The 72,089-nt window shown below is 37.2% G+C and overlaps 1 protein-coding gene across 4 annotated transcripts; it reads left to right on the plus strand.

Annotated features, from left to right (window-relative positions):
• Positions 1 to 12,019: 12,019 nt before the first annotated feature.
• Positions 12,020 to 57,040, plus strand: LOC113119145 (phosphatase and actin regulator 4A-like). 4 transcript variants are annotated; one of them, XM_026288382.1, is made up of 15 exons: positions 12,020 to 12,398; positions 30,296 to 30,343; positions 42,524 to 42,688; positions 42,936 to 43,016; positions 43,317 to 44,192; positions 45,128 to 45,616; positions 48,289 to 48,420; positions 49,641 to 50,124; positions 50,762 to 51,006; positions 51,420 to 51,588; positions 51,820 to 51,875; positions 52,007 to 52,068; positions 52,928 to 53,065; positions 53,334 to 53,410; positions 55,464 to 57,040. In XM_026288382.1, exons 2-15 carry the CDS (start codon positions 30,331 to 30,333, stop codon positions 55,477 to 55,479), a joined length of 3,003 nt encoding a protein of 1,000 aa, XP_026144167.1. In that variant the 5' UTR covers positions 12,020 to 12,398; positions 30,296 to 30,330; the 3' UTR covers positions 55,480 to 57,040. The 4 variants fall into 4 exon arrangements, with proteins under 4 accessions (XP_026144167.1, XP_026144168.1, XP_026144165.1 ...); XM_026288383.1 differs by lacking the exon at positions 12,020 to 12,398 and adding an exon at positions 17,156 to 17,235; XM_026288380.1 differs by lacking the exons at positions 12,020 to 12,398; positions 30,296 to 30,343 and adding an exon at positions 36,094 to 36,759.
• Positions 57,041 to 72,089: the final 15,049 nt, after the last annotated feature.

Consider the following 72,089-nt stretch of genomic DNA (forward strand, 5'->3'; position numbering starts at 1 on the left):
ACCATAGATCATGACATACTCATAGATCGATTACAAAACTATACAGGTATTCAAGGGCAGGCTCTAAGATGGTTTAGATCCTACCTGTCCGATCACTACCATTTTGTTTACTTAAATGGGGAGTCATCTCATTTATCATCAGTAAAATATGGAGTGCCACAAGGATCCGTCCTAGGTCCCCTTCTATTTTCAATATACATGTTGCCCCTTGGTAATATTATTAGAAAATACGGAATTAGCTTCCACTGTTATGCTGATGATACTCAGCTATATATCTCAACGAGACCAGATGAAACTTCCCAATTATCTAAGCTAACAGAGTGTGTTAAAAATGTAAAAGATTGGATGACAAATAATTTTCTCCAATTAAATTCGGATAAGACAGAGATATTAATTATTGGACCAAAAAACACTACACAGAATCTTGTAGATTACAATCTGCAACTAGACGGATGTACTGTTACTTCCTCTACAGTCAGAAATCTGGGTGTTATATTAGACAGCAATTTGTCTTTTGAAAATCATATTTCCAATGTTACAAAAACTGCATTCTTCCATCTTAGAAACATTGCCAAGCTACGAAACATTTTATCTGTTTCTGATGCAGAAAAGCTAGTTCATGCATTCATGACCTCTAGACTGGACTATTGTAATGCACTTCTAGGTGGTTGTCCTGCTTCTTCAATAAACAAGCTACAGGTAGTGCAAAATGCAGCATCTAGAGTCCTTACGAGGTCAAGAAAATATGATCATATTACCCCAATTTTACAGTCTCTGCACTGGCTACCTATTAAGTTCCGTATCAGTTACAAATTATCATTACTTACATATAAGGCCCTAAATGGTTTAGCTCCTGCGTACCTAACTAGCCTTCTACCACGATACAACCCATCATGCTCCCTTAGGTCACAAAACGCTGGACTTTTGGTAGTTCCTAGGATAGCAAAGTCCACTAAAGGAGGTAGAGCTTTCTCACATTTGGCTCCCAAACTCTGGAATAGCCTTACTGATAATGTCCGGGGTTCAGACACACTCTCTCTCTGTTTAAATCTAGATTAAAAACACATCTCTTTCGCCAAGCATTCGAATAATGTATCTTTTAAATTGTGAGTGTAGTTGCATCTGATCAAAGGTGCATGTTTATTCATTAGCTTGGGTTAAACTAATTTTACTTTGTTGGATCAGCAGCTATGCTAATGATGTCTCTATTTTGTTTCTATGTTTCGCCACAGGATTTACAACTAGGTAACTAGGATTTACACAAGCTCCAGTCTGGATACAGAACACCTGAGAAGAGATGATGCTGACCCTCAGAGGACCTCAGATGATGCTAACCCTGAATCAACAAACAGAACTAACAATTATTGCTAAATGTGTGACTGCATCATATAATAACTTAATTAATAATATTGATAGTTCATCGTCTAGCTGACTACGTCTTATTATTATTATTTTTGTTTTTTTCTAAAATCCTGTCAAATGTGCACAAACTACTAGCTACTACTAAATATTGTAGAAACATAATTTTCTGTAAAGTTGATTTGTAACGATTTGTATTGTAAAAAACACTATACAAATTAACTTAAATTGAATTGACTTGACTATGAAAACGAATGAAAACTAGACACAGAGACAAGACTATGAAAACCAGGAACTTAAACAAGACTATGAAAACAAACATGGAATTAGCTTTGAATCACAGCTATCGCTAGGAGAGGGATATGTGCAGAACAATACTCGGCCTTGTGTGAGGGGAAGTCCAATGCTTATAAAGCGTGTCTGATGATTGTGCTGTGTGTGGCTGTGATTGATCTCAGGTGCATGGTGTGACTAGGTGAATGTGATTGGTTCAATGCATCATGGGAAATGTAGTCCAGGGTCATAAAAGTGTGCAAATGAGCAGTAGAACCAGGTGAACTACAGAGCAAGTTTACTACTTCTGAAAAGCCATATGGAGCCGATTATGTGCAGTCAGTTCTTGTGTGCTATAGACTTACTTTAACTACAAGACCAATACATCCGTTCTCCAAAAAGCTGGTCCTCTTTAGGGTCATGGGGGGCTGGAGTCTGCGTCAGCGTTTTGGGTCACAGGGAGGGGGCACACAGGACAGATGGCCGGTTCATCACACGGCTTAAAAACATGATGTCCCTGTGAAATGGTCAAATAACTGCTTAGCTCATTATCACAAATGTCCATGACTGGCCTGAAAAAGGAACACTCTAGAGAAGAACTTAAACCTGAATTTGGCAACCCTTAAATTTAAGGTCCAATTCTATGACTACTATGACTTTACCCACAATAATCTCCTAATTTGCTCCTTATTAATAGTTAGTCGTGTAGTTGTTAAGTTTAGGTATGGGGTAGAATTAGGGATGAAAGAATATGGTCACGCCGAATGTGTCCTTTATAAATACTAATAAACAGCCAATATAATTAGCCAATAATTATAGTCAATAATTATAGTCATGCCAATAATTATAGTCATGCTTTATAAGCAACTGGGTAATAAAGAGAGTTGGTCCCTAAACTACTAAAATGATACTTTGAATTCTGTTACAGTATGCACCAGACGTTATGCCAATAGTCAAATCTGTTAATGCTGAAGCTACATAATAATATATGGGCTTCAGTAGAAACATTCAGGTTTAATCTCCAGAAAAAAGCCTTAGTGCCGCACAATCACTGGCATCAACAAAACCAGAGCAAATATCCTCCACTATACTTTTTAACCACTGCAACAAAGGTTAATGATTACTAGATACATACTGTATTAAATTATTCTCATGACCTGAATTTATACACACTCAATCATCTGTTCGTGACTGATAACCTGAGAAGAGCTAATTGAGCCGGCACACACATACCGTTGACCTACCTATTTATCATCTCATTAGGAGCTGAGCAATGCAGATCAGTCTGAATGTGTGCATTTGTCAGGCTTAAGCGTCTGGACCATGCTGTTCTTTTGCCCAAAAGATCTTGTGAGTTTGTTTAGTGTTTCTTAACACTAGTGTCGGCTTATCTGATCACTACAGTGCGTCATTTGAAACAACACCACACTATCTGTCTCGGTCCTGAATCTTGATGATATTATGCAATCCACCTTATTTGTAAGTGTTTTTCAATTGAACGTGCAAGGCTTTCACTTACAGCTACTTTACCTATACAAAAACAGTCGGTTGTGCTGCTTTGTATCGCAAACTGGTATTTGGTATTTTTTATAATCATAAACGCATTGGTATGTAGTGTAAAATAATTGTACTCTTTCCTTCACCTTTTTTCCCCTGTAGTTATTAACCTACAGTATATACTTCCACTATGCAAAATAATTTGGATAGTGGCATCTGTTCTGCAGATGAAAGGGAACAGAAGCAACAAGGCCTGAGCTCATGGTCACTGTAAGTGACAACATATTAAATTTTTCTCTAGTACTGCAGTGACACTTGAATCAACTTGATAATAATCAGGAATGCAAAATCTTCTGTTGCTAAAAATATGTTGACAGGAAGGCAAACCTCAGTTTCTGAAGTTCTCCAGTGCTAAACTTGTACTTTATGCATAAGGCTATTCTCCATTTAATTTGTCATAGAATAAAAAATATTCTTAGAAACATAGCCTACTAAATATGGAAGGCAGTTTCTGCCATTGAATGAAAAAATAATGTAGGCTCTATTTTTTCCGTACAATTCTGACTTTTTTTTTTCTTCACAAAATTGTGAGTTTAAATCTGCCAGTTCTGTCGTCTTTTCTCATAATTGTGAGACTTAAACTCACATTTGCAGGAGGAGGAATATGCTAGACACAAGCATACATACAGTAGGCCACATGCTTAATCATTGAATGATTTGCCTTATTTCATTATCTGTTGCCTAAAAAAATATTTTAGCAAAATACACTGGTTCTTCTATTTTTTTATTGAACATTTTTTGGAGTAAATGGCGCTTAAGGCACCTTCAGTCAACCCGAACGTGGTGATGTTTTAGGATGTTTTGCAGCCATTAATGTAAAGCGTTAATGTTGTAGCATTTAAAAATAACATTTTAGAAATAAAAAGTCTCGTAAGGAGGTGTTTGATAACAACGTAAAATATTGAGTTTTTATTTGTTTGTGTGATGGATTATACGTTACAATAAAATAACTAAATCAACCGTTTAAAAGGGGCTTTGTTCCTTTTCTCAAAACATGTTTTGTCCATAAGGGGAAAATATTGTTGCCATTCCCATAGTACAGCCCATATGTGCTCGTATTATACACATTTCAGATATCATACAAAACAAAGTGATCGTGATAACACGAACTACGTGCCCTTCTCAAGTATTGCTACATGCCAACTTGCATCTCCGCACAGACCTCACATGAGCATGTTTATCAGAGGACTCAATCAGAAGCAGCCTCTGTTATAAACCTGACAACATCCCTGAAGACACGTCCTCCTGTGATCTCATCTGAGTGGCCACAGTCACACGTCACTGCTTTAAAATGCCATGAAGAGTCGTCTTTGCTGATGCTCTATTATTAGCCTCTGACACCAAGCACGGAAGAGTGTGGGATGGTTAAACTCATTGTTTGTGTGCTAGATTAAATGTTGCTTATCAAGGAGGAACAAATCTACGCTAGCTCTGTCTTAACAACATCTGGCTTTTGAGCAAGGACGAATATAACTTTATCTGTGCTTATGCTATGTTTGACTTGAAATGATATAAAACAAAAGTGATTTATATCAAGTTGACTGAAAGTTATCAGGACTGTTACAAAAATTGGGGTTCGTAAGGTTTTATGTGTTTGAATGTAAAATACCAGTTTTCTTTTCTAATATTTATTTTAAAGCGTAATTTATTTCTGTGATCAAAACTGAATTACTCCAGTCTTCATTGTCACATTATCTTTAGAAATCGGCAAGCAGGAAATTATTATTATTATTATTATTATTATCAGCAATCTTGAAAACAATTTAGATTATTTGATGGACAGAAACGGAACCCCATAATAATAAATGTTAATTTTATTATTTGCAAAAATGATACGCACAATTCTAAAAACACCAGGATGAAATAAAACATTGAAAAAAGTATTTCTTATATATATATATATTTATATATTAATATATAAATATTTATTTACCCTATTTACCAAATAAGTCTAAGGGGTGTTTTGGTAAGCTGTATTGTTTTTCACAATGTGTGTGTGTGTGTGTGTGTGTGTGTGTGTGTGCGTGCATGTCATACAATGCATAATTATATAATACACCAAAATCTTTCATGTGTAATTCAGCGAAAAACATTTTTTTTCTTTTCTTTTTCAAACAGCTTGGCTGTAGGTCAGTAATAATAATCACTTTATGATGCAGGTGTTTCTGGAGTCCATGCATTCAGTGATCATCATTCACATTTTTATTACTGTATTTATAGTAATGGTGTATGAAAAGTGGATCCTGACTTCTAGTTGACTTAAAATATCACGGGTTATCAAAGACATGGCAGTGCCACCAGCACTAACTGTGTTTATCAGTTTGAGACATTTACTTCAAAACAAAGTTCTGCCAGGAAATTACATGAATGAAATACAGAAACACTTCTCCAAGTTTCTATTCACTCTTGCCTATTCAAACAGAAGTTTGACGAATAATAATAATAAAAACACACACACACACTCATTCACTCACTCACAATATGACATTCTGAGAGTATTTTTAGTCAAATGTTGCTCAACACACTGAAAGGAAACAGTGAAAGCTGACTGGAATCTAATGAAGAGAATAGACTGCTGTTTTGCTGAACTTCATCAGATAAAAATAGTGCTGTTTATGTGGTCATACTAAAAATATGACAAGCCATTCTTAAAACTACAAGAGCTTAAATTGCTTGTGAAACTACAAAAATGCCATTTACAATGCAAGATACGGTTTGTTATGAAAAACAAAGGATCTAAGTTTCCATTCTGCTGCGTATCTCTGGCATCAGTCTCTGTATGTAACACAAAGGCAGGTACTTCAGTGGGAATTAATGTGTGTCTCAACCCAGATCATGCATTCTGCTGTACATTATCAGACACACGCGTGTTTATTTTCCCTCTCTTTGATGCTGTCCTCACTGTGAGTCTGTCGTATCTGCGGCCCACACTTCTTGGATCTGTCAGAATGCTGTTTTCCAAACTTAACCCATATTCTGTTTATTTTGGGCTGAGGGATCACAGTTTATCACTGAGAGGATGTAACGGTTGTCAAGCGCTCATTGTTCTGTTGTGAATGAACACAGACTGTAGGTTATCTTGAATGTGATTTATTTATTAGTGTTTCTTTTTTTTTTTTTTTTCAGGAGCCTTTGGGAAAGTACCCATCAGTTACTGATGAATGCCATTTATTACAAAGTTAAGTTATTCCAATCCTTATGAAAAAGAAAGACACTTTAGCATACTGGATTTTTTTTTATATACTGCAACAAATATTAACATCAATTTACTTTTTTTTTTTTTTTTTTTGCATCTGTTTTAAAGCATTACTGGTTATTTAAATGAGTGCTGTTTTTACATACGTTTTTTTCTGAGCACACTGAAAGCGCAGCACGAAAACAAAAAAGCCCTTCAAACTGTGCCTGATTACTGATCTTAGTTATGTTTTGTGTTAATACTGTCAAAACACAACAGGTTTATGTATAGCCTCAGTTTGGTTATGTCTACGATGAAAGTAAACACCTGAAAGAAACAGATATATGTCTGTACATTAGATACATGCAGGTCTTAAAGGGACAGTACGCTGTGTGAATTAAAGGATAGTTTACCCTAAAATTAAATTTCTGTCATTGTTTGTTCACTCACATGTTGTCCCAAACCTACAGTTTATTAATATCTTTCTTGTGCTGCACACAAATAACCAAACAGTTGCTGGTCCACATTAACTTTGATAGTAGGGGCAAATACTCTGGAAGTCACTGTGAACCAGTTTGGTTTTCCACCTTCTTCAAAATACAGTTTATGTTTAGCAGAAGAAGGAAACTCATTCAGGTTTAAAACCACTTTTAAATGGTACATAAAGGTATAAAAAACAATACATTAACCTATTTACATTTTTGGGAGCAATATTCCTTTAATGTTAATAAAACACCAAACACTTGTATATTATGTGTATTTGTAATTGTTAATAACAAAGATAAAATAGAGATAAAGATCAAATAAAGATTTTTATCTTCTCCCACTTTGGCTTAAATATCCGTCATATGTTTTTTTAATAGTTTGATACCTTAAAATAACAAGCTTTGTCTTTATAATAAGGAAATCAGTTTGGCTGTAATTCCCAAACAGCTTGCAAAATAGAAAACCCAACCTTGAGGACTCACAGTAAATAAAACGAACAATTTTTTTTTTTTTTTTTTTTTTGTACGATCCTGTTAATGAATATGATTAGTAGTTAACACTAACTTATTAAATGTACAATCCTGTCTGTTGTATTATTATTATTATAATTTTTCTGAGTGGGAATAGTGTTGAGAGAAAGGTTGATTGCATTGGAAACTTTCCCTATTTTCCTTCCATGCACAGACAATGACGTCAGATGAGTCACAAGGTAGTTTTAGACACAGATTATGACTAGTTCTGGATTAAACAGCACTGTTAACTGTAAATCCTTCAGTCTTGGACAATGCTTCATGTAAGTGTAGGAGTCTAGACGGATAGATCCACGTTCACATCTCAGACTGTAAACTGAACGTGTGCAAACTCACCTTTTATCAGCAAAGAAGTCAATATCTGAGCTGCACAAAACCACAACTACACAAACAATACACCGTAATATCAAAAAGGAGCATATGGATTGTGATTTGAAATGGACTGTGGTTGTTGAAATGTTTTTTTTTTTTTTGTTTTTTTTTTGTTTTTTTTTGCAAGTTCATGATGAATCACTTCTCATAAAGTCTTTGAGGAATGCAGTGTTTACTTTAAACGCTGTGACCTGATAAGCCTGGGATGTCATATATCCCATCATGAGCTGCTCTTTACAATGATTTCTGTGGTCTAAAAAAATAGGAATGATGTGATGAAGTATTGTTGGATCGTAAAATATAGTATAGCCTAGTATTTCTCAACCTTTTCAGCACTTTAACTTAGAGTGATACTGTTACTTCAATATAAATTCTTTCTCTGGACATCTAAAGGGACCTGAGTGAGGACCACTGGGGTTGACTAATTATAAGGTGACAATTTAGGGTGACAAAAGCAGCTAGACCTTTTAATGAGAAGTTTATTCAATGTGTAATGTTTATATATATATATATATATATATATATATATATATATATATATATACATTTTTTTTTCTTCTTTTTTTATTATTAGGTTAATCCAGTAATTTCTGCAATATGTTATTATTTTCCACCCATAGTATTCATTGTTGTTACTTCAGATTATTGTAGTTCGCTTGTTGTTAGAAAGTGGTTCACTGTAATAACATTAAAATAATAAAATACATATAGGCCTTAATAAAATGCTGAAAATGCCCTCACCCTCAGACCATCCAAGATACAGTATAAATACGTTTGTTTCTTCATCAGATTTGGAGAAATGCATTACATGTTGAACATCCATTCAACAATGGATCCTTTGCAGTGAATGGGTGCCGTCAGAATGAGAGGCCAAACAGCTGATAAAAATGAAAAATTAACATCTTGTGAATTCAAAAGCTGCCTGTTTGAAAAAAAAAAAAAAAACAATCCATCATTAAAACATTTTTAACTTCAAACCGTTATTTCTGGATAAAATACAAGTCCATGATAAACAATAATGCTTCCTCCGGTGAAAAAGTCAATCCCCTGTTGTCTCTGACATCAAAATCCATGACACATTTGTTCATAGCTGTTAAACTTAATCTGTGCAGATTTCTCTCCTGATTCAGACATGTATCTATTATAGACTTTTTTACGGGAAGAAACAGCTAAAACATTGTAATAATGGCTTATTGCTTTATAAGGACTGGTGTAGATTACTTCAGGATAATTGTGATGTTTTATCAGACTCTCGTTCTGACGGCACCCATTCACTGCAGACGATCCACTGGTGAGCAAGTGATGTAATGCTTTCTCCAAATCTGTTGGGTTTCGTTTTTAAGGGAACTATTCCTATAATATATCTTATTATGTATATAATATTATTTATATTGTATAGGAGGTATTCAAGTCTTGTTTGGTAAATAATCCGGGAGCAGCAAGCTGTTAACATTTTGAGTAGGTCATTTAATGAGCACTTTCTATGGAAACAAAGTGTACTGTGATTCCACCCTCATCAAACTTGCATACCTCTCTATTATTTAGAAATAGGGAAGTGCCATTTAAACCTACCTGTTTAGGTGGAGGTGCTTTGGGTAGTACTACAAATGAGCAAAAACACTTATAAATGAATCACAGAATGCAGGTCATCCAGTGTCAATGGAGCTCACAGTCTGCACCTATACAGAAAACTTCAGATACATGCCGATTAAGGTTATATAACTTAAACTGCATAAGTACATTAAAGCATGTTTTGACATGAGTGGGACAAGGCAGTTTATTATGACCTAACACAGGTTGAAGATAAGATTGTGTGTTAATTAAAAGATTAAAAAGAGATTGAGCACATACTGTATATCAAAAGGAGTGTTTTACTATTGTACTGTACGTAGGTCAGCTTAGTAAGATTTCATGAGAGAAGGTCAGCAGGAAGCCTCTCTTTTTCTGACTGCTCATAACAATGATTTTCACATTCACTAAAGGTTTTAGAGAGTCAAATCCTGGTGGGACAGGCTTCTGAAAACAGCATGCATTGTGTATATTTCTGGTGCTGTATTTATAGATGTTTCATGCACTTCATTGACTTCATTTGTCTTCTGAGACTTAAAATACCCCTTTTATTTACCATGAAGCATGCTTTGCTTTGTCTTTTATCTCAGAATGCTTCTAAACATGGAGACTTACAGTTTTCACAGATAAGGACGGGGGTGTGAGACTAACGGTTTTTAGTTTGAATAAAATCAGAAATGAAAGTGATCCCACCCCGAGTCAACAGAAGACTTCATACCCTCTCTGTGTTTTCCTGTGACAATGAACTGCTAATAACTCTGTGACATAATATGCAATGTGCTGTATCTTGCAATGTTTTAATGTAACCCTTTTAAGTACTGTAACATGCTACTCTAGCCTCACTTACAGTACATCGACAGGTCACTAATAAGTGCTATTTCTTCAGGCAAGTCTGTGCACACTCAATTCTTAACACTCCTTTAATGTGAGGAACTATTAAAATAGCCACTGGACAAACATCATGTTTAAATCGGTATGAGGAACAGGATACGTTTTTCAGATATTTCAGGAGCTGATTGCCTTTGACACAGTTGTTATTAAAACACTTCCTTCATGTCTGAAAGGTTGTGCATGCACAAACTCCACGTGCACACAAGTGAAAAGACTTTCCCTGGAGGATGGCTGTTATCTAACTGACACCGGTGCTTGATCTGTGAGACACAAATAACCTCAGTCTTCATGCTCTCAAAGAGACCATCACGTCCCCGTCCTCATCCTATCCCATTCTTCAAGCTGTAATCATACGATCATAATGTAAGGACATTCACGTCCAACACAGTGAGATAAACTCTCCTGGAGATTCTCCAGCTGGCATTACACAGCAGTTTGAAAAAGCAGTAAAAATATCCTTCAGCATCTTGACATTTCACGTCATCTGTATCCAATTTCAGCAAGATTTGCAGATTTAAATGAGCTTCATATAGGTCTCCACCACTGACCCTGGCAGGAGCAAAATCTCTTCTGCTGGTAGTATTCATTAAAAATATGACTTGATGAGATTATGATTGCAAACTATAACTGCTATGGCCATTTCTCAACTAAGAAGATTCCTTTTTATGTTTATAGAGTTTATAGATATCCCCAAGAGATACTACTAATTAAGCAATAAGCTTCTCAAATAATAATTATTATCATCATTATAATAAGAAGAATGATTATTATTATGATCATTATTTGTCTTGCAGTATTAAACGTGTCCACTAGATGGAGTGCGTGTCTAGTAACTCAAGTCCCACACCAGAACACTGATGTCCTTCTGCACTGATGTCCTGTAAGCGCAGAAGTGTGATTTATAATTATAATACTTAATACAAGAAAATACAGGTATTCAAGAATTTTTTTTTTTTTTTTGTATACTGGTAAAGAAAAAATGTAAAAGAAGAATAGTGCTTAAAAAAAAAAAAACTCATTTATTTCTGTAATGATGACAAGAATGTTTAAGTACATTAATAATAATTATTATATATATATATATATATATATATATATATATATATATATATATATATATATACGTATCCATTTTGTTAATCTGCAATTAAAAAATGATGAGAAATTATAAATAAAACCATAACATTAAAATAAAATAATACCAACATTAATAAACATTAACATATGACTCTGGCAGAGTTTACTCTACTTGGATAGGACATGTTATTATATAAATATATTATATAAAATGCATTTCTGCATATATATATATATATATATATATATATATATATATATATATATATATATATATATATATATATATATATATATATATATATATATATATATATATATATTGTTTAGGGGTGCTCGTCAGTAAAGCCGGTTCTCTAATCAGCGGTCGTGATCGGTGCAGCCCTATTATTATTATTTTTACTAAAGAAAGAAATATATATATATATATATATATATATATATATATATATATATATATATATATATACAGGAATTTTCAATTTTATTTATCTGCAATTAAAAATAAATAAAACAATAACATTGAAATAAAATAATATTAACATGAATAAACATTAACATTTTACAGTAGTATATGTTACAACTTACCTAGAAAATGTTATTATGTAAATATATTATATAAAATAAATACATTTGCAAATCAAACGTTTTTGAAGAGGGATTTACGGCTGCGACCTGGCAACCGTGTGATCTTGGAAGCCAGTTCGAGCTTTTCATCGTCACGTGACCTGTCAGGCTTCGGCTACGGTAAAGCGTCACCGCACAGGTTCGCGGCGGAGGAGTTACAGGTGAGACACCTGGCAACCCGTGATCTCTCGACCGCTGATCACTCAGAGACGGCAGAAACCTGACCGCTGCGGTCGATAAACACGAGTTCTCATCGGGTAAACTGAAATAACTCACCCACAACTGCGCCATGAGAGGACTCTGGTACAGGACATATTAATGCAAGGACATTTCGGATGTTACTTTATTTAATCTCGTCTCGTTCTGAGAGTTTGTGGAGCTGACAGAGTTTGACTGACAGCCGCGAGGTTAACCTGCGTTTAAAACTCTTCACGGACTCACAACAAGTTTTATGGAGGGATTCTACTAATACATCCACAAAGGTAATGTTTTCAGTTTACGTAATGTCGTGATTATCAATAAACAGGTGTTTTGATGTTTTGAGTTGGTGTTAATGATTAGCCGCTAAATGCTAATAGCTCAACAACCTGTTGTTGTTAGGTTTCAAAACATCACCAGCAAACAAGGAAATCCCAACAATAAACATTTTAAAAGAGAACGTAAACCACTGGATATACAGAGTAACACTTTTAAAAACATACACCCAAATAAATAAAATATGTATGAATGAAGTTGTCACGTCACGTTAATTTGATTAATGGTAAAGTGACTTGAATCAGGTAATGATGTCATCATAAGCTCTGATTTATAGTCTGTGTGTAGAATGAGTTTCAGTTTGGATTTAGTTTCTCCACTGAGAGTTGATAGGCGAAAAATGAATGCATTCTCCACATGGTTTCTGTTATTTTGGGCAAGTTTGAGCAGGTCCAGGTTCAGGCGGTGCTCAGGTATAACTTACACCCACCAATAGAGCAACCCCAGGGTGTGTTTTCTGCCGGAGACACATTGAACCCAGTTAAAGCAGGACTGGGCATACCCTGATTGTTCTGGGAAGGTTGCATTGCATTCATGCAAACACTGTGCAGCTGAATGCATTGTGACTTTGTTGCTGTTTGGTCCATCTGAATGCACAGTGAGTTAATCATACATCAACATGTGTCCTGTTGCTGTGATTTTGTTCAATCAGTGGCCTAGTTCAAGCTTGAGTGTGTCCCATTTAACCTCTATTCATCCTGCCAGTTCATCTAATAATGAGTGTCAGACAATGAAGGATTGTTTCGTTTCAGCTCACAGCTCTTGATGCTCTTTAGGATGATGAAGGGCTCTCTATCTTTATGATGGCATTTTAGTAGAGATGCAATTTCCGATTCCGATCTTTTTGTTAGTGTGATCTGCCAATACTGATTTATGCAGATTCTGATTTTTTTTCCCCCTAAGATATAATTGCCTGCATATACAAACAAAAACCTACTTTTCTTCAACGCAAGGTTTCATAAAAAAAAAAAAAGTAATAAAATAAGAACAGATTAAAAAAAAAATGCAAACAAAAGCACAAATAAATGCAATCGAATAAAGAGAGCTATGAAACAAAGTTTTTCAGTTTAAGTAAGTTTTTTTATTCAGGTAAGAAATACTACAGAAATGACTACAGCATCTTATCAGTAAAGCTGTTTCTGTAATCAGCGGTAAATCTCCATCACCGGAGCGCTTTGACGTGGAGCCACATTCACTACAGAGTCGTTGTTCAATGACAAGCTGCACAAAATGAATTGAAAACGCTCACTCCGCTGCGCTCGCTGTTTGTCAGTGGAAATGCACCTTGAGAAATGTTTTTTTGAACAGGAAATTAGGGGTGCATGATAAATATCAGCCGATAAATAATGTGCATATTGTCAGTCTTTAAAAAAAATTATTATAAAAAAAAAAATCCACAATAAAACCTAATTTGGTCACTTTCTGTGATTCTCCACGGCATATTTGAAGATGTCTGTAGACAGAATTTAATTTATTAATGAGTAAGAACTGCGGTCTTCTACAGTACTTCAAATATGCCGTGGAGAATCACAGAAAGTGACCGAATTCAAGAACATTGTTGTGGCATCTCTCAAGCAACGAATAAACACCGCTAACTTGGAAAATGCAGTGAAAACTCCTCTTCTCGCATCTGCCCTAGACCCTCAGCACAAACTCACAAACCCTTGGCAGGTTTCTTGATGAAAACATGAGAGAAGTAAGAAATTTTCTTTTGAACATTATCAGAACATTTTCCTTGATGCGAGTGACGCGCCGTCACCAACGATGAAGAGGATGCAACGCCCACTCGTCGGAAAAGGCTGAGCCAGTTTTTCAGCGATGATTACAGAGAGTCCAGCCGAGACGAGTGGGGACAGTTCTTGCTGGAGCCATGTATTCCTCCAGATGAGGATCCCATTCAGTGGTGAAACCAAAACACGAAGCGCTTCACAAAACTTATTCGTTTTACTACACACCGTTATTTGTGAGTCCTGCCAACGTCTGTGCCGTCAGAGCGCGTTTTTTATTGCTAACAGACGAAGGAGCCGACTTTCCCCAGATCATGTTTACATGCTTGTTTCTTAACAAGAACATGTAAAACAATAGAAAAAAGCAAAAAAAGATGTGCTGACAGTTTAAAAGTTTCAAAGTTAAATGTAGGCTACGTTCTGTAAAATAGCATAATTGCTGCAAGCTGCTTTAAGTTTTTTCTTTGTTCGCTTTTTTTTGCTTTTGCTCTGTACTTTTGTTTGTTTGCACACATTGGGTCTCATTCATGAAACATTCGTAAATATACCAGTAAATATGTGAGTGATTTGCACGTAAAGAGACCTTCCCGAAAACTCTTCTCCTGATTCACAAAAACTTCGTAAACGTCAGATGTGATAGTGAAATGTGTGTGTGTGTTAATGAATTCCAATCAGTCATAAATGGGACGCGCGTGCACGCTCATTCTCAATTACCATAAATCCCGCCCATTAAATCCGACTGACAACTATATATGAGCATCATATTATGACACCAAACGAAGGATTTCAACGTGTCTTCTCAAAAGCGACTGAAAAAGAAAAATTTCTTAGCTGCAGAAATTGAAGTTTTATTATCAGAAGTTCATTCAAAACGCCACACTTTATTTTCAAGCGTACATAGTGGCGTATCAGGTCCTAAAAAGGAAGCTTGGCAGCATATTACAGATCCTATTACTGGCTCTCATAATAAAAGTAAAACCGTATGTAATTACTATATATAATTTTTTTTTTCAAAATGCTGTGTAAATATGTACCCGATTAAGGTTGTTTTAAAATGCAGCTGTATTAATGAGCAAAACGTTCAGAAGTTAAACGCACTATTTACACGTGACTGGGAGCAGGTGTAGATTTCTTTCGTACCAACTAACATTTGGAAAATACGAACATTTTAATGAATCTGAAAATTTATGCCAGAACCACTTTACACACGATTTACACACAAATTCGTTCTGCTCGTGTTTCATGAATGAGACCCATTGTTAAAGGTTTTCAGCTACAAAACAAGATGTAGCGTAATGTTCAAGTTTATCGTGTATAAGCTTGTTCATAAATGACAGAAACCATAAATGTTACTGAAAAATAACATCTGTCTCATTAAGCTTAATTTAAATAAACAAATATTTGAATATTCGTATTTTTGTGAGCTCAAATATTCGAATGTGATATTTGTGGAAAACGCCCATCCCAAGAATTTACCAATGATTAGAGAACTGACGAGATGTGCATTAATTATTAACAGTTTTGAACTGCTGCTTGCATTGAACATTTTTATTGTTCAGCACTATTCCGGCACTATTTTAGTTTTCAGTATCGATTTGAAAAATTATTAGTTAATCAGTGCAGTCCAAGTTAGTTAATGGTAGTGGTCAACCGATAAATCGCCATGGCCGATATTTGCCATTTTTCAAATGTCTGCATCGACCGATAAGTTTCTCTGCTTGGCCATTATGTTCGAGGCGGGACTTTTATTTTGACAGCTAGTATTTAGAGCGGCAGCGCCTGATCTCACAGTGCAACACACATGTCTTGTTCATCGTTAACAGTTCTGTCTAATACGGATAGATCAGAAAGGAATTAATGTATACAAACAGTATTATAATGATTGCTTTTATATTATTAATAATAGAAAGGCAAACATTACAGTACTTTCTCGTTTTCCGTCGGCATTAAGCAAATACGCATTTATTTCATTTAAACAAATTTTTGAATGACTAATGAACATTTAATTTGACAAACCTTTCAAACAGTCGAATCCAGCTGTGAGATCTTGTGAAGTGTGTATCCAGCATGATCACATATTCTCTGTGTGACGCTCGGTCCGTGTGAATTGAATGCTTTAAACTTTAAACACAAGGTTTTCAAATCAAGCTGTGCTTTATGCATTTGCCCACTGTCATAATCATGTCATTTACACTTTGTGCTGTATGTAAAATGAGGGTTACCCTGGCTTTATTTGAAAAAAATATGATTCCCAATGCACACAAACTTCCCAGAATACTGAGAGCCCTGTTGATTACAGTGGTTACATCCTTTTTAAAATCAAAATTTTCTTAAATATTTAATTTATTTGTGAAAAATACTGTCATCTAAAGTATAAGTATGTTTCTTTTTACACATTTTTTTTAATCCATTGTCAAATAATTTCCCATTTCTTAAATATTAATAATATTAATTTAACTATAATTATAATAATTAATTTAGATAACTGCAGCAGCTGTCAATAAACAGACATCGGTCGAAAACACTAGTAAATGGTATCAGAAAAATACATCACAATACAACACATTGTTTTCCATCACTTCTGAGTTCCTGTCACCAGTGTGAAATGTGAATGCAAGCAGGAAAATGGATCTGGGGGGAAATGTAGATTAGTTAGGTTAGTTCCCATAACCAACTTCCCATAACACTGTGAAGTGTATGCATCTTGCCCCAGGACATATGGACTCTGCTTATGATGCATTTATGTAGCTTTTTTGTCACCCACTTTCCTCATTGCATGGAAAACTGCACACATTACTCATTGTGTGAAGAAAATAATCAACGACTCTATTGCTGCATTGACAGTTTCAGTGTTTCAGATCTGTGCCGTGTGTGTGTGCGCCTGCTGCTGGTTTGTGCTAAACATCTAGTTTGTACTTTAAACTCTCAAAGCTATGTAAATACTGCAGTGACACCAGGTCACTTTACACAACCAGTCAGTCCAGTTCTGTCTCATTTCTGACAGACGTTCAGCGCACGGCAGTTTCTCGACGCTGAGGACGTTTCACTCATTCACGTGGTTAGTTATCGTTATTAATTTGTTTAACCTATGCCTGCAGTGCAAGTTATACTGTTCACCTCACACACACTCACACACACTGCACCGGGTGTCTGGTGTTTGCTCTTATATTAACACTTGTATGGTGTCAGTAAAATGGTGCCTACGGTGTTCATTGCTCATGTTTCCTTCTCCAGGGAGCTGCAGGAGTGTCAGTGCATGTAATGCTGGTGTTGACCGCTTTATTGCTTCACTTACTGTTAATATAGGAATATGTCATTGTGTTATAATGGGTCTTGAATGAATGTAAGGGGAGTTTCTGATAAGTTGTAATTTTAAAATACACATTGGCTGTATTTGAATATAGATCAAAGCATTTTAAAGCAAGGCAGCTTTTATTTGAATATGGGCAGGGCTGCCAGAGAATTGTCAAACACAGACCTGTAACTTTCCTCCGAGGCCATTTGTCTTAACATGTCTCTGTGACTGTGTGTTATTCAAGAGATCTTCAGCGGCGCTGCATTTTTTCATTACTGTGTACAGTGTTCATGAGCCGCCAAACCAGTTTGACGAAACGGGTTAGACCATGTGTGTGTGCCTTACATTTGTTAGCACCTTGATTCTGTTCCAGCTGCACTGTTTTGTACACTTTTAATTTATTTGTGTGTGTTTACACTCATGTCAAAACCACAGAAAGAATGATTCTTGCATCCGTCAAGTTTTGTGTAATGTGTAGTCTAAACGTCCTTAAAATCAGGATTTACTTGATGCATGTGTAAAATGAAGTCTTGTGAAAGTTAACAAAATTAAGTGAGTTCTTGCTTGAAGTACGAAACCAATATCTATCACTGGGAATTAAAAACTTGTTTAAACGTATTCTTTTGCCCATGCACTCACATAATATTCTTGTTTGAATCCTAATAAACTCAAATAAACCTGCTCCTCAAGTAAATATATTTTATTTCAGGATCTTTAGACATTTACACTGGAAAACTTCTTAATACAACTCATTGTCTGCTTCCTAGACCTTTACACTAGAATGTGTTGTGTTGTTTTCTTTTAATTTAATCCTTATTTTCTTTACTTGCTCTGACATTTTTAAATTTGCCTAAAACTTGCAGTAGCCCTTTGTTTAGTCCGTATTAGGGATGTCAATGATTAATTGATGATCGATTTATTGTCGATAAGAGATGCTATCGATTGAAGCTGTCGATGTTCGATTAACTGATTTAATGTTAGGCTGCATGCGGCTCATGTAATGAACATGTGCGAGAGGCTGTGAGTGACGGTGATCTTATTTACATACAGGTGCTGGTCATATAATTAGAATATCATCAAAAAGTTGATTTATTTCACTAATTCCATTCAAAAAGTGAAACTTGTATATTATCTTCATTCATTACACACAGACTGATATATTTCAAATGTTTATTTCTTTTAATTTTGATGATTATAACTGATAACTGAGGAAAATCCCAAATTCAGTATCTCAGAAAATTAGAATATTGTGAAAAGGTTCAATATTGAAGACACCTGGTGCCACAGTCTAATCAGCTAATTCACTCAAAACACCTGCAAAGGCCTTTAAATAATGGTCTCTCAGTCTAGTTATGTAGGCTACACAATCATGGGGAAGATTGTTGACTTGACAGTGGTCCAAAGTTATGTTCTCTGATGAAAGTAAATTTTGCATTTCCTTTGGAAATCAGGGTCCCAGAGTCTTGAGGAAGAGAAGAGAGGCACACAATCCACGTTGCTTGAGGTCCAGTGTAAAGTTTCCACAGTCAGTGATGGTTTGGGGTGCCATGTCATCTGCTGGTGTTGGTCCACTGTGTTTTCTGAGGTCAAAGGTCAACACAGTTATATACCAGGAAGTTTTAGAGCACTTCCTGCTGCTGACCAACTTTATAGAGATGCAGATTTCATTTTCCAACAGGACTTGGCACCTGCACACAGTGCGAAAGCTACCAGTACCTGGTTTAAGGACCATGGTGTCCCTGTTCTTAATTGGCCAGCAAACTCGCCTGACCTTAACCCCATAGAAAATCTGTGGGGTATTGTGAAGAGGAAGATGCGATATACCAGACCCAACAATGACGAAGAGGTCAAGAACCATCAGAGCAACCGGGGCTCTCATAACACCTGAGCAGTGCCACAGACTGATCGACTAATTAAGTAATTCAGGCAAAAGGAGCCCCAACTAAGAATTGAGTTCTGTACATGCTCATACTGTTCATTTTCATACTTTTCAGTTGGCCAAGATTTCTAAAAATCTTTTTTTTTTTTTTGTATTGGTCTTGAAGTAATCTTCTAATTTTCTGAAATACTGAATTTGGGATTTTCCTTAGTTTCAGTTATAATCATCAAAATTAAAAGAAATAAACATTTGAAATATATCAGTCTGTGTGTAATGAATGAATATAATATACAAGTTTCACTTTTTGAATGGTATTAGTGAAATAAATCACCTTTTTTAATTATGACCAGCACCTGTAAATGCATCATCATTAATTCACAGTGTACTAATTAAGCTTTTAATGTGATTTAAACTTTAAAAGTACATTAAAATAGAAACAACACAAAAGTTCTTCAAGATGTAAAGCAATAGAAATGTAGCAACTCAGTCATTTCATAAGTTAACTGTGCTCTGCAGGGCTGTGGGACACAGGACAGATAGACTATTCATTCCTACAACTTGTTGATTCATTCCTACGACTTATTAATTTGTGGCAACTGTCCATGTTTCATTAATTTTGTTCCCTAAATAACCCATGATATAACTGAAATAAGGGAACAAATTAAAGAAATGGAACAAGTTCTTAATTCATGAAATCTTTCATTTCCCTTCCCATGTTTACCACACACAGCAAGAGATGCGTGTGTTAGAGGGTTAGACTGTGAAGATTTAAGAAAAGAAACAATGCCTAAATTTGATTGAATTTGTTGAAATTAAATTACATATTTAAACAGAAGTGTGGCGGCGCTCCGTAAGTTCCCTCTTTGTCTGGAGAAGGCGTTGTTTATGGACCACAACCGTTTAGTGTATTTTATTATTTAAGTTGGTGTGTTTAACAGTTTCTGTAACTTATTACACAAAGGGCAATGCTGTTTAGCTTTAACTAGATGGTAATTGAAACTAATCCGACAATTTTTTAAAAAAAGTATAGTAATTCAACCGAACACCATCGATTGTTGGTGTTTGTAACGATCAGTTTAAATTATTTGTTGATTATATCTATTGTTTACTGTTTAACCACATACTGGTTTAGCTACAGCCATGCCAATTTTGTACTAAATAAACAGCTTAGCATTGTGAAACATCCTGCAAAAGTCGTGCTTGCACAGGTTCAACTCGATCCTCTTCATCTATGTTCTCCATGTCTGATTCAGGCTCAAATTGATAGGGTAAAATTAAAGACATGTTTACAATAACACTGAGCGCATGCATCTCCACGTTATGGTAAGAGGCGTGACTTTTCTGGGAAATGTGAGCTAAGCTGCTGTCGAATCACAACACAGGAACCGCTGGCACAATCAGAACTTGTTACGTATTTCTGAAGCTTTATAGAACAAAGAAGTCATCAGCCCGTTTTTATGACAGTGAAAACAGCGGTATATACAGATCGAAACATGAACACATGTTATATTGCACACTGTAAACACAATCAAAGCTTCAAATAAACAGGAAAACGTGACCTTTAATGTGATGAGCGAGAGGAGACACGTTGTAATATATTGGGCAAAACATAAAACACCTGAGGCACTGCTAAAGTGAGCTCTATATCCAATATATAACAGACGGTTGGTCTGGAAGCGTCCCCCCGTCACGAGATGAATTTAGCCTGTGGGGGAAAACATTGCCTTGGCGCCAATTTAAATACACTGGACAATCTGTGTCGTTGCTGTGTCGTTTTCTGTACCTCCAATAAACTAACAAATTTTGAATTGAAGTTATGATCAAGGGAAGGTGTGGAAATCCCAAGACTAAGCATGTGTGTGTGTGCAGTCGGCATATCATCACAGTAGGCTACGTTAACATTGTGTTCATTATTAACGTTATCAAAACTGTGTAAGGTTGTGCATGCATACATAATTAGCCTTATCATTCTACCTTAAGCAAAACTATGTCACGTTAGCCTAGTGTCAAACATAAACTCGCATGAAAACGCGTCTGCTAAGTCTACGTGATACGCAGGTATATGCTGGATACCCACCTGAAAAGGCCAAGGATTTCCGTATAAAGTTACCCATTTAAAAAAGCGTGAGGATACGTTACAAAATCGTGATTAAAATCGAAATCGCAAAATTGATAAAAAAAATCGTGACAGTTTTTTTGTTGTCCATATCGCACAGCCCTAGCGTGTTCAGCAGTATCCCTGCTAGAAAACAGTAAGGGTGTGACGGTTAGTATATAACCGTGAGACCGGCGGTTATAGTTGAACACCGTCATTAGAACTCTATAACCGCCAAAACCGTGTCATTAAAATATTTTTTACATTTTTTATCAAAAATTATTTTCATTTTTTAGATAGGATCATAAGATGCACAATATATTGGGAGACATGGTTTTTATCACTTAATGAAGTTTTGTAAATCGTCAGACATGATATTTACCACTTCATAAAATTTTGCTTTGTAGAAAACCTTTCTTAAAAACGAATTTCGTTTTGTACAAATTTTATCTTAATTTTAATAAATGTTTCATCAACCAATTGCATGTATTTTAATAAAAAAAAGCAAATATAGCAGACAATGATAACCGTGACATGGAAGCACCAGCGCGCCGCGTTCACTTGCACTGCACTGTGAACTAGAGCACATCTCATCGTAAATGAAACTCAGCGTAGGCCTATGCCTAATACATTAGCATTAAATATCTTTGCTGCATCCTTTCTAGAACAGACAATGGCTTTTTTTGCGGCTCGCATCAGCAAAGCATTGCATCGCAAAACAATCAGTGGATGGCGGGCGGGTGCGGCTTTGAAATTTGCTCAAAAAACGTTGGTGCGGATGATGAGTTTTGTGACAGATCTCCTTAATAAACGGAGGTCTGAAATCTCTGCCCCTTTACCGATCAGAGTGGCGCTGATACGGAGTTAACCCGCTATCTCCCCCCCCCCGCCGGTTATGTTATGAACCGTCACTTTTGACTCACGTCATAACCGTCATCACCAATTCTGAAACCGGCACACCCCTAGAAAACAGTCAACAAAGTAAATGACCTCAAACGTATGGCGTGCTCTCTTCATTCGATCAAATGATCATAATCACATCTATTCATTTTATAACCCTTTTATTCAGACTGAAACTCTGTTAATTCAAGTGAGAAAGTGTTTTTGTGTGTGTGGCTTGCACATCCAGTCATGCCAAGGACTGCGTGGTGCAATAGAGGCATTCTGCAGCATTACAGTTAACGATTAATCGATTAATTGATCATTAAGTAGTCCGTATAGTCAGTGGTTAACTGATAATTGATGTTTGTTTTTACATTTTCTGTTCCCCGCTTCAGTGACCACTGGAGTGCTACAGTGAAAAAACAGTCTGTTTGCTATTAGTAGGATAGGGTTTCATTAATGTTGACATGCGTGGTTGGCACATCCTTTTTCACTGCTGATGACTGATCCTCAAATCATCCATGCCATTCTGACTTCTCAGTTTGAGGTTTTCATGATCAGCCAAAGTGAACAACTTGTCCATGAAACATCTGCATATGTATAGAAACACCAGCATTGGAAGCACAACTCTAAAGCTCAAATAAACCGTATGGTGCAGATGTTGTAAATACATTTATGGAATCACATCAAATGTTCCTTTTGTGTCACTGGCAGCAAATATGTTGTGGTGTAAATATACAATAATTACATGCTTTTAATGAAACTCAGCATGTGATTCCCCTTGAACATGTATAGTACCGTGATGACATGTGAGGCAGCAGCTGAGCCGTCCTACTGACAGTGTGACACTTTAATCAGCTTGTGCCCATGATGGATCTAGATTAGATCTGCTGTCCTCGATCCTGCTCTGGGTGCTTGGGGATATTTCACTTCCGCTGTCCCAGGGTCATAGGGCACATAAGTCTGGTGCTTAAAGATGAGAACAAGAGTGCGAGAGAGAGAGAGAGAGAGAGAGAGACAGAGCGTGCACGAGAGAAAGAGAGAGAGAGAGAGAGAGAGAGAGAGAGAGAGAGAGAGAGAGAGCGCTTTAAACAACGCTGTCTTGCTCTCTCTCCCTCGCGCATATTAATCAATTGACACGATGGTGTCGATGTTTAAATCTTTTAAAATGAGAATGTAAATCTGCTCACCCCATTTTTGTTTGTAAGAAAAATTAGATTAGATTTAATATAGCAATATATATTGCTGAATAATAAAATATCACAATGTCATATTTTCCCAATATCGTGCACCCCTTCACGATAGTGTTGTGGACGAGGACAAAGCTATTTACGTGATTTGTAACAGAGGTGAAATGCTGTAGTAATACTACAAATCTGAATGTATTCATCGTGTATGAATTTCTTTCTTCTGTTGAACACAAAAGTTGACTTATATAATATTTAAAAAAACAGGTTGGTTCCCCATATTCTTCAAAAAAATCTTCTCTTTTTTATGTTCAGCAGAAGAAACAAATTATTCTGCTTAATATATATATATATATATATATATATATATACATTTTTTTTTTTTTTTTTTTTTTTTTTTTTTTTTTTTTTTGCGTGAACGATCACCAATAAGCCAGTATTATTTGTCCTACATTGTTCGTAGGCTTGTAGCCTCAATGTTACAGCAAATGTTGTAAAATGGTATATTATTTTATCTTAATGAAATAACTTGATCCTGTTTGATCGAGGAATGCGGCTGTTCTGACTTTTTTCAGAATACATTTTTCATCTTGCATCAAAATTCTGTTGTATTTATTTAACATAACTGTGTATGCATTTAATTACCCACTTGTAAACTTATGTTCACTTTTATTTTTTATAAATATAGTATTTGTATAAAATCTATATTCATTGAGTTGAATTGAGAATCAAGTATAGAAAATCAAATTGATCTGGAACATCTGAATCGATACCCAGCCCTAATATATATATATATATATATATATGTATATAGTTTATTATGTTGGCTTGGCAACAAGCCAACATACTGTTATGCTATTTAAACTTCTTCTTCTTCTTCTTTTTTTTCTTATTATTATTTTTCTGACAGAAATTCTGAACGCTACTCCTCCTAGGGCTTTAAAGCCACAAGCCCCAAACTCGGCAGACACCTGCGGGATAGAGCGGTGCTGGTTGCTATATCTTTTCAGACTGATCAGACTTAAAGTTTTTTTTTTATAAATTTTTAAATGTCAAATACATTACCCATAGACTTACATTAACTGAGAAAAAATGCGCCCCTAGTTGCAATAACCGAGATTAAGGGAGGAGTAAGGTTTCGTTTCACTTTTAAACCGGTTAAAAATACCAAGTAGGCTAAATAATACAATTTCCCTCAAACTGACAAGCTAAACCAACATATCTGATTATTACAGGGGTCAGGGCTCATTAATAATTGATTTCTGGGCAGAGAGCAGTCAGAAAGATGAGAGAAGAATCACTGCTGCTGTCTCCACGGAGCACACAACGAGCGAATTCATTCTTATTTAAGACCTTTTAAAACGGCGATTGCACGCAATCCACACGTTAGAACACACCAAGAGCTAAAATCAGATGTTTCTGAACTGTTTAAAGTAATAACATGATATATTCGCGGCAGCCAACTGCCCGCAAGCTCGCCATGTATTTCTCTGAACACTTGAAGAGAATTTACAGCCTGTCACATTAAAACACTGCAGCGAAACGGCACAAAACAATTAGAAGAATATATTATACACATGAGTGTTTATATGTGATTGTGAGATTTTATCTGTCAGGCTGAACCTCACATCAATTGTTATCCATCGTCACAACATGGTAAAGTCATTTATATATATTTTTTAAGAGCTTCTTAAAATAAATATTCCTGCGAATGCACACAATCCACCAATTAGAACACACTAAGAGAAAAATCCAGGGGTTTTTGAGCCGTGTATGTGCGCAAAATGCAATATTTGACATCGCGAAGGGAAAAAAAAGTCACATGACAGCCGCGTTTCGGGGCGAGATCGGACAAATAAATAGGCTACACATTTCATTCACACTGACAAGCTAAACCAACATATGTTATTATTACAGGGTCAGATCTCATTTATAAATTATGTCTCTGGCCAAAGAACAGCGAGAAAGACGAGAGAGAAAAGAGCGCTTCATCCGCATTTTTAAGCGCTTCCAAAAATAATATCACAGCGAATTGCACTAATCCACCCATTAGAACACAACAAGAGCAGAATTCAGGTGTTTTTGAGCTGTTTATGTGTGCAAAATGAAATATAATTTGACAGCGTGATACACCTTATGAATACTTGATTTCTGGGCAGAGAGCAGTCAGAAAGATCACGGCTGCTCAGCTCAGGCTGTCTCCACGGAGCTCGCAACGAGCGAATTTATTCTTATTTAAGACCTTTTGTAATTAAATTATATTGGCGATTGCACGCAATCCACACATTAGAACACACCAATAGCTGAATTCAGATGTTTCTGAACTGTTAATAACATGATATATTCGCGGCAGCAGGACTGCCCGCGAGCTCGCCATGTATTTCTCTGAACAAGTCTAAATAGAGAATTCACAGCCTTTCACATTAAAACCCTGCAGCGAAACGGCACAAAACAATTAGAAGAATATATTATACACATGAAAATGAGTGTTTATATGTGCTTGTGAGATTTTATCTGTCAGGCTGAAGTTCTGAACGTCACATCAATTCGTCACAACATGATAAAGTCATTTATATATATTTTTAAGAGCTTCTTAAAATATTAATGCACACAATCCACTCATTAGAACAAAACAAGAGCACAATCCAGGTGTTTGTTGAGCCGTGCAAAACGAAATATCATTTGACATCGAGGGGAAAAAAGTAACTGTAACTCCATGAATACTCAACGAAGAGACAGAGATATATCTATAGAAAGCTTGACATGTCTACTTTTAAACCAAACAAGTGCTGCCGAACAAATTTTCTGTGATAAAGTAATCCATATCAAAACAACGCAATGTCCTTTTTTCACGTCTCAAGTGTGGAAGGCCAAGAGGGTCAAATACACGTGAATTTTAACGTGTCTCTGTAAAGGGTCTACTTTTTTTGGATACAAACATAATAATAACAAAACTTTGGGCACTTATAAAATAAAGATAACAAACAAGGTGTGCTGTCTGCAGCCTTGGTCTGCGCTGATCTTCATTTACAAACACGTCATTAAAATGAACTGTAACTCCATGAATACTCAACGAAGAGACATGAGAGATATATCTATAGAAAGCTTGACATGTCTACTTTTCTAAAAAAGTGCTCCCGAACAAATATTCTGTGATAAAGTAATCCATATCAAAACAAAGCGATGTCCTTTTTTTCACGTCTCCTTTCATTATATCTAATGTGTATGGAAGGCCAACAGGGTCAAATACACGTGAATTTTAACGTGTCAACAACACGTTAAATACGTGTATTTCATGCGTAGACAACACGTATTTAATATTATTTATTTATCGGCGCTGCACAACATGGTAAAGTAATTTATATATTTTTTAAAGAGCTTCTTAAAATACTATATTACTCCAATGTTATATCCAATATTATTTAACGTGTTAAATAGTGTTGTTTACAAGTGAAAAATCAGCGGGTATTTAACATGTATTTCATGTGAAATACACTGAAGTACACCTTAAAAATCTGTTTGAAGAGGTCAATGTCATTGGCTGCTGAGGACTTGGGTCAAACCACTTCTGTGAGCTTAGTGGTTGGGGTGTACCATTCATAGACAGGCAACCACCATTTAACATGCTATAGATCAGCTTATTCAGCCTTATTATTTAGTCTTTTTTCTTTTCTGTTTTGTATAGCCTACAGAAATAATATATTTAAGTTTCAGTTTTATGAAATATTTATTTTATAATAAATAGTAATTAAGATGTTGTGGTGATAGTATAAAGTTTATAAAAGTTACAGTATTTTGTAATGAAACATGACTTTTTGTTTAGCTCTTGACTCGCCGAAGTATACTATATATAGTGTCCCTTCTTTAATTTTTCAATAATGTATGATAACTTAAAATATGTTGTCAGTACTATTAAAATAAGATTAAATTGAATGGTATTTAGGAGATTATGGTTTTTGCATGACTTATTTCACATTCAACTAGACAACCCTGTCGTAGCTGTTATCATAGCCTAGGCTTTTTATTAAAAAATAAAAAAGCAAGGGACCATGGAAAAAGACTGTTGCAGGTGTATTTTTTATGGTATTATTATTTTATTTTTTTTGCAGCAGGGCAACTCAAGAATGTTGGGCACACAAGTACTGTGGCTCTTTTGCCCCATGGCCAAGATGGCCAAGCCAACATCAAAGTTAGTTCACTAACTTTTAATTCTAGTTATTATTATGATTTCTTTTATTTTTATATATTTATTTTTTTTTTAAGTTGGAGCTTGATGGGCAGTTACATTTGTGAAGCGCTTTATGAGCAGAATGATTTCTGTTCTGGAGACAGAGCCTGATCTCAGCCAGTGAACTCTCCTGAAGTACATGTTGTTCACATGACTATAACCAGTCTACAAGTGTGCCACTTCTGTCGCTCTGTTTAATAAAGTGCCGGTGTGATTCATGTGTATCTGCAGCTCTCATCAACTCTTCATGTTCTGGTCTGTCTTTGAAACTGAACCTGATGATTCATTCTCGCTTGAACGTCACATCTCTCTCTGTCTCTTTCTCAGTTTTATATGTGTAGACGTACAAAGTAATGCAGTGCAAGGTTATTTCATTGCTCAGTGGGACTATCATAGACAGCATTAGCACTTTTGCACCTTTTATGGCCGGAGGTCAACGATCTTTCCTGTTTGAAACTCTTCTTTTGTTTGATGGAAAGCCACAGAACTGTTTGAGAATTGAGGCAGCACGATGCATTAACACAAAAACACTACAATTTAATTAGTGTATTCTTGGATCGTTTTAAAAATCTCGTGTTGTGTATAAAAAAAATAAGATTTTAGTAGTCTTAAGTAGTTAAGAAACCTGTTATCTCTTTAAAATTCCACGATTACGTAACATCCTGAATGATGTTTATTGTGAGAGCAGGGATGAATCATTCCACACGGTTAGTATTACGGTTTCATATTTTAATTCTCGATAAAGCCCTATTGGATTGTCGTGATTTGAACAACTAAGGATAAATTAATGTTGTCCAGTATAAAGCAGAGTAACAGTCTTATTTAACAGTAGTTTCGTTGGGTGTGTGAAAGCTGGGAGGCTTTACAAGAGTGCTAAGGGAATTATGCAAATGAATAATATTGTAGGTTACATGGAAACAGCTGTAATTCTGCTGTCCCATAAGCGCCACCTAGTGTCATAGAGTGGATTAACAGAGAGTGTCATTTACATTTAGCCTGTGAGCAGTGTCTGGCCAAAAACAGACTGTATTTGCAGGCCCTGCTGTAAATTTTGACCAGTTGATGAAAAACAAGCTTATGTGGATTAAACACATTTAACCAATATAGACAATGTATTTACAATTTTTTATGGAGCATATAAAATACATATAATCATTTATTAATCAGTTATCGTTTTGACTTTACCCTTGTCTTTATTTAAAGGCTGAAATGTGAGGTTTACCATTATATGAAGTTTTATTTGAGTATGTCATACATGTTATAAGATAAACTGTTGTCATGATTTCATTTAAAATTCGGACATCACTGGTCATGTTTGTTTTATTGTTTATATATATATTTTTTTATTATTGTTATTTTTTTTTTAATCTAAAACTTGGTAAAAAAAAAAAAATATTATTTTTATATATATATATATATATATAGATTTTTTTTTTTTTTTTTTTAAATTTCCAGCACATTTGAACATTATCGTGATAATTTTTGTCACTAAGAAATTTTTATGCTGTTACATTTATACTTCTTATGTATGTATATATTTCTTATAGTGCTTGTGTATTATTCAGATTGTTTCAAAACAACTTTACTTAGCAGTAATAAACAGGTAATCATTGCCATATAACACCCTTAAGAGCTATTATGCTGCTTAGTAAGACATGCTCCTGTCCAGAAAAATGAAGTAAATATCTACATCAGATGCAGTTACATAAGAGTCTGCAGATATGATGACTTGACTGCAATTAATGATTATTCATAATAATGTAGACATGTTTTAGCAAATGTGTGCATCTTACTGTAATCAGATTATGTAAATCACATGTGAATGCCTGTGTGTACTAATTCATGCATATTATATTTCCTTAATACAATGTTCGGTTATTATTATTAGTAATAAATGCATATACAAAACTAAATATAAAATTGAATTTAAATATATTAAATATTATGATATTTTAATTAAAATATTTTTCATATAAAATTATTTTCATTTAATTTTAATCTATAATAATGTAAGAATATTAAAGGATTTCCCAAACAGAAAAAGTGAAGTTAAGCTCTATTTGGAAGCTATTTTTATCATAGTTGATGAATTGTTGTTTAATATTGCCTTTTGAATGTGCAAGTTTTCTAGATTTGTACTGAATTTCCTCAAGTGTTTGAATGAATAAGAAATGTTGTTATGTTACCAGATAAAGGACTGGGATACTTGAGCATGATTGGTTTTCTACATTGCTTCACACTTTTCTACACTCTTTTAAACATAATCAAATTGAAGCAAAACTTTAGATCAATATTTAATGTCCATTTGTTTGTTTAAGTAATATGTGGTGTGTGTGTATATAGCCATCTGTTCATCATCGCAAAAACAAACCCCTTCAGGCGTTTTGCAATGATGCGTTGTGTGCTTTAACCCTTCGCTGTCTTCACTCATGTCTTTTCTATGCGTCGTTCAGTGTCAGACTGAAGCTTTTAAACACACTGCAGCCGTTGTGTTGGTGAACATGCACTGTTTGTGACTAATCAAGCACTCTCTCTCTGTCTTATTTCCTCAGGAACCGTTGCCTGCTGCTGTGTTCTTGACGGGGGAATGGACAGCCGAGGTAAGCGGAGGGGTTATGATGTCTTTAGTGTAGATAAAGACTAGAGAAACACCTGTGATCGGTCACAGTGCTCATCTCTCTTTGAATACTCCACATCAGGATATACACAGGTGGTTATATACACAGACCATTCTTTAATACTATTTTTTTTTTTTCAATTAGGCTATTTGTGTCAGTCCTGGAATAGTTGCATTTTGCCTCTTTTTGTTTTGACACACATTTCAGAGAAGACACTGTTTGGTTTGATTGTTGATGGTAGAGTATCTGCTGGTATCGGTGACCTGTGCTGTTTTATGAGATCTCTGAGCTCCTCATAAAGGAGGTGGACCATGTGACACACAGGTGTGTTGGCTCTGGAGTGAGATATCTGATCACGCTTTGCCCCGTCGACACACCCACAGGTGAAACTCAGCACTTTTCATTTGCCACGCTGTAGCTTCGCTCCTCAGTGGGGAATTTCATCTTTATGGACAAAGAGAGTAACTCTGTAGACGAGGAGACCGCCTCATCAGGTAGGAATCGCTAGTTTACTGCCCTTCAGTGTCTGCGTCTCAGCAAGAGCTTAAATATATATCTGTCGTCTGCCAGTGAAGGTCAAGTGCTTTCTTTCCTGATAACAATGAAGAACGTTTAAAACTAGAAGTGGCCTTTAAGGTTTGTGGCGGGTTTTTTTTTTTTCAGATTGTGTGTTATTCCTTTTCTTTTTGGTGTGTGTGTGTGTGTGTGTGTGTGTGTGTGTGTGTGTGTGTGTGTGTGTGTGTAGGCAACAGTACTGCTCCCCGTAAATGTGTGTGTACTCTTAAAGTGGAAGTGAAGCAGTCAGTTATGTTAACATTATTTAGGAAAGTGATTTCCACTCTGATATATATATAATAATATTTAATATTTTATAATATTTAACACAATTAATATAACCATTTTGAAGAAAAAGGATGTTTTGTTATAGCTTTTGGAGCAAATCTTAGGAGCAAAGGCCGCCATCTTGCAGTACCATTGTGTGTGACGTCACATTTCTTTACATTTTGAACACAAATATGATTTAACACACAAATAATGTGGTTTTCACCATAACTTGGAGGAGTATTCAGCATCAAACTGTCTATATGCTAAGTTTTGAGCGTAGTATCCCAAACATTGTTCTTATAAAGAGGCAACGCTTCATACAATATCATTCATGTCACATTTTATTGTTCTGTCAGACCATTAAGACACATAATTTACTGTATGTTCACCTGCGAATACAGTTAGTTTCCCAGCTGTTAACAGGCAGTAGTGTTTAACTAACAACCAGTGCTGCTTCCTCAGTAAAGCTGATCATTCTCACTCTTTTAAGCCTTGTCCGTTCACATATTAAAGTGTTTAAACCATTCCAGCGTGAGACAGAGGAGAAGAGATTTCACTGCAGTACTTACACGCTGTGACAGACCTCTTCTGAAAGAGATTTAGATGTGTTACTCACACGTTGTGATCATTTCTGTACACACACAAAGCCACAGCTCGACTCGGACGGCACGCGAGTACGCTACCAAATTAATCTTTCTCTCACACCTTCATCAGCAAACGCATACAAAAGCACATCAGTGTTGAGTAGCATCCACGTAAACGAGTAATGTTTCCCACCCACACTTCACCCCAAACCAGCAGGTTCACCACTTGATGGGATCGGAGTATACTTCATAATCTGCATCAAAGTATTTCAGAAGATTATAAAAAAAAAGTATTAAAGGCATTAGAAAACCATTGTGTTTGTTGACACTTTTTGTTAGTGATGAAAGTTAATTCAGGGATTGTCCCAGGAAGTGGAGTGACTCCCATAGGATTTACTCCTTTAAGTGTTTTGGCCTGATTTCCTCCAGTGACTCTTGTCCTCAGCGTTGGGACGGAGAGAGATAAGGAGAGAACAGGGACACGGATGTTGTGTCTAATGCTGGGACATCATGTGTGTTTGATACATCTGTCTGTATCCTGGCTGAAGTCCTTTTGAAAGGGAGTATAATCGTATGAAACCGTACGTCATCTGAATCACAGCAGCAACATGCGTGTGTACAGCGGTTAGAAGACTGTAGTGAGGAAAGATTAGATGTGCTTACAAATGCTGATTCAGTTCTAGCTCTTTCTGTGGTCAGCAGTCATATGCTAATGTCCATGAGTCAGCGGACGAGCAGCACAATGAGCTGAATGCATCTGAAGCCTCTCATGGGTGGATCAAAACAACAACTAGCACTGAGTGAGGTGGACAGTATGAGCCTTTGGAAACCAAGTGATGTGATATTATTGGTTCAGGTCGAAATACTACTTGTTTTACACAACCAGATTATTCTTAAGGCTACACACTCTCTTTATCACAGAATTCAGGATAGATTTGTGCTCTGAGTTTATTGTTTGGATGAATTGAATTGAAGTTCAGTAGCACGTCGTGTCCTTCAGATGGCGCTGGTGTTGAATCCACTGGAGACCTGTGCGCTGCCTCTATCTGCATCACAGTGTCTGTCACTGTACAGCTATAAAGTTTATTGGGCTCGTACATATGCCTGTTTACAGATGACATGTACAAGTTTCTCTCACATTTATTAATGACATCCGCTGCACGGTGTCTCTGTTTGGTAGACGAGTTTCTGGAGAACCGTGAGAATCGTGATTTTTCTGATTCTGGGGAATTATTCTGGGATTCTTTCAGATCTTCTGAGACGCCAAAAACCATCAGCTGCACCTCAAGAAGATCATTCGGGTTCGGCTGTTTTTTAATAAACAGCTGTTTTTTTTTTTGTGTTGTTGTTGTTGTTATTATTATTATTATTAATATTTTGGTTTAATTCCTGAAATACGGACTGTGGTTACAAGAAGCTTAAAGTAGAGGTGTGATGAGACACTTATCCTTTTTTTTATTTTATTATTATTATTATTATTTTTTTTATTATTTTTTTTTATAGAAATCTGTATTGATGAAATATATAGGGGAAGATAATAACTGAAAAACACAAAATTAAAAAAAAGGTTTATTTTAAAATCAACTTGTACTTTATGAAATTAAACACCTATTTTAATAGATTTTATGCAATGATAAACATCACGTAAACACTGCAGAAGGTATTGCCACAAACTCAACTGACAGACAAGTAATTACACAAAAATAATATATCATGTAAATAAAAAATAAACAATAAATAACACAAATATCCCTTTAAATTGGCAGTGAAGCAGTTAGTCAAGTTTATTATCTAGTAAAATAAATAAATTAATATATTTTATATATATATATATATATATATATATATATAATAACCACGATTAATATATCCATTTAAAAGTATAAAGCAGTGATACCCAAGCTGGGGGTGCAGCAAGGCTGAGGGATATTCAGGGCCCTATGAAATCTACATTATTTTCACATACATTTAATAAATGTTTAACAAAAAATTATTTTTTTTTTGGATGTACTCTTATGATTTTTTTTCTTTCCTCAAATTTTGTCTTGTGTATTAATTTTTTTCTGGTTATCAAATGAAGGCATAATAATACATTAATTAAATTTATCATTTACCTTTTAATAATTGAAAATTAAGAAAACAAAGGGGATTTACCATTACAATTAAAACATGGAAGAGATTTTGGTCCGATCTCGTCACATCCCTAGTATTTTCATGTTTTAATGTATAACATTTAATGCTCCAGTAATCCTTCACTAGTGTTATTGTTATTTTTTTGTAAATGTCGCACACTGAAAGGATGTGAGACGAGAAATTGACACAGCCATGATGACTAAATAAAAGAGCAAAGGCCTTTGAGGTAAGCATGCAAAATTATTAGTATTATTTCATACAGCGTACACAATTATTCAATCATGCATTATAATAATTTTAAAGCATTATATACACTTCACAAAAAGTCTTTAGCATTGCTGATTTGATTTATTGAAAGATCAAATAAATCCGAAGCCGTGGATCCCCTCTTGAGTTGAACCTGACTGTGGGAGAGTTGAGCTGTTAACACGCTCCGCTGGCAGAATAAACCTGTCTGCTTTGTTTAGCTGAAGTACAGACCAGCGCAGTTTCTCTTATTTCTGTCACTATTATTGGGGTGCTTGGGAAATCCCTTAAAATATGCTGAAACTAATTGTTTATATACACGAAGAGCACTAAATGTGTAGCATTACGTTTTGTATCCTGTTTAATGATCATTTTTATCTATTTTGCTTCATTCAGCTCTTGCCTGGCTTTTGTCTGTTGACAGCTTAAGTGTGTGTGTGTGTGTGTGTGTGTCTCTGTGTGTGTGTGTGTGTGTGTGTCTCTCTCTGTGTGTGTGTGTGTGTGTGTGTCTCTGTGTGTGTGTGTGTGTGTCTGTGTCTGCGAGGTAGCGAGTGTTTCACTCCTAAACCTGTCTCTGACTGGCACTAACACAGCCAGCTCTTCTCTTCTGTCCTCCTCTGTGTCCGTGCTCCATCTCTCTGATCCCAGACTCCCACACACAGATAACACGAGCCACATCATGTCCCGTGTGGAGAACTCCTTTATCTGGAGAGATTCAATGTAGCGGCATAACATAGTTCCTTTTGGTGTACTTGTTTTTTTTTTGTTTGTTTGTTTGTTTCCACATACACTATCGTTTAAAAGTTTGGGGCTGATTAGGATTTTTTTTTTACATTTTTTTGCAAGAAAAACTTTGTTCATCTGGACAACTTATTTAGACTATTTAGTAAATGTGGTTATGCACACATTTTAATAAAGCCAAATCAGTTTTTGTCCCATGGTTATAAGACGACCCGTGCATCACTAATGCAGCGATCTGGCTGTAGTGTTTGTCACATGACCGCTGCAGCTTCTTTGCCGCTTGCACATGCCCCATTGTTTTTCTGTCAGCTATAAGCCTGTCACTGCCTATAAGTCAGTGAAACACTTTCCAAAACCTCAAACAAGAATCTCTCTCTATCACACAAGGGAGACTGAGGTTAGTTGTCACACCGTTTATTTCAGTGAATAAAAACTGTTAAATATTACAACTTGCGTAAGGAGAAAACACACAGAGGTCCATAGGGAGGTGCTGGAAGCGTGTGTTGCACACACCAACATGAAATATGTCTCTTACAAATCTGGAACGCACTCATTCTTTGAAGTATCGACACTAATAAATGTAGGTATCGTGACGTTTTTAATTTCAGAGAATCGCGATACTTTTGAAGTATCGGTGCACCGTGCAACACTAATATATATATATGTATGTATGTATGTATGTATGTATGTGTATGTTTGTGTGTGTGTGTATGTATGTGTGTGTATATATATATATATATATATATATATATATATATATATATATATATATATATATATATATATATATATATATATATATATATATATATATATATAATAATCTATCTTTTTTTTTCTCATGATCACAACATTAAAGAGATGTCTTTTCATGATTTCTGACCTAACCTGCACTAGTTTATTTACCTTCTGTGTCTCTTAGCAACATTGTACTTTCGGGGAAAAACTTAAACATAAAATGCACAAATAATATGAAGTTAGTTGATAATATACGCCTCCTGCACTTACAGTGATGACAGGTCTATGGCTAGATCATTTGAAAATGTTAATTGCACAAATAAAACTGAATTTGTGATGATATAATTTTGTTGTTTTATTCAACACACATTACCACAATAAACTCTCATTATGGTATTATGTGTCATAAAAAGTCATAATTCCTAACGAATACACAAAGTGGCATATACTATTCACAACATGGGCAGCAGACGAGACTACGACCAACCACATTACAACACTGCATGGCTTAATTAAATTTCTCATCACCGTAACTGTCTGGACTTTTGCAGCATCAGTGTAAGTACACACTGGCTTCATTTCACTCCCACACACACTCCCTGTAACCTGAGCCCTCTGTGATGTCACTTCCTGTCAGTCCAGCGCTCCACCTCAGCCCTTTCTCATGTTGCAGCCGCTCTCAGGTTACACTGCACTGTCTCACGCATTTTGGGAAATGAAGGTATGTAGCAAGCTAATGTCAAAGCTCGGCTCGGCTCGCCTCCCATCTCCTCCGATCTCACTGAGGAAAAATCCGGCACTGGGAATGAGCGGCATCCCGGCCAGCTGACGTGCTCCAGACGAGCTGCGCATGTTATTCCTGAAGTCAAGGCTGCTGGGAGGGAGGGACCTTCAGGAGTTGTTGAGTCGGAGCGAGTGAGCCACCAAAACACAAGTTGTGAAGTAAGAAGGAGGGACGAATGTACGGGTCAAGCCACATCTAGGATTACAGAGAATAGTGGAACTGTGTTTAACCTGTCTGCTGCGGGACAGGCAGAGGACGGGGTGCACGGGACGCAGGGGTACAGGGCAAGATTATGGGACAGGGAGCCAGCACTCAGACTTTAAACCCAAGCCTTGCCTACATAACAGGTGAGTCACTTCAGAGAAGACATGGATTCCTGAGTATCAAGACGATGGGATGCACGGTTTGTTTAAGAGCCAGACCTGTTTTGCTTTGTTTGCTGGAGGGAATCTGGTCTTCTTTCTTACTCATGCTCATGCCAACTGTACTAGTGTGAGCGATCGCAGGTGTACGCTCCTCGGTGTGAGAGAAGAAGGAGTAAGAGGCAGGTGGGGGGAGCGTGGCTGTTGTGCAATCATGTCAAGAATGCTTCCTCTCGGATTAGACCTTACCGGAGATATGTGTAGCTCTCTATAGCGGTTTCTACATTGCATCTTTCTAATGTGTTTGATGCGGGAGTTGTGTGCAGTAGCGCTAAAGGCTGTCTGTTGTTTCAAGCTGACTCGAGTGGTTTCTTCTTGACATCTTCTCCTCTGAAAATCCCAACCCAACATGCAGCCTTGTCCTTTTTTGACCGCGTCAGAACACTGATAGAGACTGTGGAGCTCGTTCATACAACGATTCATTCCTAAATGCATTGAAAGCATCAGCTTGCATGAGAACGCTTTCGTGAATGATTTGCAGAAATTCTTTCCGAAGGAGGTCTAAGTTCAGAATTAGTATGCTGTTGTTGCTTAAACTAAATTTCAATGCACCAGTCCTTCCCAAAAGAATAAAAACACTTGATACTTGAAATTAAGTTGCTGTGAATCCAAAAAAAGGAGTCTATACTGATATATACTAGCAATCTAATTTTTATTATTACTATAAACTGGAAAAAAGTAGTGTATTTTAAAATCCTTTAACAACCAGCTCACATCAAATGGTCAGCTTCATCTTACTGTTGAATAAATTGGAAATAGTGTACTTTTTTCCTTCTATTTTGATGGGACGATGGGATTAATTATTATGCTTATTGATTTAAATTGATTCAAATCAATCCGTTATATCTGAGAGTTGATAACTAGGCGACACTTGCACAGTCACCATTGACTAGTGTGCACAGTATCAGATGTTTTTACATTATTTTTTTATAGGCAAATATTATAAATGTCTAAAGTTGACTATCAAAATAATGTGTAACCAATATAACAATATTACAAAACATTTTCTTTCTATATCTGTATATTTGTAATTTGGTTTGTTTGTACACTACCAAGTGTAGCATCAGGAAGATTTGTTATTATTAATATTTTATTCAGCATGGATGTGTTCAATTGAATAAAAGTGACAATAAAGACATTTATAATGCTACAAAACATTTCTGTTGAAAATAAATGCTTTAAAAAAAAGAATCAAATTTTGCAAAAAAAAAAAAAAAAAAAAAAAAATGTTTTCTTACTATTCTCAAATCAGCAGTAGCTGTTCTCTCACATACACACACAGACACACACACACACACACACACACAGTACATCCCTCAGTCTCACCCAAGCTCCTTCTGATGACTGATGTTGTTTTAAGGTGTTGCCGTGAATCTTCTGTTTGTCCTCTATCAAACGGCATCACATGTCATACGCCTTTCTCACTTAACGTTTGATCACAGCAGTAGCACGATCAGTTCTTCCATTGACTTTTGACCTCTGTGTTTATTTACACACACACACTATCCTCGACGTCCCTTTAGGACGTCCTCTACCAATATCACAGCTGTACGTTACACTCAGTGTGTATGCCACTGATATGAGAGGAATGTGCAGCCTTCCTGAACAAAGAGTTCATTGAGACTGAGGCAGTGCTTCGTAGAAACATGGATTGAGGTGTGTGTGTGTGTGTGTCAGGTGAAGATCAGTGTCTAGTGTTGTTGTGTGTAGCCCGTGCTTTGATAGTGTTACGCTCACTTTCATTACTTTATTATTCTGTTTTATAAAGGTTGTGGTGTCATGGTAAAGAGCCACCTTGTTTTCTCTTGTCACCGTGCACTTCTTTTTTTCCAAACAACACGAGGACAGTGTGTTTTTCCAGAAAGTAGATCAGGTAGACCTAATTGGCAGACAAGTAATGGGTAGTGTGTAGGACTTTGTAAATGAAGGAAAAGGTCTGTTTTTGGATGCCGTGTCATTGGCCAGTCAGAAGTGAGCTTTCATCAAAATTAAGTGAGTTGCAAAGCTGAATATGTGTATTTTCACAGAATTTTCATAAAACAATATGTGATTACACCTTTCTTTTCACTGTCACAGTTAGACTTTCATTGGCGGAGTTTGTAGTTTTTGACTTGGATGTTTTTGTGTGTCTTCTTTAAAGTTTTTCCACATGTTTGAAGTGTTTTCAAAGGAAAAATCCCATTTGAGTGACGTAAACTAGGCCTGTGTGCTGTCAAACCCTTGGCACATCACTTAAGAGCATCTAGGCCCACGGAGCTGCCAAAACCCAGAAACATTCCAGTGTGTGTCATACACAACCTGCCTTGTCTTGTGTCTTCAGACCAGTTTAACGGTGTCGGTCTCATTATTCATGCTAAATAGACAGCATTTGCACAGTAAACAACACAGCCTTCTCTTTCCTGTTATAATGTCTTCAGAGAAAAATGGCATATTCATCCTTGAAGGCAGATGATATCTGGGATCTAAAGTCTATAACATTTCTTGAAACCCATCCTTCTCGACTGATTGAATTGGCAACACAGACCTTGCAATAAAACTTGTCACAGAGTTTGTAATCCTTTTTTTTTTTTTTTTGTAATGTGGTGCTTTCTTTGTGAATGTTTCTGCCAAGGTCTGTTGTGTCTGTTCTTTTTTTTTGTACCGTGTTTGTAGCAGCAGTGCTGTTTTGTTCAGCACGAAGCCTTTCATACTCTTCAAACTGTGTTTTTTGTGTTGTCTGGAGATGATGGAAGAGGTTGGCTGTGGCGCTCTGGTATACTGCGATCTGCATGGGACAAATTCTACAGATGGGCGACTAAAGAAGCTGACCCACGTCTCACTGTTAGCTCTTCTGGCACTGGTTTTGAGGATGACTGTGTATTTTTGCTTTCTTCGCTCATTTTTGTGTTATGCTCGAAGCTAGATAACAAGCATGATAACAAGTGACTGAGTAACATACGCACGGCACACTGTAATGACGTAAGACGTCAGGGGCACTGAGGCATTATGGGCAGTTCACCGTATTAATAACATTTTTTCTAGTTTGTACTAGACGCCACAGACATTTAAGAAAAAAGTTTTAACTTCCGACTTCAGTTTTCCGCAAACAAAGCATATTTAGCCTTTTCTAGCAGCTGTTTTATTAATCGTACATGCGCTTTACTCTTTACGTTTTTGGATTGTAGCTTTAACCTAAGAAATGTAATAACACATAGGTAAGAACGATCGTGATTTTGTACAAAAAAAACCCATAAAATACAGTCAAACAAACCCCTAAATTATTAAAAACGCTACATGTAATTGTTTAGAAGGTTATAGTGTGCGTTATTTGTTTTCTCTTTAACTTCCTTCAGCTCTTTTCATGTTTGGGAGGTCGGATTGTACAAATTATGAAATATTCGATATCCCAATTTTGCATATCGTCCAGACAGCAATGTGGATATTATCGTCTAAATGATATATCGCCCACCCCTAGTAGTAATGTTTTTGTATCGAATTATACTTACGTTTACAATTTACTATCCAAAATAAGCGAAACATGCTGGGTACTAGAAATTCCTTGTCCAGTTATACTAACGAAAATATGGTTTATGTAGTCCAAAACAAACTGATTTAGACTTTATACATTTAAGTGAATTAAACTTAAATGTTTTATCACAATTAAATTAAGCCTGGACATGACGGCAAGTTCGAAGAAGTTGTGATATTGTGGCCACAAATTGGCCTAAAACAAGGAAACACATTAATATAATGAGCCACAAATAATAAACAATGGGAATACATTTTTTATTATCAGTATTATTATCAACAACAAAAACAAAAAGAGTCTGAAAACTGCTAATGTCTTGCAACTATGTTTCTAAAATTGTTTTATCAGTAATCCTGCAGTGCTAAACTCCCTTTACTATTTCGGTTTAGAAACGAATTGCCATTATTTTAGACCATTACTGTTTTATTTTATAGACCTCGGCTTGTATTCAGCTCTCTCTTTAACCGTACTAGCTAGCTAATCATGTTAACAGTGTGAATGAACAGGATCTGTGGTTAGTGGCTGAATCTGTACTGTCACCAGCTGATTGTCTGAAATGCATGATTCCTGCGGGATGTCCTGAAACACTGAAACCGGCCTGGTGGCTTGGTGAGCCATGATTAGGTCTAGTATTGGTATTATTGATCGTAATACAGTCTGTGCTTGTGAATCCAGGTGTAGGGTTTAGTAGCGGCTCAGCTGGGTGTCACTGTGTGTGTAAACTGTTTGGCAGTTTGTAAATCACCCTGAGCTCATGGCTCGTTTGAGTAAGAGTTTCAGTATCCATTTAACCGCCCACTGTTGTTACATGTGACTCACGAGGCTGGGCTGTTGAAAGAGTTATTATTGTTTAGTAATCCATTTTAGTCAAATATTGCACTGTTATGTGACAGACTATAAATGTTTAGGCAGTTACAGTCACTGTGGCACGTATGTACCCAGTCTTATCTTAAGAAATCGAGTCTACTTTCTTTTTCTCTGGCTGTGAATGTGTAGCAGTGCAGTGGGTGTGTTGTGTTACTCAGGTTTCTGAAGTGAGGCAGTGGCCCGGCCAATGCACTAGTGTTGTTGTTATTTTCACGTGGAACATCTCGCTGTTATATAACAGTGCTTTGACCGCCGTCATGCTGGATGTCCTGCAGTCTGATTTGCATCGTTTGTTGAATTGTATCTAGAACATTTTTACACTCTTAGATCGGACAAACTGCAGGGTTCATTATGAAAAGATTGTCACGTAACACAAAAATAATCCATGAGAGGCTGTGTGTCGCAGTAATTTTACATGCACCACACAAAGAGCTATTATTGGAGTTCATGTTGGTGTTGTTTGCATATTCTGACTATGTATTGAGATGCATATCTTGAGTTGTAACCATAGACTGTATAGAAACATGGAGGTAGTGTCCGTGACGTCACCCGTAGGCTCCTGAAGTGTGTTTTTGAAGTCTAAAGTGTGCAGAGCGGGCCGTCGCCATCTTGGCAGGGCATCACCGCGCTACTCTCCTGGACAATCAAAAATGGGCAAAAGGGTGAGAGCTACTTGCTGAAGCCACGCCCACCTAGCACGACGGCAGTGTCAGCAGCAGCAATCCACCTGTCACTCAAGTGGCCACGCCCTTAATTATGCAGAACTTTAAGTCTTAATATAATTTAAATGGATGAGTTGTCACAGTTGTCATAAAGGGCAAAATTAGCTATTTAGACCAAAATAATTTTTTGCACCAGGCTGTAAACATGTCTTTTTCTTATATTATTTTAACATGGGGAGTCAATGGGATTGACTCTCTTTTGCAGCCAGCCTCAAGCGGCCAGTTGATGAATTGCAGTTTTAGTTTGGTATTAATAAGCATTCGAATGCTATTCAATTGACAAATATAATAAATACATTCTGCATTACATTTATATAGAACAGTATTTTATAGCTGTGCACAATCTTAGATTAAGACTAATATTTTAATTTTAACTTTGTTGTCTTATTTTTCCTTGTTAATGTCTGATACAAACTGTTGCAAAGCAGCTTTACAGAAAATGCCTGTTTCTACATTATATTTATTAGTAGCTGTGGTCAAGTTAATGTCCATATGGCAGAAATGTACAGTAGAAATCCTGCAGTTGGTTAATGGCATGTAATCAAAGAAGTAATGCATGATAAACTCAGTCTTTGCTCCTGCTCCTCCCCAGATGATGAAGTGGATCACAGTGTCCCAGACAGTGATGGAGCACCTCCAGGAGCAGGAACCCCTTCGGCCAAGGGCAAGGGCAAGTTCTCCAATCTGGGCAAGATCTTCAAACCCTGGAAGTGGAGGAAGAAGAAAAGCAGTGACAAGTTCAAGGAAACATCAGAAGGTCTGTTGATTAGCGGCTCTCAAGCTACACTAATCGAATACAGTCATTATATTAATACAGTTATATTACGCACTGTACATTTCTGTTGAAAACTGAATTCTGAATTCATATTTTTTATTGTAATAAGTTAGAGCAATATAGCTTTGATGTGTTAATGAAACTAGGATTTAGGATTGTCTTAAACTCGGGGTCTTGCTAAACCAGTGTATTAAGTGATTGTGTGTCTGCCGTCTTTCTGAATGATCAGTGCTGGAGAGGAAGATTTCGATGAGGAAGCCCCGAGAGGAGCTGATAGAGCGAGGGTTACTGAAGGACGTCCCAGAGAATGGTACGCCAACCTAACATGGTCATGAGTCTCATTAGTTTTATCTTGTTTGCTCAGTTGAAAGGTTTTGTGAGATTGATTCTGTCATAAACGGAGCATATTTGTATGCATCATCCACTGAATTGTGATGTTATTTTAATAAAATTTTGTTACATGATGCATAAAAAATGTGCTCTGGATTCTTTTTCTTTATTGCGGTAATTCCACTCCATCAGAAATATTAAGTTTTGCATCCAGTCTGACATGTTTCTTCTTAGCTCTGTTGTATTCGGTCTGAAAATCCATTATCCACATCTGTTTCAGAGAGTAATGATGTGAATCACAAAGCTCCTCCGGTGAAGAACGGCCACACAGTGCCTGGAGAGCGCAGGTCAGACACAGGGTCAGAGGTCAAGGCACCATCTTCACGGCCACAAGGAGAAGAACAGAGGATCAGCCTCGCACCCGAACCGGAGCGCCGCAACCGAGCGCCCTCCGACGTCAGTCGCAACCGCCAGCCGCTGGACGTGGACGCTCGGACGCGGATACCACCCGAAACAGACCGACGCAGCCGCCCCGAGTCAGACCTGGAGAGACCAGCGGGATCTTTACAGAGAGAGAGACCGGGACAGGAGGAGGGACGGTATCGGCGGGAGGAAAGAGACGAGAAAGCCGTCAGGGACCGAGAACGACGGGATAGAAAGGATGACAGGGAAGGAAGAGGAGACAGACGAGACAAGAGACCGGATAAAGAAGACGGGTATGGAAGAGGGGAGCGAGATGAGCGTGAGAAAGAGAGGAGGAATGACAGAGAAAGGCGGGACGAGAAAGACTGGAGAGAAAACAAGGACAGAAAACAGCCACGGGACAGGAAAGAGGATCACGAAAGACGGGATGAGCCCGAGAGAGTAGACGAGAGAGAGCGAAAGGAGCTGAACGAGAGGAGAGAAGACCGGGAAAGAAGAGAGGAACGGGATCGACGCGAGGAGAGAGACAGGAGAGACGTCAGGAGGCCAGAACCCGTGAAACAGGTGTCTGATGGGAAACTCTTCAGGCCTCAGTCAGAACAGGACATGAGACCCGTTCTCCAGAAGAGCTCGTCTGACATCGGGCAGAAGGTCCGGCCGTTTTCAGAGAGCATCCAGAGCAGCACACTGCCACGACACACGCCTGAAGAGGAGGAGTCCAGGACACGCACAGGTAAAGCGTTTGTGAGGTTTACTCCAAGTTTTGATATTCACAAACATCTAGCCCCGGATAAATGATTAAAGAATATGCCTTGCACTGGAAAATATATAACAATTTGAAAATGCATGCTTGGTTTCATATCAAAAGTAACAAAGCACGCTGGGTGGAGTGTTACAAATAATGTTTAGTGAAGTTTTGATCTGATATGGGACACATTTAAATTAATAATGGGCACACACATGCATGTGTATCTATTTCGGAGAACTGTTATTTGTATATATTAAATGTATTTATTAATGATATAAATTATATGAATATAAATATAGAGCTTTAAGTATCTTCAAAAAAAAAATTTTTTTATTGCCTGCCAACTCTGATTAGCTCTTTAGCCGGTCTGTCAAATAAATGAGACCATAATAGACTTCAGTGTGGTGTCCATCAATCTTGTCTCTTTAATCAGGAGACATTTCCAGTAGTGTCACAAATACATTTGCTTGAGCTGTTTAAAGCAGCTTATATCAGGTTCTTGAGACAGCGCTTAGCTGTACATCTGCTATTTCAAGAGTTCGAGTGCTGATCAGAGTTCATGCCGTTGTATTGCTACGTCTGCAGAACTTCACTATGCATTATTTTGCTCACGGCACAGCGATGGCAAAGACCCCATGAAACAGATGGATTCCTGTATTGGCTATTGAAGGATATGTCTGTCCTTTAGCCCCAAGTATACCTTTAAAATAATTTTAGTCAACATTGGGCATATGGATACCCTCAAAACACAATACTGCCATTTTGACTTCATGGGGTCTTTAAAGCGCTCCACTTTCACCCTGTTCGCGTGCCATGCCTGATTTACTCATGCCTGCTGTTCTGTTTGTGCTGTGCACCTCTGTGTGTTGTGTTATTTGTGTTTATGTGTGTTTGTGCATGTGTCTTGTGCTCACCATTAGGATCAGTGGGTGTGCGGTTTGTTCCTGAGCCCAAACCTGCATCAAGTGCCTCCTCTAAAGACTTCCAGCCGCCCCCTAAACAGGCCATTCTCCCTCCCAAATGGCTGATGGGTTCTTCCTCCTCCTCCACTGAGACTGCTCCAGTCCCATCCTCCTCCTCCTCTTCATCATCATCGTCGACTTCATCATCCTCTGCTCCCCCCATTGCTAAGCCTCCTCCTCGGACTGTGTCTTTAAATGTAGACGACTCCTCCCGAAGTAATCCCACCCCTCCCGTTACAGCAGGAGACCGTGAAGCTCCGCCCACTGTTTCTGGTCACTCAACTCCGCCCACTGTCCCCGCCCACTCTACCCCTCCCACTGTCCCCGCCCACTCTGCTCCGCCCACTGTTTCTGCCCACTCCAACCCTCCTGCCTCTACTGCCCCGAAACAGCCGCCCGTGCCCCCTCCCAAACCCTCCCATCACAACAGCAACACTGCACTGCAAGGTGAGTCAGTATTTGTCCTGTCAGCTTTCGCCCAAAAACTGCAACTGTGAGTTATCTGTGGCTTCATGCTGCTTTCTTAAATAGACTGCACTGTGCAGAATGATAAAAGCATGACCTGTTCAAATTGTCATAACCTAGCAGTTTTCATAGAAACCCTGGGGCTATCAGCTGGGGTTTAAAATCTGAAAAATCAGAGTTACCTGGAAATTTTATGGAAAATCCTTGTTTCAAAGGTGTTGGGAAACTATTTTGATTAACTGGTGCCAGATTCACAAATGAAGATTGAGAAAAAAAAGTTTCTAATAAGGTCACATAAATATATTTCTAAGTGCAGTTCTTAAAAAAAAAAAAAAAAAAAAAAAAAAAAAATCATATTGTTTTCTTTAGAAGCAAATGATCATACATCTCGAAGGCCGCGCTGCCTTCAGATTACTGCAATAATGAAGTCTGCACACTATGTTTTGTCATAAATCCCAGGATGTACCGCTATTGTCTGCACAAATATGTTTTGTTACATGTGTAATTTATATTATGGAACCAGATGTGATGTGCTTATGTCTTCAGTAGCTTTCAAAAAGTGGGAAAAAATTGACTTTGAAGTGGCAGGGACATGTCTCATCTGCAAGTTGTGTGTGAATGTGTCGCACACTTGTGTGTGTGTGAGTGTGTGTGTGTGTGTATGGTCACCGGTTTGAGTTATTTCTGGAGTTATCTTACAGAAAGTCCTATCAGCTATACTCATAATGACCGATCATCATTTACATGATCAACCACTGATGTCACTTTAAGACCTGTTAAAGGTTAAGTTCTTTTTAAGAATGTTCCTTTTGAGGAATTTAAATTGTCCCTGTAGATAGTTTTCCATGCACCTCCTGCCTGTGTGGTCATACCGTGCTTTCATTGTATCAGTAGCTAAATTATTTCCTATCCTGCTGTGTATTGTTTTGACTCAATACAGATTCATATTTAATTCATATTTAATCAACAGAGCATGACAGAGCATCACATTCATTCATGACAGGGACATGATTTAGTTTGTACATTAACATTACTATGTAAGTCAGATTGATGATTGATGCTTACAGATGTTTCATTTATATACAATGAAAACATACTGGTAACATTAAGATTCAATTTAAAATTATGTATTAGATATAATTAACTATACATTGAACTAACCACTAGACTAATAGATTAAAAGGTATCACAGCTTTACAGATAACGAGACCTTTTTTTTTTTCTTAATCTTTCCCTCAGAATTAAGTCAGTTAATAGATAATTGCCTGTGTGTTTCGTGAATCAGGTGTGTTGGTGAGAGAGACAGATGAGCGCTCCATTGAGATGGACAGGCTGAGACATGTCTCTGTGCTGTTTGTGCTGGGACACTGTTCACTGAGCAGCTTCATGTGTCCCACACACACACACACACACACACACACCTGTCTCTGAGCGGCTCCGGCTCCAGCCGCTTCTGAGGAAACACAGACAGCTACACAGTATTTGTTGTCTGACGGGTTTTACATGTACCGTTTCCCAACAAATCAATACCAAAATGGCCAAAGTAATTGCACCTGGGCAAGTGATGGGAAAAAGTGTGTGTGTGTGTGTGTGTGTGTGATGTTCCTGTAGGACTTAAGTGGGTCTGTTTGTCCTACACAGCAGCTGATGTTCTGTCTGCTCACAGACATAAGAACTCCTTGTACTGTTGTCCTTAACTTTTTTTATCAGTACAATAGAGCAAAACAGAGACCGCCCACTTTTCTAGCCTCCTGGGTTATATTTTTCCCCATTCATTTTGTCCATAGACATTTGAGAAAATCCTTCAGTCAAGAATTCTAAACCTTGACCCAAATGATGGATGAAAGTAACCTGGCATCAAACTAGCGCAATTAATTTGAACAGCTTTAAATATTTTTGGTAGGTTTGACTTTACTGCAGCTGAAGTGTGTCTTTCTGGACCCCTGATAAAACCAACTGAGTTGCAAATAATCGTATGCATCCCACTGCCTTTCATTGCACTCGTGCTGTTGTTTGAGTCTCAGACTGAGATGTTTGGATGCTCTTACTTAGAGTTTAATCTTGCTTACAGTGTTCAATTTACACAGAGGACCCCCCCCCCCCCTCAAAAAAAAAAAACCCCTCATGTTTTTCCAAACCCTTGAGAATTTTGTATATATTCAAACATTTTAATGATTTAATGAAACCTGACTAATTTCCCTTCCACCACTAACAGCCAAAACAGCCTTCAATATTTCAAATATTTCATAAGGACACTGTAATAAAATCCAAATGAATGGCTTAATCCCAAGTTTTCTAAATACATTAGGCTTTTATTCACTTTGTCATTGATGCAAGAACGAATTCGTTGTTTTTTGCACCAAATGTTTGTGCTTCCATTTACCATATCTTATGAGGTTTTGATCAGCATTTATTGGTGAAATAAAAGCCCAAATTAAATCTGTTCACCACATAAGGTGATCATATTTTTGGAAGACTTGGATTAAACCACAGGGTGAGTAATTGACAGATTGTTTATTTCTGGGTGAACGATCCCTTTAAGCGTTTTGGAGGTTTTAATAGGTGTCACCTGTTGGACTGGACCAGTGTCCAACAGTGCGTGTGATTTGTTGTTTGAGATGCTATAAACACCTTTCCCTTCATCCACCCCAAAGCTTCAACGTTACAAAGATCTTACCAAGCTCCGCCTCCTCAGTACTGGACGAGCTGGAGACGGCAGGCAGAGTCTGGAGTCTATCTCTCCCTGCCCACCTACCTCAGCCCGAGGGGCGCTCAGCTCCGCCCAGGTAGCCCTGGTGCCGCCCCGTCCCACACCAGCTGGCATGCATGTCCTACTGCTCTAATAATCACAGAGTCATGCTTGTTTTCACACCCATACTCAAGATCTCCATGATCCTGCTCCAAACCACTGCCATTACTGAGAACTGATGAATGGGGTTCAGTTCATCCTATTCAAAAGATATGATAATTATAGATAACTATGATTGAGGATTAACAGGATAACCAGTAATGAATATTAAATTCAGAATCAGTCCAAATTACGTCTGAAAATGTACATTTATACTAGCATTTCACCCTAGTTAATGAGTGGCAATATCCACTTTCTAACGTTGAGTTTTTGACATGGAACTGGCCTTCACTTAAGGTTAAGATTTGTGACATTTAGACCAGAAACAAACTTTGTGCAAGTGCACAATTTCATAAAAAGTTTTAAAAAAAGAATGCTTGGCCAGCCTCATCAAGGGCATACTTATACTTGCACTGTTTCTTTGTGTCTGTGTAGTAACATGCTATTGAGAAACTAATTGGAGGCAATTTAGATTTATTTCATTTAAACTTAACTTCCTCAGAAAGATTCTCTTCAAACTGTTGCTCTGGCATGACAGTAGTTGGCCTGATAGAAAAAAAAAACATCCATTGAAGTCGAATGTTTAAGGCCCGTTCACACCAAAACTGATAACTAATGACAACTCTATACACCAGTTTAAATGTTCTGGCTCTTTAAAGTCAGGTGGATTCTGATTGGCTGTCAGTGTTTTTATCATCCATCTGTTGAAGAAAAAAACTATTCTGAAAGTGATTTAGATGATATTATTCCCCTCTGCCATTGTTATAGTTGTGATGTGGAATTCCCAGTTATTAACAATTATTAAAACGTTATAGTTATCACTGCAGTTATCGTCCTCAGTGTAAACAGGTCCTACATCTTCTCTTGTGGCATGATTCAGAATGAACTCATTTCTAGCTCATGTTCATGAACTTGCATAGAGTGGTATGTTTTAGACCTTAATGCATTAAACTTCATCATTGTCTGTAGAATCTATCATCTTAGTTTATATTAAATCCCTCCCCATCTCATACTAATCTAATCCCCAGTTTTATTGAATCAAGGCATGCGAATCAATGTTTAAGCATCCTAGCTTGGCACTTTCGTACAAACTAATTTGTTGTTGTCACATGTTTCTATGTGAAGTTAATTTTGATTGTATTTTGTTTATTTCTACAGTGGATCCCTCCCAAGTCCCAGTCCCAGTCAAGCGATCTCCTCCCGTTCCCCCAAAGAGGGTGACTCCTGTGACCAAGCGCCACTCAGACGACTCTTCGGCCAATCAGCCTGAGCCTCCGCCCCCAGGCCCCGCCTCCAATCCGGTCCCGTCCCCAGCTTCGGCCCCGCCCCCTGGCCAATCAGACAACTCCGAAGCACTCTCCCCTCCACCAACCCATATACCTCCATCCCCTCCCCGTGTCCACCAGCCTGAGGTCCCACACGTGGACCCCCCCAGCCCCACCACAGAGCCACCCTCGGAGCCGCCCTTACCTCTGCACATACGCATCCAGAGAGCCTTGAACAGTCCTGGCCCCATCCAGCCCAACCCGGAGGGATCCAAGCGAGCTCATTCGCTTCTGTTTGAGTCACCCCCGGACTTTCTGGCTGAGGCCCAAGGAGAGAGGCGAAACTCTCTTCCTGTCACTATCGAACCTCTGCGACTGTGAGTGTCCCAATCAGTTCATCTCAGAACTCAGTGCTCTCTGCTTTTCTACATTTATAACTGATTGCTACTTCTTGCATCCCAAGAAGAAATCCTGCCTACTGTTATGCCACTTATTATGTGAGCTGGGTAGATTACTTACTAAGTGTAATATGTTACTGATTCCAAATGACATGACAAAAAATTTGAGTTAGTTGTGTAATCCATTAAATTACACATTTTAGGAAATATAATCAGATTACATTCAGATTTCTTTTGAGCTTTCTCTTTATTGAGTTAAATAGGATCATCTTGTACCAGATTGATCAAAATACAAAGATTAAGAAAATATATATTCCATTCTTCGTTATTAGCAACATGAAGTCTATTAAACATTACATCAAGGTTTCCCAAACGTTAGGAGGGAGTTTAATGGAAAGCTGATAATTATATCATTAAAAAAAATAATCAAATCAATCAAGATAAAACGGGCACTAAAAATGTTTACCTGCATGTGATGTGACCATAACCAACATCAGGGACGTGCAAAGGTGATATATATATATATATAATATAATATAGTGGGTGTGATGTAATATATATATGTATTACAATTAAAGGAATATTCACTGTGTGTCTGTGATTGTGTACTGTCTAGGCCTGAGGATGATGATTTTGACATTGAAGAAGAGCTGCAGAAGCTGCGCCCCGCCCCTCGGCCCACTCTTCAGCTGGAGCCGCGCAGCCGGAGGGGTCTGGTGGGAGACCCTCGGGTCACCGTCATCCCTGAGGACACGGGGCACGGAGACAGCGTCGACAAGGAGAACGAAGAGAGCGATTCTGATGGACCAGTCAATTACAGAGAGGACGATGACGACGACGATGAGGAGGATGTTCCCACAGGTATGATGCTTTAACTCTGACCAGCCGTGTGAGGGTTATTGAGGAATACTGTACCTCTCCTGCATTAATAAGGGCATTAAAAAAATATCTTTGTAATGGTCTCCACTTGAAAACATGGTGAATACGGAGTTAAAACTTGGACAAAAATTGCTTATAAAAAATAAAAAATTTCAAACCCCATCTATTTGAATAATAGTAAGCTTTTAATCAGTAGGTACAAGTAAATGCAATCGATTAATAGTGTCATCTGGTTCAGAACATAGTGTTTTGCTCAAACTCTGTTAACAGTTTTCTTTTATCAGTGCTTTAACCTTTTATGTGCTCAAATCTTGAATGTTGCAGCTTTGTTTTGCGCACAGCATCAATACCAAGTTTGTGCAAAGCGCTGATGAGGGTTGTGTGTATCTTGTCAGGTGGGCTGGCGAGCCGTGTGAAGCGTAAGGACACGCTGGCTCTGAAGCTGGAGCGTCAGCAGGAGAAAGAGAAAGAGAAAGAGCAGTCTCAGGACCAGGAGAACATCACCTGGGACAACAAAGAGCAGTGGGAGTCTGTCCGCAGCAAGATCGGCAGCGCCCTCAATAGGTGTGTGTGTGTGTGTGTGTGTGTGTCTGTCTGTCTGTGTGTGTGTGTGTGTGTGTGTCTGTGTGTGTGTGTGTGTGTGTGTGTGTCTGTCTGTCTGTCTGTGTGTGTGTGTGTGTCTGTGTGTGTGTGTGTGTGTGTGTGTCTGTGTGTGTATCTGTGTGTTCACTCTGAGTTTACGTGCTCTCTGTACTGTCCACACTCACACTGTGTGTGTTTTGCATGTTCTGATAGGAGGCTGAGTCAGAGACCCACCGCGCAAGAGCTTGAGCAGAGAAACATCCTTCTGGGTCAGTCTTACATCCGTCGTCTTCTTGTCCTCTGGACCATGTGTTGTAGTCAGTCTTAGCTGATGTAGGTCCCAAGTTTGTGATGCTTCCAGAAAAGATTTCCTTAACATCTGCACGATCTTTTGTTTCAGCCAAGGATGAAGCGGATCGACGCGCAGAAAGAAGTGAAATCAAGCGCAGACTGACCAGAAAGGTTTGAAGGCACACATCCATCATCTGACTATTTGTTTCTCATGAAAACCTCTAAAGCTCTTAAATGTTTGGGATTACTTTTTTAGACAAATACACTTCTGTCTAATTTGGTTTGGAGACAGTAAGATTTATCTCTTATGTTTTTGAAAGCAATCTCCAATGCTCACCAAGTCTGAATGTAAAATCAAACATAGTCAAATAAGTGCTATAGTGAAATACTATTACAATTTAAAATCACTTTTTTATATTTGAATGTATTTTAAAATGTAATGTATTTCCTTGATGGTCTGGTGCCTAAGAAACATTTTAACATTGATAATATAGGAAAATAGTTGTCGCTTTGGTTATGAATTTTGTTTTAGGATTCTTTGATGAAAAGACATCTTTTGTAACATTATGCATGTTTGTACTGTCATTGTTATTATATATAATTTTAATGTCCTTGTTAAAAAAAAAGTTTCTTTAAAAAATACTCTTAATATTCTAAATGTTATTAATAATATTAATAAATATCATTATTTATTAAAAATACATACTGTTTAAAGTTTTGTTAATTGTGAAATATAGAATTTTAAATTTTTACTCATTTTACTCAAGTTATTTCTTAAAATCTTAAAAAAAAATAATAATAATAAAGAAATAATAATCTTAAAACCCTTCCGTTAGAGATTCAAAATTCTAAATGTAATATCATCAAATATAAATGCTTGTTTACTACTCACCCATTTGACTTCTTAACTGTCACGGACAAATACATGTGCACAAAAAGCTGCAATAAAATGACGTGAAGTTTTGTGGTGCGAGTAGGTGCTGATCTAGCAGAGCGTGAAAGCAAGTGTTGCTGTTGTGTGTGTGTGCAGCTGTCCCAGAGGCCTACGGTGGCTGAGCTGCAGGCCAGAAAGATCCTGCGCTTTCATGAGTATGTGGAGTGCACTCACGCTCAAGACTACGACCGGCGCGCTGACAAACCCTGGACCAAACTCACACCTTCTGACAAGGTCTGACCCTGTCACCGCTCACCGATATAACAGCATTTAAATGGCGTCTCATGTACGCTGCCTAGAAAAAAAACATTTGCAAATCAGGAAATCAAGCAAATCTTATTTGAAAAGGCACATTGAGACTCAGAGACACTTTCTCAACCGTCTTGGCTGTAAAGCATCAAAATTTCAAGTTGATTTGACCAAATGACATCATCATTAAGGTGTACTGTAAGGTGTTTTATACAACCGGTGTTTAAGATGTTCTTTCTTTGTCCTCTTACAGGCGGCCATAAGAAAAGAGCTGAATGACTTTAAGAGCTCAGAAATGGAAGTACATGAGGACAGCAGGATATACACCAGGTGAGACACTTTTAACACTTTCTTGACTGGAATAAGTTAATACAACCGCAAGACTGTGATGACCAGTCAATATACATCCATACATATATATCAAAAGTCAATCAAAAGTTTGAATATATTGTAAAGTGCCATTTATTTCTGTGATCAAAGCTGTATTTTCAGCATCATTGCTGCAGTCTTCAGTGTCACATGATCCTTCAGAAATCAGTCTAATATATTGATTTGCTGCTCAAAAATATATATTCAAATAAATACAAAATCTAAAAGAACAGCATTTATGTAAAATACAACTCTTTTATTGCACAATTCATACACAATGGTAATTCAAAGTGCTTTACATAAAAGGAAGTAAAATAATCACAAGAATAAAAAAAAGGAATTTAAAAACTTTTCAAATAATTTAAAATGATTTAAAGCAGTTAAGAACAGAAAATTATTATACATAAAATACAGTGCAATCCGTTCGGACATGAGCACGGTACTCATTCACTAAATGCACAGCCAAACAAATGAGTTTTGAGTCTGGATTTAAAGGGTTAATCCACCCCAAAATGAAAACTTTGTCATTAATCACTTACCCTCATGTTGTTCCAAACCTGTAAATGCTTTGTTCGTCTCTGGAACACAATTTAAGATATTTTAGATGAAAACCGGGATGCTTGTGACTGTCCCATAGACTTCCAAGTAAAATACACTGTCAAGGTCAAGAAAAGTGTGAAAGATTGTCATCGGAATAATCCATCATAGCTAAAAAGTGTAAAACTGACTCTATACTAATTATCTGAGTTGTTTATTGGGTTTATATTCAGTGAGCATATCTGAAGTGTATTTCAGTCCTAGGTCATTGAGTGACTTATATACGAGTAAAAGTACTTTAAAATCAATCCTAAATGTAACTGGAAGCCAGTGTTAGGACCTGCGGACTGGTGTGATATGCTCTGGTTCTAGTCAGAATCCTGGCAGCAGCGTTCTGGATGAGCTGCAGCTGTCTAATGGTCTTTTTCGGAAGGCTGGTGAGGAGCCCATTACAATAGTCCACCCTGCTGGTGATAAAGGCATGAACAAGTTTCTCCAAGTCTTGACTGGAAACAAAACATGTAATTCTTGCAATGATTTTTAAATGATAGTATGCTGATTTAGTTGCTGCTTTGACATGACTACTGAAATTAAGGTCTGTCTCCAGAATCACAATTCCTCAATTTGGTTATTACTCATTATTTGACTTTGTGGGAGCATATACAGGCTAAACAAGAGTGGTTCTAGGATCGAGCCTTGTGGGACTCCGCATGTCATGGACGTCCACTTAGACATATGCTCTCCTAGACTCACATAATAGCCTCTCCCTTCTAAGTATGATCTGAACCATTTGAGTACCATCCCAGAAAGGCCGACCCAGTTTTCCAGTCTCTCTAGTAGTATGTTATGATCGACAGTGTCAAACGCAGCACTGAGATCTAGTAGTGCCAGCACTGATACGTTGCCAGAATCAGAATTCAAGCGAATATCTTTTTTATTTATCTTCATGGGCGCTGTCTCTGTGCTGTGATGCAGTCTGAAACCAGATTGGAAATTGTTCTGGTATCCTTTTGAGTTTAAGTAGTTTAAAGACTATGTTTTCCATAATCTTACCTATAAAAGGATGATTTGATATTTAAGGTCACTTTTGATCAATTTAATTTGTCCTTGCTGAATAAACGTTTCAACAACAAAAAAAGAAAATAGTGAACTCAAAGGTTTGAATTGTAGTGTGTGTATAAATTTATGTATGTGTGTGTGTGTATGTATGTATGTATATGTGTGTTCAGTAAAAGCCATTCATTAAAATAATGTTCCTTAAAAGCCAAGTGATAAATACAGAAATGGAGAGGTGGTTGTAGAATAATAATGAAAGTTGGCAACCTTTTTTTTGTTGTTGTTTTGTTTAGTTTTTTTTGTTTCTCGAGTTAAGGCAGTAATTGGAATATGATGAGCTTATAAACGTGATCATTTTCTTTAGCCATCACCTGGACTGTATTAACAAAAATGTCACGTCTTCTTTCTATTCCTTTTGAAGGTTTCATCGGCCATAATCGGCGTCTCTAAAGAGGAAGCCCCAGATGGATAAAAGCTGCATCTAGAAGCCTCCATCTCACTCCAGCATCCAGTTTCCCATGATCCTCCAGCCTGTACTGACGAGTGTCGGACCAGCCGCTGAGTGCTCTGCACTCAAGTGGAGGAGGAGGAAGTGATGCGGGTGTGTGTGGGATGCTGGTACGTCTGGGGAGCGGGTTTGAGGTCCAGTGCACTGTAGAGTTCCCATGATTCCCACATCGTGGACTGGGGTGTTTTAATCATCTTTATGGTACACACGTTTCTGTGATCAAGAATGTGCTTGTGTACCCAACAATAATACTTTTATGGAAATTATGACACTGGAGATAAACTGTTTTAGTGTTGAGCGAGAGTGAGGGAGTGATGATATTTGCTGTCTTCTTATGCCTTTACACTGTTAAATGATTTTTTTATTAGCCTGACCTTCGAGTAATACAGAAGAAAGTCATGTAACACTGTTTCTCACGCTGAACACACACTGACTGGTGTGTGGATCTGAAAGCACATCTTTGTAATTCTCAGGACGTCGGCACGCGGTCTCACTTTCTCTTTATTTGCATTTTACTGAAATGTACCATACTTTGACTTTTCCACACAGATAAAACACCAGCTTTAATATGAATCATATTTTTTAACAACATAGCACTTCACTTTAGATATTTGTGAATCCCACAAGAACACACCATATTTTACCCAAAAATCATAAGAATTCACTAGATTCTATTTTTAGATATTACTAGATATTATTTGCATAATTTAAGCACATTTTTCCCCTAAATTATTCTTAATATAGTGTTGACCATCTTACTTTTTGAGTTGTTGTATTTTTTGTTTTTTTCTGTGTGTGCTTTTTCTCATGTGCATTGTTGTCAACTGTAATTCTTGTTACTGTAATAGATTTTATATTTTATTACAGTAAAATACTGTAATTTTTTTTTTTTTGTATTTAAAAGCAATATATATATGAAAAAAAAAACTGTCTTTCACATATTACCATAATGAGAATGCATTTTTTTTTCTTTTTTTTTTTTCACAATGCCAAACATTCTAATTGATCCTAAAGCTTAATTTTCCTTAAGCAAAACTTTTTGTTTTGGGATGAAATATGCACTTGACAGCTTTCGTGAGATTCAGCTGTAAATTATGATATAGTGCACTGTACATTGAACAATTTAATAGAAAATGGTTGATGTTACATCATGGAGTCATTGTAAAAATCCTGGTGCATTATTGAATGGTACTTTTTCACATCACTGCTGGTTTTACGGTCCACTTTATTTTGTCTGGCACCAGAGGGCCTGTGCACTGTATAGAGACATGCTGTAGATTCTATTGTATATCTCGTCTTCCTGACATCAGAAATGTGTTTTAATTGTAATTATAGTATTACACTATACTGTTTTTTAAGGTGCAAACAGAATGACTACAGGTTAAGTGATGCAATTATCCGGTACAAAACAGCTGTAAAGATATATTAAAAAGGTATTTCAATTAATACATGTACATGCACAATGAATTAAAACTAAACTGTGACCATCGTTTGGTTTATTTGTGGGTTCATTTTACGCAAGACATACTAGTGTACTCATACATGGTACATTTCTGTGTTCCTCGTTTGATTTATTTTTACAGCTATACTTTGTTCATTTACACCAACAAATGATTCAAAAATACCCTGTTTTTAACATTGACCATGGTGTAATGTGATAGGGTTTTGGGATGTATTTGCATTATTTACCATTGGCCTGTAGAGGGCACTATTGATTCACTCAGAATTACCACTTGTGTGTTGTTTCTTAAATCTGCCTGATCAAGAATTTCAATGCATAAGATGTAATACATCTGTTTTTAACACTAATTAGCATTGGTGATTCTTGTTCTTAAAGTGTCTTGTGTTTAAACCGTGAAGTACTTGTGTGTCTGCTGTGGTTTCAGAGTTAAACCTAGCGTTTTTATGAGCACTCAGAGCCTTTTGAAATGTTAATGAATAAGCGTGTAAGGGAGAATGCCATTGTGGCTCCTTTATTGATATGTTTATGAACAGCCCACCCATCATGACATTTGAAGTTTTCCTGCATCATGAATTTTTAATGGGTTTTCACCGCTTCTCCAACACTCTTCAACCCCGGCACTGCACTCTCTCATCCACATACCGTCTCCAGTGGCATTCTTACTCTCACCTTTATCTGTCTTTCGCACAGATTTAGTTTAAGTTAAGTCCCGTTCACTCCGAGAGTGAGAATTATGATGATAAATTCTATGAGAATAGGGACGTCCACACTGAAGCTAATGCTAACGACGACACAGACTAGCCTCAGTCGTTAGCCTTCTGCCATCAGTTTAAAGGTTTAGTTATAGTGCATGAGACAATATCGCTGGGATATCTTTCAAAACATTTAACACTGACAGAAGGGTTGCCAGTTTTTTTGCAACAAAACCCACCCAATTGTGTTTTGAGGGAGGTCCACCAGGAAATCTGTCGTGTTTACGACTGTGACGATGAGCACTTGTTAGGATCAACTAAACTTTTTTTTTTATTATTATTATTATTATTATTCACCTTATATGTTGGTCCAAATTTGTATAAAGGTGAACTATCCCCTTTTAAAACTGAAGAGAGTTTTGACATGGCACTGAAACACTGAACGGTTATAAAACAGGTTATTTAGCCTATATCATCACCTTTAAGAAGCATCGCATGGTCACTGATATCAAGAGCTTTACTATAATCATACAGAATTAGTTGAGAGCTGTATGTCTTGCTTTAAGTAGACTCGTTAAAGTGCTTCTGCTGCTCTCTTTTGCACTGAAGTGAAGCCTGATCTGTCGTATACCAGCGAAGTGCAGTCTGATTAATTGCTGAAGTGAAATACAATGTCAGATTGCAGAAGAGGATTGAAAAGGAAAAAGGAGCAAAGAAGAGAGTATAGAAAATATGTGAAGATGAAAGGAATTGGAAAAGGGAAAAGTTTGATTTCATGTTCCCATGTCCTCTCATAACCTGACAAACGATGAATCAGCAGGTCTGTCTGTGGACTGATTTCAGCGATGGACGTGGGCGGCTTCTTTAAGGGTTCATTTTCAACCATGCAGAAATATTACAAAAATCTAAACTTGATGCATAATGGATTTTATTTATTTATTTATTTTATTCAAAACAGAATAGCAGTTGGTGTACACATAAATATTTATAACAGAAAAAAAGACAATGAGCCGCTTATAAAATGCAGATAAATGCACCGTAACTGCACATTCTGCAGTATGTTAATGCATGCTGATTATTTGCTTGGCAACCGTAAACATCACATTAATATAGTCAGTCTTGAACAACAGTGGGCCGGTCTAAGGCATGAAACTCCAGGGCTGAAAATGAGTCCCACTCCAGCCCTGTATTGAGTGGAAATGTCTCAATCATCTTGCCCCCAGCATACAGTAAGACTGGACAAGAATCATGATGCCTTCCCAAGGCAAACCATTATTTGGCCTCCAAATAAACCCTAGATGTAGAGCAGGCCACATCTGCACATCTATAAAAGCCAGCATTGAACTCAAAGAAGAGTGAACTGGATTTAGTGTACATCACACTGACTGAAGCAAGTTCATTTAGAAGTATTAAAACACCTTGTGGAAGGTGCTCTAGTATTTGAAATGGTCTCTGCTTGTTCAGACAAATGGCCGCAGAAGAAAGTCACCTAATTGATGTGTGATGCCTCAGTGGATGGTGTTTGCACCACCTGCCAATGGATCGGTGTGATTCTTCACGTACAGCAGGGCTTCATCGGACATGCAGTTGTCCTGAAAATGTACGGTTATGAGTTCAGTAAGAGTGCGGAAGTGTAGCCGTATTTAGGGCTGACAGCCACATTGTGGACGTGTCCTTATACACAACAGTCTCAACGCAGCATTTTAAAGCTGTGTTTCTCTTACATGGCACAGTGTTACAGATACAGATGAGTTCTTTATTTGAAGAAAGCATGTCAGTGTTAAGGGGAATTGAGGCCTGCAGAGGCAGTGAAGTAGACATCCGTGGGTCTCCGAAGGGTTTCGGGTCCTGTTGGGAATCTACATTATCACTGATGTGAGACTCATTAGAATATGCTGGACTGGTAAGATTCCCCCCAGTAATTCATTTCATTTTCTCAATTAAACCCCAGGAGTTTAGTTTGGCAAGCTGTCCATATAAAGCACATAGACAGTCCTACACCTGGGAAATGGTTTGATCAATGACCGTTCAGAGATAAATACTAAAGCAAATATTCTCTGCGGTCACGTTTATTTAAAAACTTTAACGTAACAATCCACTACATGGTATGTGCACATGTAGACTACTTATATAAGAGCAACTGGAGTAAACGTTATAAAATATAACTACATAAAGGTTAACATAACTTCTGCCTCTCGGTCAAGACCCTCGATCTCCTACAGAACGCATGGGGACGCTTTTGACAGGGTTTCTGGCCAGTGGGAATTACTCACATGCCATAAGGAATCAGTCTCACTGTATCTCAAAGCATAACCACAGGCAATGATTCAGACAATCTCCAAATACCTCCAGACATCTGCAGCAAAGACATATGTGTCTAATAAATGGATGGCAACAGATATGAGTTTACATTTTCTGAAGAGCTTCTTGTCTTTGCAAAACTCTACTGGTTCACCAGCTCTTTCCTTCCCTCAAAGTCAACGCAATTATATCGTCAGCCAGGTAAACATTATAAGTCTGATTGCAGAGAAGATAACAGCACACCTCATTTTAATAAAGCCATACAATATTAAGATTCACGTCTCTATGATAAATACAATAAATACGTTAATCTCGCTCACTCTTATCGTTTGCATTCAGCGCTAAACATGTCTGAGGTTGCTGAATCTGAAGTCATTATATGATTGTTGGGTTTGTTTAGAAAACAGATTAAATTATTTCTATTGCAAACATTCTTTTTTTTTTTTTTTTTTTTAAATGAACACTTATTTGGAAGACTATGATGAATAAGACATGATGTGTGAAGAAAACAAAGAAAAAATCAAGGGAATTATTGCTTGTGTGTAATTTCCAGTCTATCACACTGCGATTTTGCGTGAGAATATTATTTGTGTGTCATTAGAATGCGTAAAATGCTACCAAATTAGCCTCAGCAAGGTAAGTATTGTTAACATTTTATATATAAAAAAAATAGAAATATTCACCATATAATGTAACTGTTATCACAAACAATAGTTTGCATTAGGTTGTGGTTGAAATGTTGGAGTAATTGAAAGATCTCTCCCATCGTGTATCTGTACGTTGTTTGTAGACATATTCACATGTTTGATTCATATGGACTACTTTTATGATGTCCTTTCGTATGATGCATTTATGATGCATTACACTTTGGTTGCATGGACTTTTAATGGATGATATAAAATGAGGAGTGAACATAAAAAATTTGTGTTCCAAAGATTGAAATTCAGGTTTGGAGCGAGTAATTGATGACATCATTTGAATTTAGAATTTTGAATTAACCCTTTAAACCTTGCATTCAAACAGATCAGTTGTTCTCTTCTGTGTGTGTGTGTGTGTGTGTGTGTGTGTGTGTGTGCTCTTGTTTTTGTGACATATCAGGACACAACTCTGTATAATGACATGGGTATGACACAGGTATTACAAGGAGAGGGTGACTTATGAGGACATAACCCATGTGCCCATTTTTCAAAACGCTTATAAATCATACACAATGAGTTTTTTTTTGAGAAAGTAAAAATGCACAAAGTTTCCTGTGAGGGTTAGGGTTAGAGGTAGGGTTGGTGAAGGGCCATAGAATATACAGTTTGTACAGTATAAAAACCATTACGCTTATGGGATGAACCCACTTTTCACAAAAACAAACGTGTGTGAGTGTGTGTGTGTGTGTGTGTTGGAGAGTAACTAATTACATGTAAACAAAATACATTCATTGTTGCTTCTGTTTCAGTGCTCAGACTCTATCCTCCTTCTTTCTGCCCCACTTTCTTCTTGGGCTGATAAAAGATTTCTAATACAGTTTTGGATGCTATACAAAAATGCATTAAAGATTATTTTGGGTACCAGACATGGATTGGTGTTTAACAAGTTTTTGGTACCAGACAAAAACGTTATTTTCTGACAGGATCTGACATCAAATCTAATATCCCAGATCTAACATGTTGGTGCTTTCGGCACAATCTAAAACTTCTGAAATACAAATACAGGAAACGTTGTGACTTGGTGGTACTTGAATGGTCTGATTAATGTAGAAGCCTATAAAGTTTGAGTACCACTTGTCTAGATGACATCTCTCTTGTGTCTGTTATTGTAGCGTAGCCTTTAAAGCCCCTGGGCATCATGGGAGAGTCAGGCGTCTTCTTGAGTCAGAGGAGTCGTGACTGAAGCATCAGTGAGCCGATGTATGTGCACTCCAGAGGCTTGGACAAGAGTACAACATCACTTCAGAGTCAGACACCTCCAGCTGCAAGAAACTCAACCAGCAAAACAGAGAGAAACATGCATTCAGCTCTGAGACACGGCATCACTCAAGTTGTTAATTTACTGTCACTGTGGGATGCACAGACAGCGTTTCTGTGATAGTGATAGTGTTAGTAATGAACACACCAAGCACACTTCTAAATGTGCTGACCGGAGCCTGAGGGGCCGGCTGTGTTTCATTAGCATTACTCATTACCTGCTGATCTCACAGCAAACTGCTGAGTTACTGCTGCTGATCGACCGGGTGTGTGAGCTTCAGCCCCATCCTAATCCCAGAAGAGATGTCCATCAATCACCAGGACATCTGAGAATATAATGCTTTCTTTGTTAAAAGGCTAATGCGGCACATTTGATCATAATTAAAGGTTTCACTCCTTTTAGTTGTGAATATCTCTGGCGGAAATCCCGGGGGCTATCTGAGGGTTGCCCCCTTCTAACAATATGATTAAAAACCATGCTGTGCATTGTAAATGACAATGTTTTATACTTATAAAAGTAAAATAACACAAACGGCCCGAGTGAAGTGTACACGCAGGTCACACATACACCTTGAATTGTTTTTGCACTAATTCGTCTGTCCACAAGGTGGCCTCACTGGCCCGGGTCGTTGTTTCACAAATTCAAAATTAAAAGGAAGAGATGCACCAATAACAACCTACCAGAGATCGCAACATCGTTAGATGGCAGCTTGACAAGGCTTGTGTGAGGAGGAGATACACAACCCTAGTTTAAATGTGTGTTATCGGTTATAACTTCTGTTGAGAAAGAGCGCAGACACTGGCCGAAGATGACTATCACAGGGTGTATAGTTTGAAAGAATGTGCGATCGGCTGTACGCTGACAAAAAAACAAAACAAAAAACACAATTCTGCCAAAACTATTAAATACAATTCATAGTTTTAAGTTCACTTAAATTAAAAGTTATATTTTTCAAAGCCTAGTAAATGTTAAACATATACTGTAATGTTGAATGGCTATAATAAATGACAAAAACTGAGATGAAAATACAATTAATCAAGACATCAGTAGCAATATTGTTATCAAAAAATACTGGCCTTTGTTAATAATAAAGTAAAGAGATGCCACTAAACACTTTTTAAAATATGCATTGTTTCTGCATTAATTTGGAGGTTCAATATGAAATTATGACAATATATTAATATGCATTTAATCATGATTACAGAAAAAAAAAAAAATTAGTTGATAAAAATAGATAAATTAATTTTTTGATAAATAAATTAGTTTTTTAATCGACTGACAATATTAGTTGTAATATTAGTTGATTTTACTGCTGAATATGCAGCAGTTAAAATATTCAATTCAATAATCTGACCCTCAAATAAAACTAATTGATTAGCCCTGACCTACACACACCCAAGACCGGGGAGAGAGAACAAATTCAATAGATGTGGATCTTCAGTTTGTAAGGCTCTCAAGGCTATTTTATTCACTTAAACATCAGATTTTTAAGTGATTATTTTATTTTGTCTTTAATACTGATCATGTCAATGTATTTTCCGACAAGTCTGCTATGTTAGCAATAATAACGTTACCCCTTTCAATGGATAAATCCTTTTTCTTTTTTTTATTGCATATGTTTCCAAGTGCTCATGCAGTAATATTTGCAATAATATGTGCTAAGAGGCATTTAATGCATTCATGTCATCAGTGTTGTTTGTGTGAGTGCTGCAGGTATGAAGCAGGTGGTTGATAGAGCAGTAGAGGAGAAACACACGGATAGTCACAGCAAAAACATATTTTTTAGTTTTGGTCTTTGTTAAATAAGCAGTTATTCTGTGTCTCACCCCAGCAGTTTTTGTTCAGCAACTGTTTGGTTCTTAATCAATTCATTAAATGACCTTGGAGAAAAGGAATTGGGTGGAATCCATTTTTTTGTATTTTTTGTATTTTTATTTTTCATAGCCACTGGTTTCAAGCAAGCAGATGGAAAGACAAACATAAAACAATACCAAACACAAACAGAGTGCTTATGCAAAGGCAGATGAATGAAACACTTTCTTGTTTCATTTTATGGGATTTTATTTAAAGTGCAGCAGGCTGTTTAAGATCCATTGCTTCTGTTTACAGTGTTGTTCATCACTGCTCTCATATCTGAGTCTCTGAGTACTGAGGCTTTTTGTCTAGTTATAGGGTTTAAGGGGGTATGCTGCTGCCATTAGCCTACTGGAGCACATCTTGAGGAACACGATGGACACGTGGCAGATGTCTGACCTGGGAATATGCAAAGTGAGCAATTAAGCATTTTTGTGAAAAGGGCGAATTGCTTCGTGGCAATGACAAATGCATATGCACAGCTATCCACTGTAAATAGACAGAAGGGAAATTTTAAAACAAACCCAATTTGTAATTTACTACTGAAGTTGAATCATCAGTGGTGTGAATCTTAAAACTGCTCTTGACACATTCATTTCCAAGTTCCAAATCAAAATGTTCCAATCGGTTATATTCATAATCACATTTAATTATGACGAAATTTCATTCATCTTAACCTCTGATTATTACAGAGCAGAGCAAGCCAGAACTGCACAGACGCTTGGCCTCTTCTGTTCCAGACAGTCAGCAATAGACGAGACCGCAGGAAGCCTTGAGCGACCTCCTGTAAACCATGCTCAAACACTCTTAAAAGTCCCACTTTATATCCATCTGAGCAATTTTTGGACAGATGAATGACTCTGCAGTCTAGCCTCTGATTCCTGGGCTGTCACATAAAGGACAGAAGGGGGACAGAGGTAAACATGTGCGTGGCCAGATCAGTGGGAGAGGAAGGACAGACTGACAAGAGTGCATGTTAATCACAACAGACACGACAGACCCGGAATGAGTCGACCTGCTGTGTGATTTTTGTGTATCGCAGCACACGCTGGGATGCGTCTCGAATGCATCGCTGTCCCCTCCCTGTCTGTTCCCTGCACGTCCTCCCATCTGCCACAGAGTCTGTACAGCAGAGATAAACTGGACCACAATTGTTTCTTATATCTTGTTGTGTAGCGCTGTTCATCCAGCACATATTTCTTTTTTCTATTCTGTTATTTTTCTGTTATTCTGCTTTCTGATTTGGATAACAGCTTTTCAATTTCATGTCCAAGTTGCACTTTGAGTATGAACAAGCGTGCTGACAAGAAATGATCAGATGGGTGTGAAACCTTTGCATTTTGAATTCACTATATAATCAAGATACCCGTCTAGCCATGAAAAACAGTGTTTACTGCTTGATTCCACTTTGATTTATTTCTTTGCTTGTTTTTTAGTCCATCAGAGCAAAGCATGCTGACTTTCATGCTTTCAACTTTCATGTCCAGAAAACAAAAAACAAAAAATAGATAGTTTCATGTAGCTATATATAAAGTAGTATATCAATTATTAACTATTTTAATAACTTAATAGACACTTAACGTGTGTTTGGCTTATCCAGAATCACTGTGGTACACCTATAATAAGTGTAAATATCCTAGACTATGTTAGACTGGTAGGAACCGCTGCGGAGTAGCCCAATAAATGCATGATTCGCCATAGACATTAACAGAAAGAAGTAGCTCTAGCGTATTCTTCCAAAAGACGCATGCAGTTCTGTTTATTAACCACTAGAGCACCAAAAGTTACGGACTGCAGCTTTAAGTTGTGTACCGTCAGTTTACTTGTTAGAGGGAAGCAAGATGCATTTCTGTGTGATTTGTTCTTCATACATTTTTCTTTATATGCAAAAAGTATCAGCTGTATGCAAAGTGTCTAACATTTGGTTTTCAAACAAGTCACATTGGGCTCCCCATATCTCTGAGACCGAAACATAAAGGACCTTAAAAAATTAGATTACAACTTAAAAGTCTATTGAGATAGAGCTTTTCTTTTTTACAGTTACAGACGTGCACACTTTGGAAAAAAGAATATTAATTGAACTCAGACAGGTATGTTCAATGCAATTGTTCTGATAGAGAGAAACAGGATACAATCCTAGTTTCAACATTATTTGTTCTGCAGACCTTCTTCTTTAAAAGGGAAAGGTATCAGCTGGATGTAAAGTGACCCATATTTGGTTTTTGACCACTGAAAATGTGTACAAATTAATAATTTAATCCTGGAACAATATTTCGATCCCAATATTTCTGGACCTGCACCACATAGAGCCTTAAAAATGATGCTGCCAAAAGTAAAAATTGATATCTGTAATACTTCTTGAATAACAGACATGCAAACTCGAAAACGCTTTTTTCCAATTCTTAAGCTGTCACGACTGGCACATAATGCAGCAAAGATGACTAAAGTCAACAGATTTGACTAAACTACCAATCTCTGGGTGAAAATAACATAACGATGCTGCCATCTTTCTGAAGTTATTTTGACCCCCTGCAATTTGGCTCTGAATCTCAGGTGAAAATGGTCATCTTGGCCACCTCTACAAAATAGCAGATACCTGGTGAATAAACATCTCAAATGTAAGAAAATTTTGACCACTACTGAAGAAATAAATATATAGATCAATCTATTTTAAGACTAGTCTAAGCAGTTTATGCAACTAGCATAATAGCTTAATGTCATCTTGGCATGTTTTGAGTGAACCCTTATTTTAACTGGTTTGATCCTGGTGATCTGAAAGCTCTTTTGATTTATATTCTACCAGCATCTCTGGAAGATAGGTTGTTCCTAGACCAGTATGGGAGTTTTATACAATAAATCGATCAGAAATTACATTGGAAGCAGTGTTTTGAGTGTTTTGTGTTTGGGAAAGTCCATTGCAGCTATCTACCCTGCTGGTAATGAATGCATGAATAACCCTCTTTTGTTCTTGTTTGGCTACAAATGATCTGACTTGTGCAGTTGATGCATGCTGATTTTGTTTGTTCTGATGCTAAAAATATCAAACCAGAAGCTCAGCAGTGATTGAAGCGTTTAATGCCAGCGTGTCTTCATGCCCAGAAGGCAAAAACATCTGCAAATGTTTCAGGCTAATAAAGCTGACATCACTATTGGTCATTTCTGCATTAAGTTTTCCATCGATGAATCCATCACACGCTAAGTATGTTTTCTTGCGTCCAACTCGGTTCTGGCGAATGATTTGTGCAGCACTGAAGAGCTCCATTACCTCCTCTGTTTGCATGGGCATAATCACACGAGCTCTCTCGCTAATGCTAATTCAGTGCCATGAATGATGTCCTTTCAGGTGGAGTGCTTTGAAGGAGACCACTATATATTAAGTCTTCGCCTTGCCGCATAAAGCGGGTTCATAATGAAAACACAAAGAAGTGAAAACAAGTGAATGGAAGGGGAAACTGGAGCTGGGGAACTGCTTCAGGAATAGAGATAGGTTGCTGCTGGTCACAAACGGATGCTGTGTGATTGAGTGGACTGAAAATATCCTGTGCTGTTTTTCAGAGAGTCTTCATATGGAAAGATAATAGTGGCCATTTTTAGGTTCCATCTGTTAGTTTACAATGCGTATTACTTCCAAAGCACACACGGCCATACACTGTGAACCCTGTGTACTCTGTGAACTGTGACAGATGTGCATCACTGCTGTGCTTTCACATGTGTAGTAAACAGGTTACCTTTAAAACATCAAACATGGCAGGCAAAGCCATTTGAAATACTGTAGTAGTGGAAATTGCCCATTTTTAAAATATTGGCTGTTTATTAGTGCTTATAAAACAATTATTCTCAACGGCCATATTTTACCCCATACCAAAACTTAACAACTTCCTTGCTAACTTATTAAAAAGCAGCAAATTATGAGTTTATTGAGGGAAAAGACATATTTTGTTAATGGTGAGAATCGGACCTTAAAATGTGTATATGTTTTAGTATTGTCACTGGACAACTAGTCGACAGAGCAATTCAAGTATTAATGCTTAATACTTGTACATTCAAAAGTTTCCAGTAGCTGCAGGAAATATAAGTTTTTTTTAAACATTTTGATTTTGCCACATAGGGTTTCATTAGGTCCTTCAAGGAAAAATATTGCTCTTTTATGGCTCAGCAGACTCAACTGTGATATATGTTTCATGAGAAAAATATATACACATGAAAAATATGTTTCATGTGTATATAGACATAAAAACAACACCCCAAAAAAGTTGTTCATACAGTATTTCAAATGCTTAAATTTAGATGCTATTAATGACTTAAAAACACAGGTTACAGTGCTAATTCAAACTTTATGCAATGATACATATGATTGCTAATAAGATCATATTTAAAGTATAACACAAACTAGCACTGCATGTATTAAATGTGCATTTCTCATTTGGTCCTGGAGTATTTTGATCAGAAATGTTTGTGCTCATTGAAATCTTGACTTTCATATTCAGAAAACTTCCGAAATTTAAAAGAAACAGGTGACATTACTGCATTTATTTTATTTTATAAGGTGAAAACATCATTAAAAAGAAGCTGTTGTAAAACCCAGCATCGTGGTTAGGTATGTTTTTAAGCATGGCTGCTGGTTTAATGCTTTATTGGGTGGTTGTTCTGCACGCTTAGTAAACAAACTACAGCTAGTCCAAAATGCAGCAGCAAGAGTTCTTACTAGAACCAGGAAGTATGACCATATTAGCCCGGTCCAGTCAACGCTGCACTGGCTCCCTATCAAACATCGTATAGATTATAAAATATTGCTTATTACTTATAAAGCCCTGAATGGTTTAGCATCTCAGTATTTGAATAAACTCCTTTTACATTATACTCCTCTACGTCCGCTACGTTCTCAAAACTCAGGCAATTTGATAATACCTAGAATATCAAAATCAACTGCGGGTGGCAGATCCTTTTCCTATTTCAAGTTTTTTCAAGTTTATTTGTATAGCAATCGTTGTATTGTATACGATTTGAATTGTAATACAAATAGTTACAAAGCAACCTATTTGGAGCCTAAACTCTGGAACCTAACACTGTTCGGGAGGCAGACACACTCTTGCAGTTTAAATCTAGATTAAAGACCCATCTCTTTAACCTGGCTTACACATAACATACTAATGTGCTTCTAATATCCAAATCCGTTAAAGGATTTTTAGGCTGCATTAATTGGGTAAACTGGAACCGGAAACACTTCACATAACACCCTATATGTACTTGCTACTGTACATCATTAGAAGAATGGCATCTACGCTAATATTTGTCTGTTTCTCTCTTGTTCCGAGGTCACTGTAGCCACCAGATCCAGTCTGTGTCCAGATCAGAGGGTCACTGCAGTCACCCGGATCCAGTACGTATCCAGACCAGATGGTGGATCAGCACCTAGAAAGGACCTCTACTGCCCTGAAAGACAGCGGAGACCAGGACAACTAGAGCCCCAGATACAGATCCCCTGTAAAGACCTTGTCTCAGAGGAGCACCAGGACAAGACCACAGGAAACAGATGATTCTTCTGCACAATCTTTGCTACAGCCTGAAATTGAACGACTGGTTTCGTCTGGTCAGAGGAGAACTGGCCCCCAACTGAGCCTGGTTTCTCCCAAGGTTTTTTTTTTCTCCATTCTGTCACCGATGGAGTTTTGGTTCCTTGCCGCTGTCGCCTCTGGCTTGCTTATTTGGGGTCACTTCATCTACAGCGATATCGTTGACTTGATTGCAAGTAAATGCACAGACACTATTTAAAATGAAAAGAGCTGACACTGAATTCAATGATGAACTGTCATTATGCATTATTGACACACTGTTTTCCTAATGAATGTTGTTCAGTTGCTTTGACATAATGTATTATGTATAAATACATTTTGTGACTTGACTTGACTTCTTCTGTTGTCTAGGAGAAACAACTGAGATATTAAAGTGATTTTTCTTTCCTCTGGGTGTAGTTTTTAATATCTTCTCAAGCATAACCTGAATGTTTCAATAAACTGTTAAACATTACAATGCTACTGGGTTTTGGATTTCATCTGTTTGCTGTGCAGCAGTGAAACAAGTAGATTTATTAGAAACCACATCCAGCCTTCATCAAGAACACAGAGCTGCTCGCCTGTCCTGCTCTGAATAGCATCTCAGGGGTCTGTCGCTAACACCACCAACATCCTCAGCCGCACACAGCTCTGTCAGACGCAGCCGTTGCTAATGGTAACATTTTTTAATTGCTTTGCCGAGACGGTTAGCAACTGTCAAGAACCGCGTGGCTAATGTGATATTTACCGGAGCATGTGAACACAGCCTATCTGTTGTCTAAGGTACAGTCTGTCTGAGATTAATGAACACATATGTTTCTCATTGGCAGTGTTTATTATCAGGGAGGGTCGGAATCCCTGAATTAAACTAATTAAATTTGATTCGCTGCAGCCATTGCTCATCCACTGTAGCTATGTGCTGGAGTCATTACAACCATACAACATAAAAGAGAATTAGCTGCTCCCATTAGGACACTAAGACATTGAAATCCCCTTTGAGGGCGATTACTGTCTCGTCCAGCTTGTACAACAGGGGTCTAATCGTTTAGAATGGAAAAGCAACACAATGAATAGCCACATATATACAGAGAGAGGTTGGATTTAAATAAATTAATTAATTTTGTTATAAAATTTAATTTATTATTTCTATTATCTTCTATTATCTTACATTATCTAATTATGTTTTATATTATATAATATATAATATCTTATATATTATATTTAGCATTAGTGAAACAACTTAAGTATAATAATGACTATTTTAAATTGAAATATAATTGACATATATTATCTGAGGGCAATTTTGACATATTTTATTGTTATCTACTATAAATAATCTTGTTTTCAGTACATTTAGATTGTTGTTGTTTTTTACAACATACACATTTTACAGAATTGCAGATTATCGTTATTCAAAGTGAATTTTAGCATGGAAAGCAATGTCTGATCAAGGCATTATTTCTGTCTTCTCAAAAGTTTTGTAAAGAGCTACAATTTCCCTTTTAGGAAGTTTACTCTCGAAGTTTGTGCTTTAGTCTGTCATTTTACAGCTGTATTAAGAATTTGGCTAACCCTTGAAGAGACAGCTATCAACACTAGTTCATTAGTGGCACTGAATTGTTCAGGCTGGACAGAAGTCTGTAGTCTGTAGTCTTTTTTTTATGTATGTAGTAGCAGATTCAGAGAGCTGTGTTATAATGAGGGATAGTGGGAAGACAAAGTGTGAGTCGAGGAACGAACTTCATGTATGAATCCCAATTATCTGCAGCACACATTAGAAATGCTGTAGCCAACACTTTGTTCCAGTTTGGTAATTACTGTGCATCACATATTTTCATCACGTTCTGTGCAAACAAGCGGTGCTGGACATATATAAAAGAGTTAAAGTACAAAAATCCTGATAAATCTTATTTGAGGTCAAAAGTACTTTTGTGGATGGGGTCAAAATTTTCAGCAACAATTTTCACCTTAGATTTGGAGCCAAATTACTGGGGCTAGAAATGGTTTAGAAAGATGGCAGCATTATTATTTTATTTTCAAAGAGATTGGTAGGTCTGTTAGTAAAATCAGTTGACTTCATCGATCAGTGTTGCATTATATGTCAGTGGCGACGGTTTAAAAATGGGAAAGATCTGTTTAGCTATAACTTAAGAAGTATTGAATGTCTTGATATTCCTCTAGAATTTAGTTCTTAAGAAATTATATTTAATATTATTATTATTATTATTATTATTATTAGTTTTAAGGCCTTATATGTTTTAGTAGGTGTCTTGTGTTTTCCTCCCACTGTGTGCTCCATGACCCAGTTTCTCCCTCATGTTGATTGTTTATTGACTTCAGGTGTTCCTCCCTGCTCCTGTCATGTATATAAAGTGTGTTCTGTCCTCCTTTGTTGTCCGGTATTGTTCGTCTATCCTCTCTCCTACGTGTGCATTGCTTTGATTTGTAAATAAAGACTTACTTCATGTCTCCTCCCTCCTTTGCTCCTCGGTCCATCACAGTAGCAGGAGCATCGTGAAAGAATACCAGACCAGCAACAGTAAACCTTCCCCCCGTGATTTTGTTTCTGTTTTTTGAGAGTGTTTTGTTTTTCATTTCCCCCTGCTATCTGTGGAGATTGCTGCTCAATTCTCTGCCCTAGCCCACAGAGATCTCCGTTTCATTGAATACACTGGGAATTCTGCAGGCTAGCCATAATGACAGGCTTTGATGATGCTACAAT

The sequence above is a fragment of the Carassius auratus genome, chromosome 19 (assembly GCF_003368295.1).
Source record: "Carassius auratus strain Wakin chromosome 19, ASM336829v1, whole genome shotgun sequence".
Classification (NCBI taxonomy): Eukaryota; Metazoa; Chordata; class Actinopteri; order Cypriniformes; family Cyprinidae; genus Carassius; species Carassius auratus.

Bases quoted from the DNA above. Each gene is read 5' to 3' on its own strand.
- LOC113119145 (XM_026288380.1), top strand. From the start codon at position 36,705: ATGGGACAGGGAGCCAGCACTCAGACTTTAAACCCAAGCCTTGCCTAC. The intron at 45,617-48,288 runs GTGAGTCAGTAT...TCCACCCCAAAG, and splicing joins CAGCAACACTGCACTGCAAG to CTTCAACGTTACAAAGATCT. The intron at 51,876-52,006 runs GTCAGTCTTACA...CTTTTGTTTCAG, and splicing joins GCAGAGAAACATCCTTCTGG to CCAAGGATGAAGCGGATCGA.